This window comes from Eptatretus burgeri, chromosome 11 (assembly GCF_056783735.1).
Source record: "Eptatretus burgeri isolate ZD-2024b chromosome 11, Ebu_testis_v1, whole genome shotgun sequence".
Taxonomy (NCBI): Eukaryota; Metazoa; Chordata; class Myxini; order Myxiniformes; family Myxinidae; genus Eptatretus; species Eptatretus burgeri.
In genome coordinates, this window is record NC_140971.1 from 37,034,343 (window position 1) to 37,103,007 (window position 68,665).

General features: G+C 41.0%; 1 protein-coding gene across 5 annotated transcripts; it reads left to right on the top strand.

The window, feature by feature from the left end:
- Window positions 1-12,226: 12,226 nt before the first annotated feature.
- On the top strand, window positions 12,227-55,781 carry LOC147016882 (zinc transporter ZIP13-like). Of its 5 annotated transcripts, none has more exons than XM_085846016.1 (10): window positions 12,227-12,357; window positions 13,726-14,038; window positions 16,441-16,533; window positions 16,655-16,845; window positions 52,047-52,187; window positions 53,109-53,198; window positions 53,404-53,454; window positions 54,399-54,531; window positions 54,694-54,793; window positions 55,030-55,781. In XM_085846016.1, exons 2-10 carry the CDS (start codon window positions 13,759-13,761, stop codon window positions 55,103-55,105), a joined length of 1,155 nt encoding a protein of 384 aa, XP_085702142.1. In that variant the 5' UTR covers window positions 12,227-12,357; window positions 13,726-13,758; the 3' UTR covers window positions 55,106-55,781. The 5 variants fall into 5 exon arrangements, with proteins under 5 accessions (XP_085702142.1, XP_085702145.1, XP_085702146.1 ...); XM_085846019.1 differs by having other exon boundaries at window positions 52,107-52,187; XM_085846018.1 differs by lacking the exon at window positions 12,227-12,357 and adding an exon at window positions 12,422-12,518.
- Window positions 55,782-68,665: the final 12,884 nt, after the last annotated feature.

Below are 68,665 nucleotides of genomic sequence, written 5' to 3' on the forward strand. Positions count from 1 at the left end.
TGGGTGAACCCGGCACGGTCCTCGAAACAACTACAGCCGCTACTCGGCTTTCTCTCCTCTGTCGCCGTCTCCGTCGCCATTCGACCCACGCACACCTGCGTGTCGACGCACACAGTCCACACCATCACATTCACACGGGGAGACGCGGCTGCGTGCTCCCGCATCCAACCGACATCTCCCTCTCATACCGCTCTCTCTCACACACACGGTCTCCCTGGCACACAGCGACCTTGCACACGGCCGTTCACTCACGCGTGCCTCACTACTCACACAAACCATACTACTCACACGTGGTGCTCCATTCACTCGCGCGGGGGCACTCACCCGCGGTGCCTCGCCCACACACGCGAGGGCACTCAACCGCTGTGCCTCATCCACACACCGTGCCTCACTCATACTCCGTGCCTCATCCACACACGGCGTGCTGGGAAGCACGTACTCCGGCACCATCGCCACCACACCACTCACACGTGGTGCCTCACTCATACTGGCCGTTTCACTCACACACACGGCCTCACTCACACACGGTGCCCCATCCACAACCGGCGTGCTGGGAAGCACGCACTCTGGCACCATCGCCACCACACCACTCACACACGGGGTCGCTTCCACACACGGGGACGCACTCACACCTTGCACCACACACACAGGGACAACCACACTGGGGATTTGTGTCCCCACAAGGGTCTCCGGGGCCTCCACACCCCCCAAGCTCTCCGTGCACCCGTCCACAGCACTCGTCCCCTCAACCTCGCAAAACACGACCGAACTCACCTGGTCGTGACTCGCCTCAAGGGGGCATACTCCCTCCCCTCGTTCCTGGAGGAGGCCATCCAGGTGCTCGCACCGGGTCCCTACACGCTCCGCGAGCTCACCCCCATTATCCTCCACTACCTCCGTGTGTGTGTGTGCGTCACTTACCCCATCTTCATCGTGTAGTCTTCCCTCTATTTTTTCTGTCTCCCGTGTCTCTGCCAACTCTTCACCCTTTACCTCCCTTGTCTCAACTATTATTTCCGTTGTCGTCACCTCGTGTCTCGTCTCACACGTTTTGGTCTCCCCATTTAATTTTTCCCTTTCGGTCATCGTCACGACCCTCGCCCAACACGTTCCACAGGTATTTTTTCACCCGCCTCCACCGCGGGCCTGTCAGCCGTTGCACCCCCACCCAGCTCGTTTGCTCCCACACGTGGAGTCGCCATTTTTATCTCCCCGGTCACGGCCTTCATGCCCGCCTGCAGGCTTCGGCCCATGTTCTGCGTCTCACCCCGCAGCTTTTTCATTTCTTCTTTCATGTTTGTTTCCATTCCGTTCATTTTTGTATCCATCTTTTCGTTTATTTGTTGTGTATTCGCATCCATCGTCGTTTTCACTTCATTTGTATTTGTATCCATCTTTTCGTTCATGCCTTTCATTTCGTTCTTCATATTCGCATCCATTTTTTCGATCATTTTCACATTCATCTTTTCGTTCATTGCCGCCAGCATGGTGAATAGCTGGGCCATGTTGGATGCACTCAGCTGAGCCGTTTCGGCAAGGGTTGGGGAAGGGTCTTGGTGGAGAGGGGGGGGGGAGGTGTCATACACCGCCGCTGCAGCACCCACCTCGGGCCCTGGGTTCAGTTGGGCGAGTCCGTGTTCCTGCACAATCAACATTTCCTGCTCGGGGATTCCATCCTGGACCATGGATTCTACATTACTACACATATACATTTCTAATACCCCCGGCTCCCGCTCGCCTTGAGACGCCATCTTGCTTCTCGTGAAGGGTTAATTTGTTCGCTCGTAATTTGGAGGGAATCGGGGGTCGCTTCTCTCACCCCTGGACCGATTCCCGTGAATTTCGCTGGAGACAGGAGAGCCTGTTGTCCCGCTCTCCAATACCAGTGCCGCGAGGAGGGCGATGAATTTGCATCCCACTCCTGACACCAGTGTTGCGGTCTTCGAGTGTTGCGGTCTTCGCGCCCGCCGGCGTGCGACGGCCACGTAACTCGAATCGCGGCACGTCGCCCACCGGACGGACAATCCAGTCGTGACCCTCTCGGACTAACGCCGGGAACCAGTCACGGGTGGACCTTTCGGTCTCACCGCGATCGAGCCAATCAGCCCCCGCGTGGGATAGGGTTGCTCGCCAAATTCGAACTACCTAAGTACCCACGCGGAGGGTAGACCGGGCGATCGCACCTCGCCGCAGGTCGACTTCGGACACGGGCCACTTAAGCGACCCGTTCCGTACTATCAGAATAACCGAGCGGTGTTATCGTCGACCTCGACGGTTCGATTAATTATCGGGCGTATTCAGCCCACTACCAACCCTTTACGTGAAGCAAGATGGGGGTTCAATGGGGAAAAAAGACGAAGCGAAGCGGGAAACAGTTCAACAATAAAGCACATTTATTCGCGACGAACGGAAAGCACACAAATACAATTCCACCAAATGCACACAAAAAAAGAAAACACAATTCCATTTACACAAAAAGCAAACATAAAAGTGAAAACACAGTGCAGAGCTAATACCGACTACCGAGCACACGGCAACACTTATACAATTCTACTTCACAGACGGCGCCGACAACACATACCCAAAACCAAGGAAAAGAAATACCCTCAAGAATGAGGTAGGCCTGGGGCCGAGACCGGGTTGGGCCTACCCGTCTGGTGATGAGACGCGGAGCGGCGATGGCCCCGCAACCCGCGGGCCTCGTGGACAGTGCCTGGCAGGGGGGTGGGAACGGGGCCCCTTGGTCGCACTATCTCAGCGCGGGGGAAACAGGAGGGTGTTGCTGATGCTCGGGGTATAGAGGATCTTTATGATGTGCGCGGCGAGCGTCTCCACCACGGCCGGGTCGCGCTGCCGGCCTCCCAGGGGTGCAGCACCCTGCGCGACGCGGGCACCCTTCGTCCGCCCTCGCCGCCTCTCCACAGCTCGTCCCCTCCGTTCCGACTTCAACGCACACGACGAGCAGCTCCACCGCCCGCGAAGTCTTGACTCTCTGTTCCGACTCCTTCGCCTCGTTCCGACCTTTACTACTCCTTCTCTCGTTCTCTCTTGCGACTCTCCGACCCCTCGTTCTCGTTCTGCTGACTCTTTCGCTCCGACTTTTACCACTCCTTTGACTGACGAACACCGTCCTTTTATCCCCCCGTAACTTCGCCTTTGACCCCCTCCCTTTGACCTTTCACCTCGCTCCCCATTGGCCCGAGAAAAAGTGGGCGTGAAGGCTTTTTGATCCACAAATTTGCATATATCGATCGCCCTGGGGGCGGGGCCAATTCGCCCCTCGCTCACCGATTGGACGGCAAAAAAGTGGGCGTGTGTCGTTTTGGATCCGTTTTTGAAGCAGAAAATCCGTGATTTTGTACACGCTGTTCAACGTGCGCCCTACACGAGTCCAGCATCGGTGCCCATGAGTGGCGCGAGATGACGGTGATGCGATGGTGGCGAGTTGCGACGGTAAAGGTCATGGCGGTTGTGGTGAAGCGGCGTTGTGGTTGGTGGTTGATGTTGTGGTTGTGATCATGGCGGTTGGTCCAAAATAAAGATAGTAAAAGAAAAACGGCTATCCTGAAGAGTCGCAGCTCGCATAAATGACATGTATTCCCACGAGACAACGGGTTTGGGCCTAACTACACATGCACTTACCGAGATACCTCACCTAAGGGACCTGAATGGTGGTTTGCGAATCTGGTAACCACAACAATATATATCTATATATATATATATATATATATATATATATATATATATATATATATATATATATATATATATATATATATATATATATATATATATATATATATATATATGTATATGTATATATATATATATATATATATATATATATATATGTATATATATATATATATATATATATATATATATATATATATATATATATATATATATATATATATATATATATATTGTTGCGGATTCGCGCCCGCCGGCGTGCGAACGGCCACGTAACTCGAATCGCGGCACGTCGCCCACCGGACGGACAATCCAGTCGTGACCCTCTCGGACTAACGCCGGGAACCAGTCACGGGTGGACCTTTCGGTCTCACCGCGATCGAGCCAATCGGCCCCCGCGTGGGATAGGGTTGCTCGCCAAATTCGACCTACCTAAGTACCCACACGGAGGGTAGACCGGGCGACCGCACCTCGCCGCAGGTCGACTTCGGACACGGGCCACTTAAGCGACCCGTTCCGTACTATCGGGATAACCGAGCGGTGTTATTCGTCGGCCTCGACGGTTCGATTAATTATCGGGCGTCTTAGCCCACGACCAACCCTTTACGTGAAGCAAGATGGGGATTCAATGAAAGAAATGACGAAGCGAAGCGGGAAAACAGTTCAATAATAAGCACATTTATTTCGCGATGAACGGAAAGCACACATATACAATTCCACCAAAAGCACATGTAAAAGAAGAAGACAAAAAGCAAATGCAACAATGCAGATCTAATACCGACTACGCGAGCACACGGCAACACTTATACAATTTTATTTCACAGACGGCGCCGACAACACATATTCCCAAAGCAAAAGAAAAGAGAACCACCCTCCAGGATGAGGGGGGTAGGCGGGCCTGGGGCCGAGACCGTGTCGGGCCTACCCGTCTGATGATGAGACGCGAAGTGGCGGTGGTGCCTCAACTCCGCGGGCCTCGCGGACAGTGTCTGGTAGGGGGTGGGAAGGGGGCCCCCTTTTGTCGCACTATCTCAGCGCGGGGGGGGGGAAACAGGAGGGGGTTGCTGATGCTCGGGGAAAGGAGGATTTCACAAAATCGCGGGTCCCGCGACGAGCGTCTCCACCACGACCTTGGTCGCGCCGCCGGCCTTTCTCTCCGCAGTTCCCCGAATCCGACGCGAGCACCCCCTCGTCCGCCTTCGCCGCCGCCGCCTCTCCACAGCTCCGTCCTCTTCACTCCGACTCCGCGAACTCCCAACTGCGAACTGCCACTTCAACTCAACTCTTCCTCCGCTTCCAACTCAACTCTTCCTCCTGCGAACTGACCTGCCTCGACTGACGAACGCGGCCCCTTATATCCCCCGTGGCCTCGCTCCTTCATCTTTGACCCTCTGCCTCCGACCTTTCACCTCTCTTGCTGGCTCCCCATTGGCCCGAGGAAAAGTGGGCGTGAATGCTTTTTGATCCATGAATTTGCATAGAGCGACCGCCCTCCAACGCCCTGGAGGCGGGGCCAAATCGCCCCTCGCTCACCGATTGGACGGAACAAAAGTGGGCGTGAGTCGTTTTTGATCCGTTTTTCTGCGGAAAGTCCGCGATGCTTTTGAACACGCTGCTCGGTGCGCGCTCTACACGAGTCCAGCATCGGTGCCCACGAGTGGCGCGAGATGACGGTGATGCGATGGTGGCGAGTTGTGACGGTAAAGGTCGTGGCGGTTGTGGTGAAGCGGCGTTGTGGTTGGTGGTTGTTGTTGTGATGGCTGTTGAGACGTGGTTGGTGGTGGTAATAATGGCGGTTGGTCCAAAATAAAGATAGTAAAAGAAAAACGGCTATCCTGAAGAGTCGCAGCCCTCATGAATGACATTTATTCCCTCTAGACAACGGGTTTGGGCCTAACTACACATATACTTACCGAGATATCTCACCTAAGGGACCTGAATGGTGGTTTGCGAATTTGGTCAACCACAACAATATATATATATATATATATATATATATATATATATATATATATATATATATATATATATATATATATATATATATATATATATATATATATATATATATATATATATATATATATATATATATATATATAAGCCAATCGATTAAGAATTTAATTATTTTACGATTATTATTTATTTTGTTTGAACAAGAATCAATTCATAAACTCTGAGAATAGGTTTATGAAGAGATATAAGTGTTAGCCATCATGGAGTGTAAAACTTAAGCATAAGCTGAGTAAATGAGATACCTATGTTACTTTCCTTAAGATAAAAAAGTAAGTAAATTGATCCCTATTAAGTATTAAAATTGTTATGGTTATGGAAAAGACCCCCATATGCATTCAGTGACACGTAGGATTGTCCCCAGACAGATATTTATTTCGTTTATGTGAGATAGATTTCCTACCTTTTGTATAGACAGACTTTGGAAGGGAGATGTGTCATAAGTTAGAGTGTTCAATTTCTCTTTCGTCCCTCTGTCTATCAAACCATCTTTTGATCTTTCTTTGGCTCCAGCTGCACATCCATCGCTGGTCTGTCACCATGCTCACCTTTAAAGCCCGTAACTCCTCATTATCCTGTTCTTTGCCTTTCAAACCTCCCCTCCCTCCCTTTCCATTCCACATCTGAAACCATCCCCCTACCACGCACATCACTAATTACCGAATTACGCCGTTTCATGAGTCCACACGTCATGAATCACTTATTCATTCGAAACAATAGACCAGAATTACCTGTTGACTCGTACAAAATATTTTTAACTGGATGTGGAAATAAATACTTGTTCTTTTCATTGCTTGCAAAATCCCTCATCTGGACACAATAAAGGCTGCCATTGGAGCTGAAGGATAATTAACACTGCAGCTGTTCGCTGCCACTGACATCACTGTACAGGTGCATTCAACTGACAGCATCATCGTGTGTTCCACGGACGACAACAACAGCAACAACCCCACATTATGTCTTGGTGGTTGGAAGAGAGCAGATAGGTTTTGACCTCCGTATTGAGAGGATGTCGAAACTGAGTGGACCAAACGGTTGTGGAAGGCAGAACAGTTAAACCTTCATCCAGAGCAGGTCAGTTTGATTTCCGTAGGAGAGTGGATGTCCCTGGAGAGACTCTGACCAAGAGGCATTCAAGCAGCTTTGTATGTGGATCGGCAGGCTCTCTCATGCATCACACATCTCAATCCATTGTGTGTCTCGATCTGCCAAGCGTTCGATACTCCACTCACCTCGTCTGCTGGGAGGTTTTGTCTTGCAGTGCTCTTATCCACCACGCTTCACCAACCAGAAGCGGTCTCAACTCATCTTATTTACCAGGAGCGGTCTGGACTCATCTCATTTACGAGGAGCGGTCTGGACTCATCTCATTTACCAGGAGTGGTCTCGACTCATCTCATTGATTCTACTCTTGACTCGTCTTATGTGCCGGGACTTTTGATTTGTCTTGCTCTCATCCATCAAGCTCTCCTTACCATGAGTCCTTTAGCCAAGCCTGCACTATCATCTGCCTGTTCGGACTGTGAGTGCCACCAAGGGGAAACTTGCAGGCTGCACGAGTCTGCACACAGTATGATCTTGCACACTGCATGCTGCGAATCTGCATACAGTATGAGCTTGCTCGCTGCATAGGTCTGTACGTGGTACGAGTTTACATGCATATGTGTGTGGTGAGGAGACACTATATCTACTCTCTTCTTCCTCTCTACATTTCTCTGGAATGATTGATGGCCATGTTCTGTGTCAAGCATAATTAAGAATGTGTAAGTGGGCTCCTTAAGCGTTAAGAATAATTACATTTCTCTTGTGCCTTTTCTTTGTGATTTCTGTCCATCCATTGTAAACACATACTCCTGATTGCTATCATAAATAACTGCCATTGTTGATTGAATGAACCTTCTTGTGCTTGTTGAATAAATGTGCTTGCTAAACTGCTAAATGTTTCTGGCCTGCTCACTTTTGTGCTTTCCGCTATTGATCCAACATCATGTGTAAGTTGAGTAGACGGAAAGTTTTGCCCCACTGTTTGGCTCCATGATTAGCCAACAGCCATCCATGGTTCGCTCGGCCATGCATGATAAATAGACAGGTGGCTGTTGAGGACGTTTTTGAGACCCTAATTAGGGTTGTTGAGGGCCTAATTAGGGTCACCATTCCAACTGTAAGGTAACGTGTAACCAAGGAGTTTGGCTCGCTTGGCTCGACGGTTCTAATCGGCAGCCATGGTTGCCTCGCAAACTATCAGACTGCAGAGCTATCTGTGGCCGATCGCCAGCCACAGATAGCTCAGGACCAGAGGTCAGGTCAAGGTTCAAGGAGCCCCCTCGTGACAACACCAGATCCCATGTCTGTAACAATACTTTCCATTAAGTTAATACCAAATAGATATATACAAGGGCATCAATCGCTCTTGAAAAGTGTTGGGGAGGGGGGAGGGGGCGGAAGACGACATAGCACAGGGGAGACATGGGAGTGTGCAGCACAAAGCCATTACAGAGTGGGGTCTGTGGGGCTCTTGGGGCAAACCCCGGAAAATTTGGGGTTCTGGGCACTTTATGGCTGCTTGTGCTGCCTTTTCTGGGAAAACCATTTTCGGGGTAAATGCACGTAAATGTGCCTTGCTCTCGGCTTTCTGGAGAGGGCAATTTCGTTCTGATCAGAATAAATCTTAGTCAAATTCTGGTGAATAAAACCAAGTGAAAATGTCTATAATTGGGCCATGACCTTAAAATTAGGTCAAGATCAAACTATGTCAATTCCACACACTTTATATTCCCATTATTAAGGCCAAATTTTATCCCGAAATTCCTTGGACATTGGCAGAAAAAAATGTAGAAAAACCCAAATGATGGTTTAATACTGTGAGTGGTGTAAGACCTGAACCTTTAACCCAGAGGGGTATGAGTTAAATTAAGCATAAATGTATTTTGTGCTCGGCGATGTAGCGATGGCAATTTTGTTCAGATTGGACAAACTTTAGTCAAGTTCTGGTGAAAGATGTTAAAATATCTCTAATAAGGTCATGATCTTAAATTAGGTCAAGTTCAAAAAATAAGGTCAATTCAAATCCTTTATATTCACATTGTTGATGCAAAATTTCATTCAGGATGTCCCAGCCGGCTCCGAGATGCAGCTCGGAAATTTGGAGTTTTGAGAGTGCAGGGAGAATTTTGTTTTTTATTCCTCCAATGATGAAGTCGCCGGTGGCATTATGTTTTTGAGTTGTGCGTCCGTCCGTACGTCCGTACATACGTACATGCATATTTTCTCTGTTTTCTCTGCAACTGCATATCCGATTGACATGAAATTCTCACCATAGATGCGAATACTCTTGCAGAATTTTTAATGATACTTATGATGTCATAGGTCACGTGAGGTGGCAGCCATGTTGGAAAAACGCGGAACCATGGACCTCTGTAGCTACTAAACCGCACCATGGGAAAAATTTAAAGTAAGCATCTGAAAACTACTCTGCATGGGGGATAAGTGATTTGCCTATGATGTCATTGGTGAAGTGGTATCCCAGTGAAAATTCGATACGTAGAATGCTGAATCCCATCAGTATGAACATTTTTGTGGTTCATCAAGGAAAAGATGTGAACACAGAAAAAATTCTGACGTCATCTGTCATGTGGTTTGGCAGCCATATTGTTTTTTTGGTTTTTTTTTTAAGAAAAATTCGACTCCAGAACTGCTTTATGGATCGAAGTGAAACTGTACCCAAATGATCGATTCGCCATGCTGAATAAAGTTTGATAACTATGATGTCATACGTCACATGGTCTAGCAGCCATCTTGGATTTACCCTAAAACTTTTTTAAAAATTAAAAAAAAAATTTATGCTTAAAGGAAAAATTTTTTTTCCTTGAAACCAATGTGGCTGCCAAACCATGTGACTGGTGATGTCATTTTAAAGTCAAACGTATGCACCGAGCACAGTGGATCATAACTGCAAAGTATAGTATTGATGGGTTAAATGGTTTCAGATAAATAATTGTTTAATCATGTCCTTAAAACCAACGTGGCTGCCACATCATGTGACTGATGAGGTCATTGTTGAAGAAAATATTTGCAGCAACAGTAGTCGATGATCACTGCAAAGCCTCCCATCAAAACCCTATGCGGTTTCAGAGAATTTTTTTTAATATGATCGACTCGGCATGGGTGATATTTGTTGAAAATTTCAGCATCATCGGTCACATGGTCTCGCAGCCATGTTGGACAAAAAACCTCATCTGATCAACGCCAAACTCCAAACACGTGATCGGCCACCCATTCTGAATTTGATTTGTTAAAGAGGACGTCATGGGTCAGGTGTCTGATTGAAGCGGGGTTGTTTTTCACCATAGAAATCTCACGAAATTTTCACCATAGATGCGACTACTCGTATAGATATTTTTGTGATAATTATGACGTCATGGTCATGTGATGTAGCAGCCATTTTGGAAAAAAGAAAAAAACCTTTGGATCTTTGTATCTCTGAAACTGTTCCATGGAAAAAAATTGAAACTTGGTACATGTGAAGAACAACCCAAGGGAAACAAGTGTGATTTTTGATGATGTCATATGTGGCTTCTTTGTGACATCATAATTGCATATGTCAAACGCTTTATCCGATCAGTATGAAGAATGTTGAGGGTCATCTTTGGCAAAATTGTTATTGGCAAAAAAAATTAATGATGTTATCGGTCCCGTGGTTCAGCAGCCATATTGTTTTTAATATATAACCTTCAAAAATCTTCTTCTCTGTAACAGCTGAACAGATCGAGGCGAAACATTATAGGTATCATTGCCTCTGCATGAGGAATAAAAGGTTCTCCGCCTATGATGTCATAGGTCACATGGTTTGGCAGCTCTGATTTTTTGAAGAATACATGTTTTAAAATCTTCTTCTTCAGAACAGCTTGACAGATCGAGGGGAAACTTCACTTACATGTTCCCCAAGCCTTGGGGACACTAGGGTGTTCACGAATAATTAATAGGTCACATTGTCTGGCACCCACATTGGTTTAAACAAAATTATTTTAAAAATCTCTTTTGAACCGTTTCATCAATCAATGTGAAATGTCACAGTTATGATCCAGGTGACATGTAGAATATGTTTCAAATTTCAACCGGATCGGATGCATGGCCTGGCAGACAGAATTATTTCATATTTTTAATCTGGGTTCAGGGATTTAAATCAAACTTGGTACAAGTATGTAGAATGATGTACTAATGCGGGCGGAGGCATACTGGCGATGTCATGATGTCGAAAGTTGTCGTTTTTTTCTAAATGGTGGTTTCATACTCCAAGGGGTCTAAGAAACACTGTGGTACCATTAAGAATAGGGGCAACACCCCTGGGCGCTCAAATGGTAGAATAATGCTACTGAGGAGGAAGTCAACCTGGGACGGAATCAATAAAATGTATCAACAAACCAATGTTTTAGCAAATACATATTTTGGGGGTAAACCCCCTCCTGTAAACCTCCTTAAACCCCAATTTTTAAAATAGCACCAGATGACCCGTGAACTCGTTGGGTTCCCGTTGTGACAGCGGTTGATGAAAAAAAATCATTTCAAGAAAAAAAAACAAAAAAAAGACAGCTTCAACGAACTATACAGCTGAGGTTGTTTCCATTGATCAAATTCTCCCCAATAGTCCTTGACTGAATCGGGAATTGATTTTTTAATAATTTTTTCGTTGCCCAATTTGAACAAAACTTGATACTGCACACCGCAGGAGAATGGTGAGTAAGGTGGGCTGAAAATTTTTGCACTATCGTGTACCATTTTGGCTGTATTTCGGGAACATACATACATACATATATACAAGATGAAAGTTTTAGTAATATATAGATGAACAAACTTTGGTACATCATGGGTGATGAAGGTTCTGGTCAAGTTTCATCGGAATTGTGTGTGCAGTTTCTGAGAAAAAAGGCAAATACCCCTATATAGTGGGGCAACTTAGCTAAATATAGCATAACAATTGTGCATTTTGTGAGGAAAGCACCAAATTTGGCACACTAGTAGCCTAACATATTATGAACAGATTTGGATATTGGGCCATCTCAAAATTTTTGATGGCAGTGGAAATGATTGCCACAGCAATCAGCGGCTGAATTTGAGATGGTCCAATATCCAAGTCTGTTCACAATGTGTTTGGCTACTAGTGTGGCAAATTTGGTGCTTTCCTCACAAAATGCACAATTGTTATGCTAAGTTGCCCCACTAATACATCTTTTGGGAGGGGGAATCTCCACTCCATCAATGATGTGTATATATATATACATATATACATATATGTTGTGTGCGTATGTGTATGTGTGTTTCAGACTCCTCATCCCCCATGGATCGCCGCCGAAGGATGCTAAATGCATATAAATAGAGAGTGGAAGTCAAATACCGATCCGACACGAATGTGATGGCTTCCTACGCCTGAGCTTCCTCATATGGCAATGAACGACTCGGGAAGAGAGACACGCAAGCAAACAACCAAACAAATAAATCAATCGGTTGTTTGAATGAAGCCATAAAGAGCAATGCGCCCTCTGGTGACCTGTGCATCTATGCTCAGGAAGCAAAAATCTGGGAACTGCATCCAAGCCTAACGGATTGGAAGCATCTTCAATTTGGAAATGCGCTGCTGCGGTTAAAGTTTCAGGGGTAGGTTTTCACCGCAAGCGTTTCCTCGTCCTCGATGTTCGTGCAAACGATGTCAAGTTGTCTGTGCGGCGGATATCCCGGGGTCGGACGCATTCGTCATCGGGGGGAAGCTGTGCGGGCGACCTTTTACAAGAGGCCTAAATAAGTTGAAAACAAACTTTGTGAGTGTGCGAGTTTCCCCCGAGGAAAACTTTCAGTGTGTTTGGGGATGTTTTGACGAGTCGTTTAAACGAGTTTGTTCGCCTTCGAGGAACTCTACCCATATTGTATTTTGGGAAGCCTCTTTTGGGTGAAAACGTGGCACATCCAACACTCGTACACGTCACGACACGTAACTGTAACGTTTCAAACCCATTGATAATGCCCTTGGTATGTTGACCACAGCGTTGGGGAGAGGCCTCGTTACTTCGGGTGTATTGTCACCTTGTTTTACCTTGTTACTGCAGGCTGCATCCCCCGTTCAAAGTGGCCATTGTGACCATGGTGTGAGTACAAGTTTGTAAGGTTACTTTGAGGTCTTGGTGCAGCTAAGTTGAAGTGCGTTTGAGTTGACAAAGTCGGCTTTGTTCTTCATGGCAAAAGCCTCTGGACGCACTTTCATTGAAGCCTCCAAAAAAGGAAACTTTTACCGAAGAGGTCGCTTGGCGCGTTGTGCCCGTGTTGTATCCACTTAAGTGGTTCCAAAGTAATCTATTCACTTTGCAATGTCTACTCAACATTTACATTTAATAACCTACATTCAGTCGATATCCATATAATTACATTTAATAACTACATTTAGATTTAATTACACCTTCGCTTGCAATTAATTTAATTATACAGGTAATGTATACTGCAGATGAAAAAGGTACAGATCCATACATAGGCCATGTTCGTACAATATATTCAGTGTCATTAACCGGGATGGCTGACTTAATGTACATATCGCATGCATTCTTCATGATGCAATGCTTCTGCCGGTAGTGCACCAGAGCGGTAGTTTTATTAGTGGAGATGAAACGTAGAACCAACTTACAGGCATGTGCGTTGTGTGCTCCCTGAGTGAGCTGTACAACACCCATCCCATGATCATCCGAAGTGTGAACATTGAATGAAATGGCTTACACAAGTGTTTAACACACACCTGTTTGGTGTTCCATTCTGAGCTGGCATTGTTCATGATGCTGGGATCTCAGGTTCAAATCCACTATCGACTCATGATGTTGGAATTGATGCAAAAGCACACGGGTGTCATCTAATGTCCTCGCCCTGCACATGTGCTATGTGCAACCAGGAGGACACCAACAATGAACGAACTCCTTCGTGAGCCTAAAATCAATGTTGGAAAAAAGAAAAACTTGTAATTAATTTGTTTTTCAATCGCTGCAGGTCATGTAACCAGTCATCGAACGCCACACTGCCATGCCAGCTCATTGGCTCCTTCTTGTGGCAACCTTCATCACCTTGGGCTACCCTTACTCCATAAGCAATGCTGAGCATAAATCGTGCCACTACCAAGCAACACACGGTTTGTCAAGCGTTGTGGATGAGCAGCAAATGGAGGTGTGTGATTGGCAAGTTGCTCCAGTGGGATTGCACCTGTGGTTCTGGTCAGTCGGAGGAGCCTGTGCAGTGGGACTATCTGGGATACTGCCCCTTGTTATTATGACTGCAGAGGGTCATGGCGGTCCATTGTTGAGTGGTAAGTTTGAGATCATTTTGAGTTTGCAACTCATTCATTCATTTCGTATGTAGCCCGTGCCTGCTAGTTGTATCATTACTGATGGAGTATCCCCTGTCGGTTAGTGACGGAATCTGAAATCTGGCCAGGATGCCGGCGATAGCTCCTCTACTTCGTGAAGGACACCGTGGGATCTTTAACACCCATCAACTAATGTCACAGACTGGAATCCCAGTTGAACGTCCATACACATTGATGAATGGCCCTGTCTGTGAGACACCAGGATGGCAATTTATAGCTGGGCCAAGATTCTAACGAAGGCTCGACAGCTCAGAAGCCAGAGTGCATACCTCCAGGCCATCCTGCCAGCGCTAGTTTGCCAATACCAAGGGTCTTAAATTTGCTTTGCAAAATGTCAAATGCAAAACACAACAGTCATCCTTACTGTATATAACTCATTGACCGGTGTTGTTTGTGGTGCTACCCCTCCTACAGTTCTGGGCCGATTTATATGCAGACTTGCTACATAAGATCAGTCTCACCCCAATTAACGTATAGGGGTGTTTTATCTTTGCTGGTGATCTTGAGTGGAGGAGGGGGGGGGGTAGTGGGGTGAAAGAGATGGAACACATTCTCCATGTGAATGTGTATCGTATAGCGCCACCTCCAGGTGAGGGAGGGTACTACAAGTCTCCACCATTAACAGTGTACAGTAGTGCTGTCCCCACATTTTCCAGTGCAGTGAGGTGTTTTGAATTATAAGCAGTAGGTATGTTTTTACTTCATGCACGTTATCTGGGTTTTTAATTTTTTTTATTTTCAAGAGCGATTGAAGCAGCTGTTGTTTGCCTAAACACCATCCATATAAAGGTAGGCGTCAGAAGAACGTGTTGCGTGCTTGGAACAAGATCGCTCGAAGGCTGGGGACTCTGCCAGTCGAAATAATTCCTTTATTCCTCGAGCGACGTGACTGCAAAGAGCCAATTTTAAACAGTTTTGTGCAATATCTTTCATTCATTATTAAATTAGGAACTACAATGTCACGTTCACCTTCACCTATGCTGAAGTCTTTAGGAACTCCGTCTTACCCATTAATTTCACTGCTATGAAGTCGTTTGGAAGGGGTCAAAAGGTGAAAGAGATGGAAATTCTGAATGAAATCAGGTGATTAAATTCAACAATTGACTGAATTTTCCAAAAATGAGACCTTTTGTTCTTCGTGAATAATTTTCGCATTCGGATGTGAAATAATCTCAGACATTCCAATCATCTGTTTTACACTGGGTTGCTGTTGAGTAATTTATTCCAGGAATGTCAGGGAGTTGATAAATATGAAGGAAGATTTAAAATACTGGTAGATCACAAAGCAAACTTAAATCTGATAGTAAATGATGGATTGACTTGTTGAAGCTGCTACTGAAAGAGGTGGAAAAGAAGACAGACCAAAGCCATAAAGCCAGGCAGTTGAATGTCAGGAAGAAGCAATCATGGAACAAAGTTCCACAAGAACCGTCACCGCAGGACTTTTCTCCTCGACTGTAGAATTCACATTTTTCACCGACACGACACAACAATTCAAAGTAAAATGGAAACCAAACTTCACATATTATTGTTATAGCAATGCAGCGCCTCGGTTCAAAGAAGGAAACGGCACTGCTTATTTGTTTGCAAACTGCAAACGGCACTTATACCAGTGTTTCTTTTGAAATTTACTCTTGAATGCCTCAGGGCAAATAGGGATGAGCGTTAAAATGCTGCCTAAAGGAAATGCCACCCATAGTACATTGCCCTAACCAAGCTAAAATATATCTGGAGGTAGAGGTGGTGGAATTGCAGGTATATTTGAAAGAGGGCAGGTTAGACTTTTTACATTGTTGCTTTTAGATGTGATGCTATGAGTACCCCCAACTTATTTGAGGATTGCAATTGGGCTGGCAGGATGGCCTAGACCCTAGAGGTAAGCACACTCGCTTCCGATAAGTCTCGCCTGGGTGCGAATCTCAGCCAAGCTACAAAACTGTCACCGTCTTGTCTCGCAGACAGGGCGAGGCATCAAGGTGTCTGCTGTCCCTCGGAATGATGTTAAACTGGAAGTCCTGTCTGCCAGCATAAGTTTGTGGACGTTAAAGATCCAACGGTGTCCTTCACAGAGTCGGAGAGCTATCGCTGACACAGATCAAGTTCCAAGTTCCTGCTCTAAGCTGCATGGGGGGGGGGGGCATTGCATCAACAGCATAGCCACACCCTCAGCTAATGATGCTACTTGTGGACATGTGCTACATACAAAAGAAGAAAGAGAAGAAAGCAATTGGGATCATCACCATTCAAACAAATACTGCCCGATTCAGATATTTTTTGAAATGGTGTCGTCTCTCCTGGAGTAATGCATGACTGGTTTGTATTGTGTGCTGTCTCGTCACCAGGTCAGCCTGGATTGCTCAGCTTTGCAGTCGGTGGTTTACTGGGAGACGTGTTCCTCCACCTCCTCCCTGAAGCCTGGAACAACCACTTAGCATGTAAGCCTTGAATAAAAATTACATTATCATTGGTTGAATTGGTTTCTGAAAATATGACCAATGGTTATCTTGAGATTTGTTGGTTTTGTCCTAACCTGTCCTTCCTTGTTCTATCCATCAGACCATCAGGGCTGTGTGAATGTGGGCCTATGGGTCATTGCGGGTGTCATCATTTTTTTCATTTTGGAAAAACTGTTTTCTGATCAGCAACCACAACAGAAGCGGCAGCGGAAGCCAAAACGGCGCGCTGGCATAACCAAGAGCACACCAACAGGGGACCTTTGCTCTCCTGTTCAAAAATATTCATCCAAGGTAATGGCAGAAATGCTAGCCAACTCACCTGTTAACTGACCAGTTTGATTGATAATTAACACGAGTTAGAAAAGGATATTTGATTTAACTTGTTAAATACATGGTTAATTATATTTCTCAGTGGAGATTGTTACTCAGTTGCTTCATGAGTCCTTTCTTTACCGGTTTCACTGGTTGGGACAATAGCTTTGCTCTCTGTCCGTCCATCCGTCCCACCTGTAGTTTTTCTGACCTTTTCCCCACACCCTTTAACATATTCAACTGCAACTTGGTACATGGCTTTAAAATGGTAAGTTACAAAACAAGTTCGAGTTTCAGGGAGTTTTGTCTAATTTTCAGAGTTATACCCTTTTTATACTTAGAAAATCTATAGTATAATAAGAGAGCCGTGTGTAGGTTTGCGTGTGTGTGTGTGTGTCACCATTTTTCTCAGAGATGGCTGAACGGAAGTTTGTCAAACTTTCAGAGGTTCATCAGTGAGTGCCAGGGAGTGTTTTAGACAAGAACTATTTTTATTTTGAAAAAAAATATATATATTTTTTTAAATTGTTTTTTAATCGCTCTATCGCGCCTAAGTCTTTTTGATTAATGGCAGTTGTATTCAAGCACACATACGTATAAATAAATACAAAACAATTACCAGACATTTAAATACAAATAGACCTCTTCCGGAAGCGGCCAAAGTTGGTGGTGCATCTTTTTCTTCCTGAAAGGCCCCATATTTATATATCGAGGGCAAACTTAACTAGAATCATAAAATAATTTCTAAAAACATGTTTTCATTTTGATATTATGGGGTATTTTGTTGTGTCGATCGGTGACAAAAACATTTAAAATTCATCTATTTTAAATTCAGGCTGTAACAACAAAATTTGACAAAAGTCAAGGGGTGTGAAAACTTTCTGAAGGCACTGTGTGTACGTACACCAGGACCCCGACCATTCGCAAGGGATACATTCTTGGAAAACCCGTGAATGTTGAACCCGCAAATGTGGGGGCATCGTTTCAATTGTAAATGGGGGGATTTCCTGACCCACGAAAAATCCGCAAATATCAGGAAACATCTCATAAAAATGCAGGAAAATGCTGTGGAAATAGACGAAAATCGCTAATGTTGGGGTCTGGGTGTATATACACACACACACACACACACACACACACACACACACACACACACACACACACGAAATATACCAGCGTAAATGATGATGATTGGGGGGAGGAGGGGGGGTAAGTTGGACGGGTGACCATGACATGCTGTTTTAAAATCTCTCTATAGTGCCTATAAGCCGTTGTAGCTATGTGAGAGGTAATATTAAGTGATCCGTCACCCCATTCATGAGTGGGTGGAAGGAAGTGTTTTTGGCACCAATAAAAAACTAGACTGGGCAATGCTGGGTATCCCTGGTAGTATCACATATGATACATGGGTCAGTGTTCAGCTGCCCTGACTGCACCCCACTGCTTAACATCCATTTGCTGGAGAACTCGTCTTACTCCACCCGAATAAAATCATGCACCGCAACATTGCATGGAGCAGGGCAGATTGGCAGGTGTCAGGCCCTTGGCCTGGGTGTTAATCAGTGGCCCAGGCCCCAGTGCAATTGGAATGATCCCAAATACCTATCGAAAGTACACAGCCCCTTTCAAAATTTTCACTTTTTATTGCCTGATAGCCTGGAATTAAATTGCATAAAATCAGACTTTTCCATCTTTATTTACATATTTTAATCCATAACTTCCAAATGAAAAACAAATTCTACAAATTTCAGAAAATTAATTGAAAATACAAAACTAGAATATCTGATTGGATAAGTGTCCACCCCCTGAGTTAATATTTTCTGGAAGCACCTTTAATAGCAATTACAGCTGTGAGTCTGTTGGGATAGGTCTCTACCACCTTTGTACACCTTGATTGGGTAATATTTGCCCATTCTTCTGTACAAAAATGTTCAAGCTCAGTCAAGTTGCGTGGGGAGTATTGATGGACAGCAATCTTCAAGTGATACCACAGATTTTCGATTGGATTTAGGTCAGGGCTCTGACTTGGCTACGCAAGGACATTTATCTTTTTGTTCCTTGGCCACTCCAGTGTAGCTTTGGGTCGTTGTCATGCTGAAAGGTGAACTTCCATTCCAATTTCAGCTTTCTGCAGAGGGCAGTAGATTTTCCTCTGATTTTTCTGCATCTTGCTCCATCCGTTTTCCTTTATATCCTGGAAAGTGCCCCGTCCCTGCTGATGAGAAACTTCCCCATAACATGATGCTGCCACCACCATGCTTCACAGTAGGGGTGGTGTTCTTTGGGTGAAGTGCTGTGTTGGGTTTGTTCCAAATGTAACGTTTTATACTTAGGCCATAAAAGTTCCATCTTGGTTTCATCAGACCACAAAACTTTTTGCCACATGGCTTCAAAATCTCCAGAATGATTTTTGCATATCTCAAAACGGGACTCAAGGTGGGCTTTTTTGAGTAAAGGCTTCCTTCTTGCCACCCGACCATCCAGGCCAGACTTGTGGAGTGCTTGGGATATTGTCGTCACATGCACACAGTGACCAGTCTTTGCCATAAATACATGCAGTAGCTCTTTCAAAGTTGCCAGTGACCTATTGGTGGCTTCCTTGATCAGTCTCCTCCTTGCTTGGTCATCCAGTTTGGAGGGACGGCCTGATCTAGGCAGGGTCTTGGTGGTACCATATGCCTTCCACTTCTTAATGATTTCTTGACTGTGCTCCAAGCGATATTTAAGGCCTTTGAAATATTTTTTATACCCATCCCCTGATATATGCCTTTCCACAACTTCATTCCGGAGGTCTTTTGAAACCTTCTTGGTTCTCATGGTTGAGTCTTTGCTGTGAAATGCACTCCCCAGGAGAGGAAACCAGCAGGAAAAGCTGATTAATCCCCGCCATCGAAGATCGGAGGTTTCTGTTTCCACCCCTTTCTGTTTGTTACTTACGAAATCTAAAGATTTCGTAAGTATATTGATGACTTCCGTTTCTGTTTGTTTGTTTTTTTGTTTGTTTGTAGGCACGATAACTCGAGAACGGAAGAAGCTACCAATGTCAAATTACACCACATGATTCAGGAGGGTGATGGCAAGTGCTGATTAGATTTTGGTCGAAATCAGTCAAAGGTCAAGGTCACAGTGAGGTCAAATATTCAATTTTTGATGGTTTAGTACAGATAACTCGAGAATGGAAGAAGCTACCAATCTCAAATTACACCACATGATTCAGGAGGGTGATGGCTAGTGCTGATTAGATTTTGGTCAAAATCGGTCAAAGGTCAAGGTCACAGTGAGGTCAAACATCCAAAAAATGATAACTCAAGAACGGAAGAAGCTACCAATGTCAAATTATACCACGTAATTCAGGAGGGTGGTGGCTTGCGCTGATTAGATTTTGGTCAAAATCGGTCAAAGGTCAAGGTCACAGTGAGGTCAAACATCCAAAACATTCGATTTTTGATGGTTTGGTACAGAATCATCGTAGAAACTTTTGGTTTGCGTCGCTACCTTCTCAAGAGACAGCTTTTATTAGATAAGGTCAGAGGTCAAGTTGACGATTTCGTAAGTACCAGTCTATGACTGCTTGTTACTTAAGAAATCTAAAGATTTCGAAAGTATATTGATGCCTTCCGTTTCTGTTTGTTTGTTTGTTTGTTTGTAGGCACGATAAATCGAGAACGGAAGAAGCTACCAATGTCAAATTACACCACGTGATTCAGAATGTTGATGGCTCATGCTGATTAGATTTTGGTCAAAATCGGTCAAAGGTCAAGGTCACGGTGAGGTCAAATATTCGATTTTTGATGGTTTGGTACAGATAACTCGAGAACAGAAGAAGCTACCAATGTCAAATTACACCACGTGATTCAGGAGGCTGATGGCTAGAGCTGATTAGATTTTGGTCAAAATCGGTCAAAGTTCAAGGTCACAGTGAGGTCAAACATCCAAAACATTCGATTTTTGATGGTTTGGTACAGAATCATCGTAGAAACTACTGGTTTGCGTCACTACCTTATCAAGAGACAGCTTTTATTAGACAAGGTCAGAGGTCAAGTTGACGAGTTCGTAAGTACCAGTCTATGACTGCTTGTTTGTTTGTTTGTTTGTTTGTAGGCACGATAACTCGAGAACGGAAGAAGCTACCAATGTCAAATTACACCACGTGATTCAGGAGGGTGATGACTAGTACTGGTTAGATTTTAGTAAAAATCGGTCAAAGGTCAAGGTCACAGTGAGGTCAAACATAATTCCGTAAATTCATGTGGAGAAATGGAGTATTTTTGCTTCGCTCGACGTTACGAGTTCGTTTTAACTTCGATTTTAATTTTGTCTTCGGATTTTGCGATCGCTTAGGACGCTTAAAACTCGGTTGTCGAAATTCTTGTAAAAATTGGATGTTTTGGAGACGTTTTAAGATTGCATAAAAAATATTTCACTCGACGCGTCACAGGTCGTCCCATGATGCAGTGTGCTCGAGCAGACGCGTCGTTGAGTTACGTTAAGGTATAATTGTGTGGAGAATTGGAGATTTTTGCTTCGGTCGACGTTACAATTTTTGATGGTTTGATACAGAATCATCGTAGAAACTTCTGGTTTGCGTCGCTACCTTCTCGAGAGACAGCTTTTATTAGACAAGGTCAGAGGTCAATTTGACGATTTCGTAAGTACCAGTCTATGTCTGCTTGTTTGTTTGTTTGTAGGCACGATAAACTCGAGAACGGAAGAAGCTACCAATGTCAAATTACACCACGTGATTCAGGAGGGTGATGGCTAGTGCTGATTAGATTTTAGTCAAAATCGGTCAAAGGTCAAGGTCACAGTGAGATCAAATATTCGATTTTTGATGGTTTGGTACAGATAACTCGAGAATGGAAGAAGCTACCAATCTCAAATTACACCACATGATTCAGGAGGGCGATGGCTAGTGCTGATTAGATTTTGGTCAAAATCGGTCAAAGGTCAAGGTCACAGTGAGGTCAAACATCCAAAACATGCGATTTTTGATGGTTTGGTACAGAATCATCATAGAAACTTCTGGTTTGCGTCGCTGCCTTCTCTAGGAGACAGCTTTTATTATACAAGGTCAGAGGTCAAGTTGACAATTTCTCAAGTACCAGTCTATGACTGCTTGTTTGTTTGTTTGTTTGTGGGCACAATAACTCGAGAACGGAAGAAGCTACCAATGTCAAATTACACCACGTGATTCAGGAGGGTGGTGGCTAGCGCTGATTAGATTTTGCTCAAAATCGGTCAAAGGTCAAGGTCACAGTGAGGTCAAACATCCAAAACATTCGATTTTTGATGGTTTGGTACAGAATCATCGTAGAAACTTCTGGTTTGTGTTGCTACCTTCTCGAGAGACAGCTTTTATTAGACAAGGTCAGAGGTCAAGTTGACGATTTTGTAAGTACCAGTCTATGACTGCTTGTTTGTCTGTGAACAGTATTACGGAAAAACTCCTTGACAGATTTCGATGAAACTTGGTGGGGGTGGAGTGGGGGGTTACGTCTGGTCCAAGGATCATGCCATTAGATTTTAGACTTGGTCCAAAATCCAATATGGCCGCTATGGTGGCCATTTTGAAAAAATATTGGAATTTTTTTGTTTGCATTTCTACATGTTTTAAGTGATTTCCAACCCCCCCCCCCAAAAAAAAATTGTTCGAGAAAACTTTTTTTGCAACTTTTTTTCAACAAAATTTCGATTTTTTTTTTATTTTTTTTTTTTTGCATTTCTACATGTTATAAGTGCTTTCCAAAAAAAAAAAAACATGCCAAAATTATAATTGCGGCTGATTTTGGAACTTCAGGTGGATATACCCAGTTAAAATCAATTTCTGTCTCAAGGAATCTAGTTATGACGAATGAATTGAGTATGTAAAAGTTAAAAGTAAAAGGGAAAGTTGCAAACTATAACTCTGTGAGCACTGTTGAGGTCAAATTGAATGAATAGGATATCAGGTTCACTTGAGTGACCTAGCAGTATTGGCGGTGGAGGTTTTGCACTCGACCGAGTGCTTCCCCTCTCGTTTTATTCTGAAATGATCAGAATCACTACAGTGTAACACAGGTGGAGGCCAATTCACTTGATGTGTGATTTTGAGGTTGTTGGTGACACCTGATCTAATTTACAATTGCTATTATAAGGTGGGGAGGACACTTTATCCAATCAAGATATTCTCGTTTTGTGTCTTTAATTAATTTTCTGAAATTTTTAGAATTTGTTTCTCACTTGGAATGAAAAACACCTCACTGGTGCATTAGTAAAAAACACCTCACCACCACAGTATTAAAACACCCCACGGCCACGTAACCACCATGTATTAAAAACACCTCATGGCCACGTAACCACCATGTATTACAAACACCTCACGGCCACGTAAGCACCATGTATTAAAAACACCTCATGGCCATGTAACCACCATGTAACCTTGAGACACCTCAAGTATTACACCTCATGTATTACACCTTGAGACACTTCAAGTATTACAAACACCTCATGGCCACGTAACCACTATGTATTAAAAACACCTCATGGCCACGTAACCACCACAGTATTACAAACACCTCATGGCCACATAACCGCCATGTATTACAAACACCTTACGGCCACGTAACCACCATGTATTAAAAACACCTCATGGCCACGTAACCACCATGTATTAAAAACACCTCATGGCCACGTAACCACCATGTATTAAAAACACCTCATGGCCACGTAACGACCACAGTATTACAAACACCTCATGGCCACATAACCACCATGTATTAAAAACACCTCATGGCCACGTAACCACCATGTATTAAAAACACCTCACGGCCACGTAACCGCCATGTATTACAAACACCTTACGGCCACGTAACCACCATGTATTAAAAACACCTCATGGCCACGTAGCCACCACAGTATTACAAACACCTCATGGCCACATAACCGCCATGTATTACAAACACCTTACGGCCACGTAACCACCATGTATTAAAAACACCTCATGGCCACGTAACCACCATGTATTAAAAACACCTCATGGCCACGTAACCACCATGTATTAAAAACACCTCACGGCCACGTAACCACCATGTATTAAAAACACCTAACGGACACATAACCACCATGTATTAAAAACACCTCACGGCCACGTAACCACCACAGTATTAAAAACACCTCATGGCCACGTAACCGCCATGTATTAAAAACACCTCACGGCCACGTAACCACCATGTATTAAAAACACCTAACGGACACATAACCACCATGTATTAAAAACACCTCACGGCCCCGTAACCACCACAGTATTAAAAACACCTCATGGCCACGTAACCGCCATGTATTAAAAACACCTCACGGCCACGTAATCACCATGTATTAAAAACACCTAACGGCCACATAACCACCATGTATTAAAAACACCTCACGGCCACGTAACCACCACAGTATTAAAAACACCTAACGGCCACGTAACCACCATGTATTAAAAACACCTCATGGCCACGTAACCACCATGTATTAAAAACACCTCATGGCCACGTAACCACCATGTATTAAAAACACCTCACGGCCACGTAACCACCATGTATTAAAAACACCTAACGGCCACATAACCACCATGTATTAAAAACACCTCACGGCCACGTAACCACCACAGTATTAAAAACACCTCATGGCCACGTAACCGCCATGTATTAAAAACACCTCACGGCCACGTAATCACCATGTATTAAAAACACCTCACGGCCACGTAACCACCACAGTATTAAAAACACCTCACGGCTACATAACCACCATGTATTAAAAACACCTCATGGCCACGTAACCGCCATGTATTAAAAACACCTAACGGCTACATAACCACCATGTATTAAAAACACCTCATGGCCACGTAACCGCCATGTATTAAAAACACCTCACGGCCATGTAACCACCATGTATTAAAAACACCTAACGGCCACATAACCGCCATGTATTAAAAACACCTCATGGCCACGTAACCACCATAGTAGGGTAAGAATACTGATTCTGGCTCACTTTTCCCCATGTAAATGAATGGGGGATTTTCAGCGATTCATATTTTTTTCCCTAAAAATAAATCCCCTTTTTATCCCAAGGTATATTTATTTGTCTCCCCTTTTAACTTGGAGGTTGAACCTCATTGAATTGAACACCTGGGGGTTGAACAGCTCACTCATTGAACCTATAAAGATTTGTTCATTCTCAAATTCCTTCAATAGTTTAATTTTCTTTGCACAATAATCCCCATCTAAAATATTGACAAACAAAACATTTGAATCTTTATATTTTTTAAGATACCCCTTTTGTGCCATTACGAAATGATAAACTTCTCTTAATGCTCTCATCTGACCACCTCCTGAGCCACATATCATTTTGAGATTATAGTAAATTGTTTTTTCATTGTTCAATTGATAACCATCAAAGTTTTCAGTCCATTCAAGGATATTCATTTTTTTCTTTACATCCTCTAACTTACTAGTTTTTAAATTAATTCGCTTATTTGTTTTATTTACCTTTGTTTTAGTTATTTTTTCAATAAGACTTATTTGATATTTTTCACATTCATTATGTTTTCCATTTATATACCAAGACTGAGATTTTCTCCACTCTTTAGTTTGATTAATACTTGGTTTAACCATTTATATATTGTGAAAAAACACGGCGGTAGCCCTTAAAAACCCTAACCCATCTTCCCATCGTTAAAACATAATCTATTTTATACACTCTATCATACAATATCCATATGGAACACAATCTATTCCATTATCTAAAATAAATCTCTTATCATCAAAGGCTCCTAATGCCTTTTTATTTACTTCTTCACTATATATGTTATGTTTATAACTTCTTATTGTATTCATTTTCCGATATTCTTCTTTCTTATTCATCAAACAATTATAATAATTTCTAAAAGTTATTGATTTCTTTATTACATATTTCTTTATTCCCTTTAACCTCTTATCAATCTGTTCACCATACTTGTAAGCATATGCCTTTGCTCTCAATCCAATAAACTCACTCATTACTTTTCCACCCAACTCATCCTTAAACTTACCAATAACCTTTTCATTCTTTTTGGAAAATAACTCACTCTTCTTACTGAAATTACTTGTATCATATACTCCAATATTTTTCTTCATATCTTCATAGACATCATCAGTTTTTATATCTAGGATAAAACTATCAGTATCCATATACAACAATGAAACATTTTCACCATACTCTTTCTTTAAGTCATTATACAAATAATCATACATCAATATCTTTGATAAATCAAGAACTGCTGTTCCAATATAAATTGGTTTATCCATTACAATACTTTCCTTTTTCATATGAATTGCAGAAAAGTTCTCTGAAAAAACCTCTTCTCTCTCAAAACTTGGTTTATTTATCAATCTCGAAGCTTCTTTCCAAGATGTTGCGAATCTAATGTTTTGCCTGTTTCTAACATTTTCCATAGTCTTTCCAAATACAGCATTATTCATTAATTTATAAAAGTCCCCTTCAAATTTTACTTTTGTATTTGCTCTCATATCTGTATTGAATTGAATATACTTTTTCACCCAAGGACTTTGTTTAAATTTTAAAACTCTATGAATTTTAGCTACTCTCAATCCTTCTCTCAAAAACTGTTTTAAGCTTCTCTGATGCAAAACATATCCCTCTTTATCATAGAATGTTGTTAATAACTTTTCTGTTGATTTACCTTTAATATTAAAACTTTTATGATAATCACTTAACCATTCTTTCTTTGGAGTTTCTTTCTCACATGCAAAAGGAAGATCTTTATGCTTATTATGAAGATCACTCGGGTACCTCAAATCAACTTCAAAATAATAACCTTCTTCTTCGTCATTCAATTCCTCTTGAGAAGAAATAACAATATTCATCAAAGCCTTTTCAAAATCCTTTTCTTCCACCCACTCTAATTTACCATAAGGTAGAGATTGAGACATTGCCCATCCATACAAATTATTAGCATCAAAATACATCAAATAATTACTATCTTTTTCACTATCATAATTTGGGAGATATTTATTATTTGCTTTCGCATATCTTTTTGAACATACTTGTGATATTCCACCTCTCTTGGACTTCTCAATCATCAAAAGCATATCAACATCACTGATTAAATCTATATCTTGTTTTGTCATTTTCAACATTGCACTCCAAGCTAAACCAGGAGCTGTGAAATAGTGGGCAGGGTCTAATCCATAACAATTTTTATTATGACAGAGTGTTCTAAAAGCCTCAAACACATCAGCTAACAATAAAACATCTGTTTTTAGATATAAATCATGATATTCTCCAAGGTTCTTTATCTTAAATATTTTCCATATTTCTTGTGCGTGTTTATATTCCTTATCACTTATCTCTTCTAAATAAAGGTTATTATAGAAACTTTCTTTTGAAGGAAGTTGTGTTTCTTTAAATCTCATAAATGAATCCATATAATCATAAGGATAAATTCCCTTACTTGTAAGAATTTTCTCTTTACTTTGAATTTCATTCCTTGTTTGAATTTCCTCTCTCGTAAGAATTCCTTCTTTAATCAGAATTTCATCTTTAATCTGAATTTCCTCTTTAGTTCGAATTTTCTTTATAATTAGAATTTCATCTTCAGTTAGAATTTCTTCATTAATTAGAGTTTCCTCTTTACTTTGAATTCTCTCTTTAATCTGAATTTCCTCTTTAGTGAGAATTTCCTCTTTTGGAAAGAATGAATTAAGATTTGGAAAAGAGTCCGTGGAGCTTAGATTTGATGCGAGGTAGGCTAGTGGTGTTCCCATAAACTTGTAAGAATCTAAAAACCTAATACGAGTTAAAGGTTTTGTGAATATCATTTTTGAAAATGAAATATACTTTTGACTTGTGTTTGTTATAGCAGAAATATTCCCTGGTGTTTTTGAAAGTTCATTTATAAATAGATGTGTATCATAGTTGGCGCTGTTGTGAAGAAAGACTGGAATAAAAGAAGGTAATTTATAATTAAGATTACAACAGGAATGAGCGGGACCTCTATATTTACCAGTAAGATGACAATGGTCTCTAACTTTAGACTCCTTAATTTCCCCCTCACAAATATGACAGATATTGTTCATTCTAAATTCTAATTTTTCTTCTTTGGTTAATTTCATCGGTTCATTTGTTTCTTTCATTAATTTAGTGAGTCTTATACAATCCTTTTCTAATCGTTTTACAAACTCTTGTGAAGCATTTTTTCCACGATAATGTTCAAGTTTGTTATACTTTTCTCCAACAGATGATTTGATATAATAACAGAAACCACAAGGAATATGTTTTTGATATTTATTTGTATATGGTTCTTTTGGATTAGGAGAAGCAGTATTTATCTTTTTAAGGATACATTCAAAATCAGCGTATATCACAAATGGGTGCATGATAGATTTATTATAATCTTCAAAATAAATCTTTTCACCAGGTTTAGGCATTGTAATTACAGCTGATTTATGATTACTACAATATTTTGAATGTTGTTTTAATCGTTCTTTTGTATGAAATGAATTAAGACATCGCTTACAAGGATATATTTTGTTTGCTGTTCTGAATACCTGAGAAGAGATTAATCTTGATAAATTATTGATGTATGTGTAATGTGAATTCTTTCCAACACTAAAATATAAAAGGTCAATGTGTGTTTCTTCATTTTTATAGTTGTTTGAAATTTTTAATATTTGAACTTTGTTTGTATCCGTTAATCCATATACATTAATAGAAAGATTATTCTTTTTCTCAAATTTAGGAATATCTGTTAATGGCATTGGGAATTTAAAATCTTTAATGTCCAAGGTATTCTCATATTTCATATATTGTTTTACTCTTTCTGAATTACATTTTGGTGGATGTAAGTGAGCAAGAACAGACCAGAGAAAACATTTATTATCATTGTTCTTAATATTAACAACTGCCTTCTTTAGTTTTATTTCTTTTGGTAATTCAATATAAGAAGAAGCTTTAAGAGGGTTTGATTTTAGAATGTGTATATCTAAAAAGATGATTTTTTTAACATTGAATCCACTTCCTACAACTGTATTATCAACATCCTCCTCTTGTCTTGATAGTTCTTCATAAACCCCACTATTCAAAAAATCTTGAAATGATGTTATAAAATGAAGATCTGTTCTCATATAAGGAGTTTGTTCTTCATCTTGTCTTTTCATATTCATTTTCACTCCCATATAAAACTTTAAAGTTTTCATTTCTTTTAATGTCTTTTTAATAAATTTTTCAACATCGGGTTTCACTATTTCAATTGATTCAGCTATTGATGATGGACCGGGTTCTCCAAATTGAAAAATCCTTATTTTTATATGCCCTTTAAATGCCTCATCAGTGTTTTTAATATAATAGTCTCCCTTTACTTTAAACTCATTTTTCTTGTGTTTTTGTGATTGAAGATGTTGATTATAACTACTCTTCAAAACATCCTTTGAACAGATATCACAATGTTTTCTTTCCAACTCAAGAGGAGATATTTGATGAAATAGATTAAATGTGTGTTTGTTGGTTCGGAGGTGTTTTCTATAATGTTTATATTCGTGATTACAAACATCGCAGTACGTTGTATTCACCATATTTATATAATAAAACTTTGCTTAAACTAAAATTTTCTTGATGAAAATTTCGTTTAATTTATAGGTGAATCTGTGCTTAAAAACATTTATCCTCCAACTTTTTCACTTAATAAATACAATGTTTCAAGACACAAAAGACAAGTTTCAATCAATCTCTTCATCTGTTAAAGATACTGAGAAATATGTCAAGGATGTAAAATTGAACAAAGATAAATATAACAACTATTGGATAAAAACTATTATGGTAAATAATATGAGTTCTTCAATTTCCTTCAGTGGAAGGGCTTTTGGTATACCTGGTAGAACATCAATTAAAGTATCTCTAACAAAAGTTTCTCCTCTCCTTCTAGTAATATATTCAAAACTAGAAAAAGCAATGAAACAAGAAAAAGTATCAAAGAACAAAAACCTTATGGATGAAGCTTTAGAAAGAAAAGATAAGACCATCTGTAATATGCAAGGAGAAATTTGTATTTTTTTCAACAACCCTAAAGATGTAAATCTTGATGAAATAAAGGATGTTAATATATCAGGTGAAATGACATTTCGTTCAATAGTAGTTAACGATAATTTTAAAATTACCTTTAATATAAAAAATGTTGTCGTTGAATCTGATAATGAAAAAAAGTATATCGATATCGATGGTAATATACAACTGAAAGTATAGATGAATTTCAGTTTAAGTAAAGTTTTACTTTATAAATATGCTAGACTTTCCTGATTCTCCATATGACAAATTTGAGAATTGTCCTGCGTGTGAAAGACGGGGATTAAACACAGAGTCAAAAGCCTATAAACAATGTATATTCTGTGATTATCTTCTAATTAATGATAATAAAAAATATAAAAAGGAAAATAATTCTTTTAGATTTACACCAAAAATGAATTACTTTACAAGATTGATTAGAGAAATGAATGTAAAGTATGAGGATGATAACACACCTTTCCTTACAAGGGAAGAAACTGAACGTATAAGAGAAATGTTCAAAGGATTGTTGTTGTATATTATTCATGGATGTAATTTTCAGGGAAATATCAACACAAGATATTGTATAAATAAAATAATGGATTATCTTGAAATTAAACCTGAACTTAGGATAAAATATAGAGTTTCTAAAAAAGCCAATAATAAATTAAATAACCTGTTTTTCAAATATATAAATGAATGATTTTTTACCTATTTGGGAAAATAAGATAAAATTTAACAACCATAAAAATCTCCCAAATTCATTAAGATGTCTCATAGTTGGTTCAAGTGGATGTGGAAAAACCTGCTTACTTTTAAAAATGCTCCTCACTCCCAACTTTTTAGATTATGATAATTTAATAATTTTCACAAAGTCGAGTTTTCAACCAGAGTATCAACTACTCTCACAAGGTTTTAATGCTGGTCTTCAAAAAGAAGATATAATAGGTTTATTTAAACGTCAAAAAAACCTAAATGATTATAACATTGAAGATATAATTCAACTATTTTGTGATACACAGAGATGTAAAAAGAAATCAAATCTTATAACTTGTATTCTTAGTGATAATACGGATGATATACCGTCTCCCAAGATTTGGATAAATCAAAAAAGAACCTCGTTATCTTTGATGATTGTGTTAATGAGAGAAACCAAACGGTAATGGACAGCTACTACACAAGAGGGAGACATTCTTCTTGTAATTGTATTTATCTTAGTCAATCGTACTTTCAACTTCCTCGTCGTTCCATCAGAAACAATGCTAATACTTTTATTTTATTCAAGTTAAATTCAATAGATATCAATAATTTTTGGAGAGATAATTGTTCTACATTATGTAGTAAAAAGAAATTTGAGGATTATATGAAGCACACGACTGAAAAATATAAATATATTGTTGTGAAACAAGATGAGATATTAAGGGATATATTTTTTGTTTTATAAACAATTACATATATAAATGACAACTATTATTATAAATCTTGTGGGTAAATCTGCTTCTGGAAAAAACTTTCATAAATCAAGGTTCTTGTGTAGTACAAATGAGAATATTGTAAATTTACTTAAAAACACCCCGTGATACGCATTGTATCAACAACAACTAGAGCAATAAGACCTGGAGAAGTAAAAGGTGAAGATTATCACTATATTTCAGTGGAGGAACATATGCGATTGAGGAATGAAGGACAAATATTTGAGGAGGTTTCTCTTGGTACAACAAAATATTCACATTGTAAGAGTGAGTTAAAGAAACTAAAATCTGGTGGTGTTGGGATATTAGAAACTAATCCAGAAGGAACGAGACAAATTATTAAATATCTGAGCGGAGTGAAGATTTTATCATTCGGTTTTGATGTTGATGAAGAAACTCAACACAAACGTATGAAAAGCAGAGATGCAAGGATTAGTGAAGAAGAAATTACAACTCGCATTAATGTTAATAAAGAATTTGATGAAATATTTAAAGAAAAGGATTTATTTGAACACATCTACTTGAATGATGAAGAAAAGGAAAATTTCCCTGTTGATCTTTACAATTCATTAAATGATATTTTACAATAAATAAATGGATACAAAAGAAAGAGCAAGAAGATTTAAGGAACATCAAGAGTTGGTTTCAAAAGTTGTAAAACAACAGGAAGACATAAAGAAGAAACGCAGACAGAAACTAACGGGCGAAGAAGCATTTGAAAAAAAACAAGAGAAATTTTTTAAACCACTTTTATAAACTTCCCAAGAAAAAATGAAAGATGTTTCCACAGTTCCCACAGTAGAATATACTCCTAGAAAGCTTCAAATGTTAAAAGATTTCAGTCAAATGACGGAGGAAGAATTAGAGCATTTAGGAGAATTAGAATATGATGATGAAGGTTTATTTCAACAACTGAAAGAGATTAATCAACCCCCTGATTATATTGTGAATGCTGTTCAAAACAATGAATATTCAGCGGATTCAAAAACCAAAGCAGGACTCATTCCAACAGAACAACCAGCAATATTTCATCTTGTTCAAGAAAAGGTATTGATATTTAATGATGAATTAAGGTTCTTAAGTTCTGCTCAACGGCCTGTTAAACTAACTCCGAGATTAATGTTTCTTCTCACAAAAGATGGAAGACAAGGTTCAACTGTGAGGGATGAATCAAAGTATATTGATAAACCATTGGATATGGAAAATAATGATGATAGAGTATATATTGATTTGCTGAACACTCTAAATTATAAGGTTATTCTTTCTGGTAAAAGTAGGAAGAATGAGAAGGAGAAACACATTATTCAGGCTTTAAGTATCCTTGGTTCAGGTATTAGTTTTCTTCCAAATGACCCATCGCAATTAGTTAATAGACTGTTATTGTTGTTCGGCAGTAAGAAGGCTGGAAATAACAATTGTTTTAATGAAGCATCAGCCATTTTAGACCAGTTGATGAACATGAAAATAATTAATAAATCTCAATATAAAGACATTTTATCTCATATTAAATAAGATGAGAAGCACAATCCTGAGTTTTAATTTCACAACAAGCGACCACACATCTTCATTCCCATACCCACTACAACTTGACACAACAAAAGAATATGAGGCATCTTTATTGTCCATGGAGACTTATAATACCTTATTTAATATAACCGAGAAAAATGACAAGTTTAGTTATAATCCGGGAAGTGGATACAAAACGATAACAGTCTCACCCGGAGCATACGAGATTTCTCAAATATCTTCCGAAATTGCTCGTCTTATGAAAGAACAGGGTGATGAACCAAAAATATTGTTATAAACATTCAAAAACATACTTCAAAATCAACGATTAAAGTTAAAAATAACTACAAGGTTGATTTCACAATTGATAATTCATTTAGAGAGTTATTAGGTTTCTCCTCAAAAAAGATTGAAACTAATGGGACGTTTTACAGTGATAATGTCATTCAAATATCCTCAGGAATAAATTCGGTGTTAATTCACTGTGATTTGATTGATGGTGCTTATAATGATGGATTAAAAACAAATACAATATTTTCATTCAGCGCATACTCAACCCCAATTGGTTATAAATTCAATATGGAGCCTAAAAATTTGGTTTATCTACCTGTGTCAGGAAAAACCATACACAGAGTAAATTTTAGGATAACCGACCAAGATAATCGTGTGATTTCTTTTAATGGAGAAGTTATATCCATCAGAATTCACCTACGTGAAGTTTTTCAATAAATAAATACGATGGTTATTGTGAGGAAGCACGAGTTGGGAAAATATAAAATAATTACAGGGGATGGGATGTTCCTTTCCCCGTACTACAAGGGTGAAGGTATGTATCTTGGTAGAGGATACTATAAACCTAAGAGACAAAGGGGTGTTGGACATCAATTTAGAGGAGATGGGATAATTGATACTCTCATGGGTATTGGTTCAACTATTCTTAAACATAAAGACCTAATTGGTTCAACTGCTTCTGCTGTGGGAAATGTAGCAGGTGCTGTAAAGAGTATAAAAGATGCTCAGAAAGAATCTCATAAATTACAAGCAATAAAAGAAATTAAGAAAGGTAAAACTCAGTTGTTCCCCCAAGAACGACAGAAAATAATTCAAATACTTGGATCAGGGTTTCAAAAGTTTTAACATCTTTTTTCCTAAATAAATACAAGTATGGAAGCAATTGATAGTATCTATGATTTGGATGATACTATTGTTATCTCAAACTCCACTAAAAAGAAGATTACTTCAAGGTAAATGCAATAACTGGAACAGACTGGAATACAAATGGTACAAAAAGTTTTGAAATAAATAATCAACAAACCTATTTGAATCTCTCCGAAAGTTTCTTGTTGTGTAAATTTAAATTCACTAAGGCTGGGAATAACACAAATGCTACACTTGTAAATGATTTCTTCTGGAAAATGTTTGATAGTGTGCGATTGTATATTGGAACACAAGAAGTTGAAGCGGTTGATTATGTCTCTGCTGTATCTGAAATGATGAAATTTACACTCTATACATTCAGTGATAGAATGGGAAAGGGGTCTGTCGAAGGTTTTATTCCTGATATGTCAACGGGAACAAACACAGACCCTGGATATATTCAAAGGAAAGGAATGTATAATGATGATACAAAAGCAGAAAATAGTTTTACTGTGGCAGTTCCTCTTAAAGGTATATTTGGATTTTGTGATTATGATAAAGTTCTGTATGGTCTTAAAATTAGATTTCAACTACAAAGGAATGATAATGAAAATAGATTGCTTTTTGGTGTTGGTAATGCTTTTGGTGATCAGAATAAATTTGTAATTGAGGAGATGAGTTGGTATATCAGTGAATATACTCCTAATCTTAAAACAGAAGAGATGTTGAATCGAAGACTTAACTCAAAGAAACCACTCAGTGTATCATACCTCAAAAGAAGATGTCAACACGTTAAACTCAATCAAACTACTTACACGTGGAATTTGGGTGTTCTGGAAGGAAAGCCACGATATCTGTGGATGATTTTTAAAAAGCCAGATGGTGATACTGCGACTGATAAGAATAATGCATTGAGTGATAATGCTAAGGTGAAACAACTTCGCGTTTCTCTAGATGGAACATTTTATCCACGAGATAGATTGGAAATTAATTGGGAAAAAAATGATTTTGCTGAAGCATACAAGTCTTACCAAAAGGTGTGTGAAAGTAATGGAAATAAAGAACCTATTTTGGATATGACAGCATTTAAAAGTTTGTATACAATCTATACGTTTGACCTGAGCGCTCAAAAAGAAACTATAAAGTCTAATCGAGTGGATACTTCCCTATACATTGAAAGAGGAGAGAGTGAAGAAGTTGATACATATTGTTTGCTTTTGGAAGAAACAGAATTGCAGATTAATACAGATAATGGTGTGATGATTAGTCTCACATAATTTTTTGTTAAATAAATGAGTGGTAAAGTACCAACTGGGGTATATGTTAATCAAATCAATCTTCATAAACTATCATCTTGTGTTCAAAATCAAAAGCCTTGTACGATTAACGTTAATACAATTCAGAGAAAAGGAGCAGTAAGAATTGATGTTTTGCTCACAAGAGAACAGGTTAAAATCTTGAATGACACTGGCTCACTTAAAATTAAAATGACAAAACCAATGTTGAAAAAATATTCAATAAGAGAGACGAGTGGAGGATTTCTCCCATTTCTAATTCCTTTATTTGCTGGTTTAAGTGCGGTTGGAGCATTGACGGGTGGTATTTCAACAGCGGTCAAAACTGCCAACGAAAGGAAGGCTCAACTCCAGGCTCAAAAAGAATTGGAAAGACATAACAAAGAGTTGGAGAAACAAATTAGTGGAAGTGGTGTAATTGTAGATTTTGCTGAAAAACTTGAAGGTCTGCCTGATAAAGCGAGATTGTTAGTTGGAGATATGCTTTCTTCTATAGCACAAGCAGGTGTAAAATTAACGAAAAGAGGTAATGGATTATATCTTTCTAATAAATAAATGAGCATTGATGAGTGGTTGAAAGAATTTGGAAAGAATACAACATCAAATTTACAACTTGTCAAATATTGTAAGAAATTAAAAATTCATAATGTGGTTATTTGTATGAGAGATGAATTAACAAATGTGTCGAAACATACAAAGAATATTATTATGAACTTAGAAGATAATGATGGGAACGGTTCTCATTGGGTTTGTATTTTTAATAGTCAAGACAAATATTATTTTGATAGTTTTGGTCTTCCACCACCTGTTGAAGTCATAAAATTCTTACAGAATGGTGTTTATCAAACATTTCAAGTCCAAGAATTAAATTCCAAGTGTTGTGGTCAATTATGTCTATATGTGTTATTTCAACTCAACAAAAATAAAAAATTTTATGATATTATTTTTAATCTAATATAAATGACTTATGTTGGTAAAGATGGTTCTATCTTTGGTGTATCTCAAGAACTGGATATTGATTTATCAAATTATTACACAAAGGCACAGGCTGAACGACATAAATATAATATAAACAAAAATATTAACATGAAAAATGCTTATAAATTAAAAAATTATCCAAGCCCGACTGACGCGAATGACTTGGTGAGATTAAGCGATTTATCACAATATATATACTTAAATAAAACGGCTGTGTATTCTAAAGATACAGAAGTGTTGATATTATCTCCAGGTCATACAGAATTCACAGTTCGAATTAAAATAAATTTTTATAAAGAAGGGCGTATCGTTTGTATGAGAATAGAACAATGGGGGTATGATATGAATGATTTAGGGTATAATTGGTCATTTAAAATTAACCTCGAAGACCTGGAACAATTAAATCAGTCTCGTAAGGAAGAATATTATTCCACTTGGTATCGAGAATGAGTTTTGTGGAGCCACGATTAGTAAACAACAAATAAAAGAATTTAATAAGGGTAAATATAATAATGGTTTTGCCCTTGTTTATCTCATGAAAACAGAAAAAACAGGATTATATATAATAAGTAAGGAAATACAAAATGATTTAACTATGGGAAGATGGGGAGGTGTTTCGTGCCATAATATTATTCTAACATATATTTCTAATACATAAATGACAGCAAGAAGGCTTCAAGAAAATTATCATTTCTGTGTCCAAGCATACCTTCAAGAAAAGGGTATTCGGTATTTTAATAAATATGTTCTACAACATAAGAATGAGGTATTTTCAATAAAAGATTGGCATTATGCTGATGTTGATAAACCAACAACTTTAGATTTAATTAGAATGTTAAATAATGAAAAAATTATAAGGTTAAGAAAAGGTAAGGCTCTTTTAGAAATTCAAAAGAAATTTTATTGGTTTCCTGTTGTAAAAAAATTATTTTGGATACAGGAATAACAAGAAATCCTGATGAATATATGTATAATATTCTATGGGGTGTAAACGATTCAAGTATAGTAATGGATGAGGAAGGAGTTGAAGAAGAGAGGGAAGAGGAGGAAAAGGAGAAGGAGGAGAGAGAGAAGGAGGAAAGAGAGAATAGAGAGAAGGAGGAGAGGGAGAAGAGAGAGAAGGAGGAGAGGGAGAAGAGAGAGAAGGAGGAAAAGGAGAAGAGAGAGAAGGAGGAAAGAGAGAATAGAGAGAGGGAGGAAAGAGAGAAGAGAGAGAGGGAGGAAAGAGAGAGAATGAATAAATATCAAAATATGGAAACCAGTGAGATTCAAAAAAGAATAGAGGTATTAAAGAAAATAACTCAACCCACCAGGAAGGAATACAAAGAATTAACAAGTCTATTTGCAATACTTTCAACAAAACTATTAGCATCGTCAAGCTATTCATTTTAATTCAAGTTTTTTCTTAAATAAATGGAGGAGAGAGTGAAGGCATTTCTAAGGATTCTTTATGTTTTAAAAATTAAGATTCAAATGTGCATGTTGGAAACTAAAAAGGTTTTTGCACTCTGCAGGAATTTTTCTCATAAATAAATGAGTTATTGTCTCAAATGTAAAAAGAAAACTAATACTAAAAATATTTCATATATTAAAAGTAAAAATAACAGGGTTATACAAAAAGGTATATGTTCGGTGTGTGGTTCAAAAAAATCAATTTATCTCCAAACACAAACTCGGAGGAGATATACAAAAGTTTTTATCAGGAAGTAAATTTACAACTACTGGAATACCAGGGGAATTACATCTTCCAGGGTATTCTTTCTGTGGTCCAGGCACAAACTTAGATAAAAGATTAGATGAGGCAGACAATCCTAAATCCTGGAGTAAACCAATCAATAGAGTTGATGAAGTGTGCATGAGACACGATATTGATTATGGGAATACCACAACGTTGGAAGAAAAGCATGAAGCCGATAGAGAAATGTTGTATAATTTGTCTCTGATACAAAATCCAACCTTGAGAGAAAAAGTTGATAGGTTCATCGTGAAGAAGATGATTAGTGCTAAATTGAAACTTGGACTTGGAAATTCAAAAAACTTATAGGCTCTAATGATGCCATTAAGACTGAAGAGCAATTAGCTGATGAATTACATAAACCAATATTCACAAAGTTTCAGAGAAGGAAAGTTTATTCCAAGGAAGTTGATTATATCTGGTCTGCTGATTTGATTGAACTCAATAATGATAAGGGGTACAAGTATGCTTTAACCGTTATTGATTTGAGGAGTAGATATGCGTGGGTTGTCCCTTTAAAAAACAAAACAGGTAATACTCTTATGTTAGCTTTTCAACAGATATTTAATAAAAGTAAGAGAAAACCTAAGAAATTGTGGACTGATGAGGGTAGAGAGTTTTATAACAAGACATTTATGAATTTTCTAAAAAATAACAGTATTACATTATACAGTACCTTTAATGAAGGGAAGGCAGTTGTTGTTGAACATTTTAATCGTACCTTAAAAGAGAGACTATATAAAACATTCACACAACTCGGTTCACAACAATGGTTATCTTTTATTCAGGATATTGTGGATAAGTATAATGACACGATTCACACGTCAACGAATATGAAGCCATCAGAAACATTTACAAAATTAAAATATGAAAAAGAGATTAATGTCAGAAAACCTAAGTTCAAAGTTGGTGATATCGTAAGAATATATAGGTGGAAATCTCATTTTGAAAAGGGTTTTACTGAACGATGGACGAAAGAACTTTTTAAAATTGTTGATGTAATAGATACAGTTCCTTGGACTTATAAAATATATGATTTGGAAGTGGAAGAGATTTTAGGTTCATTTTATTCACAGGAATTACAAAAGACAAAACTAAGCAGATAATACACCTTTGTGGACACTAGAGGGACAAGTCCGAGGTGTATTACAGTATATAATGTGTGTCAAGGGGGACGTTCTTAGATCTGTGAACCCTAAACACAGAATCCTCAACTGAATAGTCAAGGTTTAACTTTTGTTTGTGTGTGTGTGTGTGTGTGTGTGTGTGTGTAATGGGAGCAATAGGTTGGCGCTTCACTCCCTCCTACTATACACCGTTGTGGACACTCGAGGGCCAAGTCCGAGGTGTATAACAGTATATAATGTGTGTCAAGGGGGACGTTCTTAGATCTGTGAACCCCAAACACAGAATCCTCAACTGAATAGTCAAGGCTTAACTTTTGTTTGTTGATGTGTATGTGTGTGTGTGTCCCAACCCTCACATTCAAAATCTCAACCCCAACCCTCACATTCAAAATCTCAACCCCAACTCAATCCTCACCCAACACAATGTCTTTTTCAAAATGAGATTTCCACCTATATATATATTTTTACGTTTTTTTTTTCTTCTTCCAATTCTGTCTTTTAAGGCTTTCAGGTTTGATGACGTAGAAAGGGGGAGTAAGCCTGCACTTTCTTCCCAGAACGAACAATGTATATTTTTTGTTTTTTTCTCTTCTTCCAATTCTGTCTTTTAAGGCTTTCAGGTTTGATGACGTAAAAAGGGGGAGTAAGCCTGCACTTTCTTCCCAGAACTTTCTTGATCTTGCTCCCATCAAGCACCATCCAACAAAGAACTACATCGATAGGTTTAGATCCCAAAGAGTGATAGCAACTCCAAAAGTCTCCAAAATATAAATAAATAAAATAATAATAATAATAAATAAATAAATAAATAAATAAAAGCCCCCAAAAAAGTTTCAAGTGTCCAACATAAACCCAACTTTCCAAGTCTTCAAGGTATAACCACATTCCCGTTGAGTTTCCAAGATATGTATCACATTGTGAGTTATCAATCCAGAACCCACATTTCAAGTATTCAAAGTAAAACCAACTTACAAAGTCTCTTAAGGATAACTCATTTACTGATTTTTTCAAAATTTGTGAGTCTCCAAGGTAGGACCCATATTTAGAACCATCTTGGCAGAACCCTTTTCCTGAGTCTCCAAGGTAGTTATTTAAACCATCAAGGCAGAACTCATTTACTGATTTTTTCAAAATTTGTGAGTCTCCAAGGTAGGCCCCATATTTAGAACCATCTTGGCAGAACCCTTTTCCTGAGTCTCCAAGGTAGTTATTTAAACCATCAAGGCAGAACTCATTTCTTGATTTTTTCAAAATTTGTGAGTCTCCAAGGTAAAACTTGTATTCTGGCTCATCAAGGTATAACTTGTTCAGTGGGTATTGTCTTGATAACTCACAATGAGTACTATTGCTGTAAAACTCTTTTTCAGGATTTTGCTGGTCTCCAAGGTATAACTCTTTGGTTGGGTCATCAAGGACGAACTCGTTCTGTGGGTCTTGGTCGCTCATAAGGTCTTCAACCAAGCCAACAATTTCGCCCCAAGTTGTAGCAAAAGCAGTATTTTCATTTCGTATTTCAGACACAATTTCCTGTGAGAGAAAATAATAATGTATTAATTAAGTTATTTAATTATTAAATGAGTATGCTTCAATCAAAGTTTGAAAATAGGAAAATAAAAAATCTTACCTCAATAGATAAGAGGTTTGAATCCAGTTCATCAACTTGAAGGTTTAGTTCCATACAAGACAGAGAGTTCCAAGGAACACCAAAGTCATCCCACTCAAGGTCTTGGTCGCTCATAAGGTCTTCAACCAAGCCAACAATTTCCCCCAAGTTGTAGCAAAAGCAGTATTTTCATTTCGTATTTCAGACACAATTTCCTGTGAGAGAAAATAATAATGTATTAATTAAGTTATTTAATTATTAAATGAGTATGCTTCAATCAAAGTTTGAAAATAGGAAAATAAAAAATCTTACCTCAATAGATAAGAGGTTTGAATCCAGTTCATCAACTTGAAGGTTTAGTTCCATAGAAGACAGACAGTTCGAGACAAGCACACAGAACACCATTGCCAGCAAAAACAAATGTTTAAAATGGAGCCTGGGTTTGAAGCTTTTATAGAGAAAGACTGGTGGGTGTGGTTTCCTTTGGAAATTCCCTGGGCAAGCCTAGGCAAGCCTTCATTGGGAAATTTTTCAAAACCATAACATCCTGTAATTTTCTAGTGATTTCTTTGTGAGTCAGAGATGAACTGGAAATGATGTAAGAGTGGGCGGGGCTTAGCAAAAGTAGGCGGAGCTTAGGAAAAGTGGGCGTGGCTTAGAAAAAATACCTTATGAAAAGTGGGCGGAGCTTAGCAAAAGTGGGCGGGGCTTAGGAAAAGTGGGCGTGGCTTAGAAAAAATACCTCATGAAAAGTGGGCGGAGCTTAGCAAAAGTGGGCGGGGCTTACGAAAAGTGGGCGTGGCTTAGAAAAAATACCTTATGAAAAGTGGGCGGAGCTTAGCAAAAGTGGGCGGGGCTTAGGAAAAGTGGGCGTGGCTTAGAAAAAATACCTTATGAAAAGTGGGCGGAGCTTAGCAAAAGTGGGCGGGGCTTAGGAAAAGTGGGCGTGGCTTAGAAAAATACCTTATGAAAAGTGGGCGGAGCTTAGCAAAAGTGGGCGGGGCTTAGGAAAAGTGGGCGTGGCTTAGAAAAATACCTTATGAAAAGTGGGCGGAGCTTAGCAAAAGTGGGCGGGGCTTAGCAAAAGTGGGCGGGGCTTAAAGAAAAGTGGGCGGGGCTTATTGAATACCTTGTGGAAAGTGGGCGCGGCTTAACAAAAGTGGGCGGGGCTTAAAGAAAAGTGGGCGGGCTTAACAAAAAATAACCTGTGGCTCAGGAGGTGGTCAAACAAGAGCATTAAGAGAAGTTTATCATTTCGTAATGGCACAAATGGGGTATCTTAAAAAATATAAAGATTCAAATGTTTTGTTTGTCAATATTTTAGATGGGGATTATTGTGCAAAGAAAATTAAACTATTGAAGGAATTTGAGAATGAACAAATCTTTATAGGTTCAATGAGTGAGCTGTTCAACCCCCAGGTGTTCAATTCAATGAGGTTCAACCTCCAAGTTAAAAGGGGAGACAAATAAATATACCTTGGGATAAAAAGGGGATTTATTTTTAGGGAAAAAAATATGAATCGCTGAAAATCCCCCATTCATTTACATGGGGAAAAGTGAGCCAGAATCAGTATTCTTACCCTACTCACCATGTATTAAAAACACCTAACGGCCACATAACCACCATGTATTAAAAACACCTCATGACCACGTAATCGCCATGTATTAAAACCACCTCAAGGCCATGTAACCACCATGTATTAAAAACACCTAACGGCCACATAACCACCATGTATTAAAAACACCTCATGACCACGTAATCGCCATGTATTAAAACCACCTCAAGGCCATGTAACCACCATGTATTAAAAACACCTCATGACCACGTAATCGCCATGTATTAAAACCACCTCAAGGCCATGTAACCACCATGTATTAAAAACACCTCACGACCACGTAACCACCATGTATTAAAAACACCTAACGGCCATGTAACCACCTCATGACCACGTAATCACCACAGTATTAAAAACACCTCACGGCCACGTAACCACCACAGTATTAAAAACACCTCACGGCCACGTAATCACCACAGTATTAAAAACACCTCACGGCCACGTAACCACCACAGTATTAAAAACACCTCACGGCCACGTAACCACCACAGTATTAAAAACACCTCACGGCCACATAATCACCACAGTATTAAAAACACCTCACGGCCACGTAACCACCACAGTATTAAAAACACCTCACGGCCACGTAACCACCACAGTATTAAAAACACCTCACGGCCACGTAACCGCCATGTATTAAAAACACCTCACGGCCACGTAACCACCACAGTATTAAAAAAACCTCACGGCCATGTAACCGCCATGTATTAAAAACACCTCACGGCCACGTAATCACCACAGTATTAAAAACACCTCACGGCCACGTAACCACCACAGTATTAAAAACACCTCACGGCCACGTAACCACCATGTATTAAAAAACATCTCACGGCCACGTAACCACCATGTATTAAAAAACATCTCACGGCCATGTAACCACCACAGTATTAAAAACACCTCACGGCCACGTAACCGCCATGTATTAAAAACACCTCACGGCCACGTAACCACCATGTATTAAAAAACATCTCACGGCCATGTAACCACCACAGTATTAAAAACACCTCACGGCCACGTAACCGCCATGTATTAAAAAACATCTCACGGCCATGTAACCACCACAGTATTAAAAACACCTCACGGCCACGTAACCGCCATGTATTAAAAACACCTCACGACCATGTAACCACCATGTATTAAAAACACCTCACGACCATGTAACCACCATGTATTAAAAACACCTCACGACCATGTAACCACCATGTATTAAAAACACCTCACGGCCACGTAACCATCATGTATTAAAAACACCTCATGACCACGTAACCACCATGTATTAAAAACACCTCACGACCATGTAACCACCATGTATTAAAAACACCTCATGACCACGTAACCACCATGTATTAAAAACACCTCACGACCACGTAACTACCATGTATTAAAAACACCTCATGACCACGTAACCACCATGTATTAAAAACACCTCATGACCACGTAACCACCATGTATTAAAAACACCTCATGACCACGTAACCACCATGTATTAAAAACACCTCACGACCATGTAACCACCATGTATTAAAAACACCTCATGACCACGTAACCACCATGTATTAAAAACACCTCATGACCACGTAACCACCATGTATTAAAAACACCTCACGACCACGTAACCACCATGTATTAAAAACACCTCATGACCACGTAACCACCATGTATTAAAAACACCTCATGACCACGTAACCACCATGTATTAAAAACACCTCACGACCATGTAACCACCATGTATTGAAATGAGAGCGAGAGATGAACCTTCAGAGTTTAGGCTTTATTCCATTTGATTGGAGCCGCTTCTAGGGGCACACCGGGGAATACAGGTTCAGCTAGGAGTACATAAGCAGTAACGTATACATGTGCAGTTAATCATTGCAGACAATCCGCGTAAGCACGGAGTTCGATATAATCTCCATTCTCACCAGTCAATGAGCACCTTCAGTTAACGAGCATCAAGTGAACAGCCGATGTAAATGGCAATGCCCCGGGGACAACCACTCGTGCCGCAGAGACCTCCCCTTATACGCGAGACGCACAACATGTGATCCCGCGTCATGTCCCTCAATTCACGTCAATTCACCACATTCTCCCCACCTTTAAAATGTAACTAGGGGCCCAACTTACACACCATGATTGCTTTAGCACTATAGGAGTATACATTTCAAGCAACGCGGACTAATAGATCTACAGAAGCATACATGCCAAGCAGTGATTATTTTGAGTTGTAGGAGCATGGAAATGAGCATCGATATATGATATAATGGGCATATAGGAGCATGAGCAGCGAGAATGCCGATAATCCCCTTTACAGATTGAGTCGTCGAGGGGCCTTATTCGTCGACCTCTCCGGGAGTAAACGGCAGTTTCACTTGAGGGAGACTCCCGATCCTCTTGGTGAGCCTCGACTTGTGCCGGGGATGACTCCTCGATCGCTCTCGGGTGGAACGCGGCAGCCCCGTCACCTGGCGGAGTTCCTGGGGGGGAAATGTCAGAAGGAGGAGTGCCAGAAGGTGGTGTACCGGCGGGAGGAGTACCTGAGGGAGCCAGATGGCGAACCGACACAGTGGTCTCCCTGCCATCCGGGAGCCTGACATGAGCATACTCTGGATTAGTGTCAATGAGTTCGACCCCCTCCACCAGCGGTTCATACTTGCTTTGTCGTACCGGGCGTTTCATGAACACTGTACCGGGGTGGGTCAGCCAGTTGGGCACCGTTTGACCGTCAACATAACGTCGTTGGTGAGTAAACATACGTTCGTGAGGAGTGGCATTTGTGGACGTGCAGAGCAAAGAGCGTATGGAATTCAGAGCGTCGGGAAGAGTAACCTCCCATCGCTCGGGGCCCAGTCCTCTCGATTTCAGCGCCAGAGTTACAGCTTTCCAAATAACTCCATTATACCTTTCCACCTGCCCGTTTCCCTGTGGGTTGTAACCCGTCGTTCGACTAGTTGCTATGCCGTGCTCTAATAGGAATTGTTTTAGCCCGGCCGACATGAAACACGGCCCTCTGTCTGAATGTATGTACGAAGGTCTCCCAAACATAGCGAAGAGGTCAGAGAGACATTTTACGACAGTGCCCGAGGTCATATCCGAGCACGGAAACGCGAAAGGGAACCTTGAATATTCATCAACAACGGTGAATATGTATCTGTTGTCTGTTTCGGTCGGCAGGGGCCCTTTGAAGTCGATGTTTAGTCTCTCGAAGGGGGAAGTGGCCTTGATCAGTCTGCCAGATGCCGCGCCATAGAATCTGGGTTTTAGTTCAGCACAAACAGGGCATGAAGCATTCATTTGTTTAATATCTTCAACAGAATAGGGAAGATTTTGTCTGCGTACGAAATGTGCCATCCTGGTTACCCCTGGGTGGCACAGAGACACATGGAGGTCTTGCAAAGCCTGACTGATTGTTGCCGAACTGTAGACCCGGGAGAAGGTATCTGCAGCAGGGTTTTCTTTCCCGGGCCGGTAAACAATGTCGTATCTGTAGCAAGCTAGGTCTATCCGCCATCTCATAATTTTTTCATTCTTAATTTTCCCGTTATTTTTCCCATCAAACATGAATGCCACGGATCGTTGGTCCGTAACGAGCGTGAAGTGGTTTCCCAGTAAATAATGTCTCCATTTCCGCAGCGCTTCAACGATGGCGTACGCTTCCTTCTCTATTGCTGAGTGTCTCTGCTCGCTTCTAGAGAGAGTTCTCGAGAAGAACGCGACCGGCCGCCCAGACTGATTAAGTGTAGCAGCTATGGCGTGATTTGAAGCGTCGGTCTCCACCACGAAGGGCACCGAGCTGTCGATCGATAAAACCACGGACTTACTGATATCATCCTTGAGATTGTGGAAAGCTCTTACAACAGCGGCATCTGGTGGAAAGTTTTTGCAATGCACTAAGGGATGTATTTTCTCGGAGTATTGCGAAATCCATCTTGCATAGTAAGCGAACATCCCGATCACCCGGCGCATTGTTTGCAAGTCCTGAGGTGGTGGAAGCTCACGGAGCGGGCGCAATCGCTCAGGATCAGGCTTAATTGTGCCGTCGGCTATTGTGTAGCCGAGAAGGTCAATTGACCTTGCCGAGAATACGCATTTCTCGTAGTTGAGAGTCAGATTATATTTTCTAGCAATGCTCAAGAATCTGTCCAGATTCCTATCATGTTCCCTCTGATCCCTACCGCACACTGTGACATTATCCACGTAAACAAAAGTGTCTTTGAGGTTTTCATCTGAGATGATGTCGTCCATAACCCATTGGAAGCAAGCTACTCCATTCGTGACACCGAATGGTATCCTTCTGAACTGGTAGAGGCGCCGCCCTGCCTGGAATGCAGTGTAAGGTTTGTCTTCCTCTCGGATGGGAATTTGATGATAGGCGCTTCGCAAGTCGATGGTACTGAATACCTTATAATTGGCCACGCGTTCGACCATCTCATCTATGCGCGGCAGGGGGTAGGCGTCGAGTTGGGTGAAGCGATTGACCGTTTGGGAATAATCGACAACCATTCGTGTCTTATGGTTCTGACTGCTGGTTACTAACACCTGTGCGCGCCATGGCGAATCGCTCGGTTCTATAATTCCCTCCTCCAGTAATCGCTTGGTTTCCGAAGTAATGAAATTCATGTCAGCAGTGGTATATCGCCGCGATTTGATCGCTATCGGTTTGCAGACCGGCGACAAGTTAGCGAACAGCTGGGGGGACGTCACCTCCGCGGTGGTCAACGCATTTAAAATTAGACGAGGCTTGCTTCCTCCAAAGGGTATTTCGACGCTCGTGTGCTGCTTGAGGACATTATGACCCAGAATTACGTCTGCGCACAAATCACGAAGCACCAGTACCTTTACATCCCGATGCGTGTACCCTTTTACGTCCAATTCAACATTGCAGTACCCTCATACGCGGGATTGTAGTGAGGTGGCGGCCATGCATACCGTATTGTCAGTCGGGTGGATTACCCATTTCCTGCCCTTCACTAGCGAGCTGTTGACGAAACTTTCAGAGCTACCGGTATCAATCAGTGCCTCAGCCATATGCCCGTTAATTCGTACGTTGATGATAGCCTTGGATAGATTCCCCGGGGAGGCTGCAGTCAATTTATTTTGCGAGTAGAGAGCCGCAGAAGTGGGTTTATTTCTCCTTAGAGTAGATTTACATACCCTGGCATAATGCCCTTTCTTGTCGCAATTCATGCATGTGGCATCTCTGGCGGGACATTTTTGACGAGGATGCCTTTTGTACCCACAAAAGAAGCATTTACCAACCGGTGCAGTTGCTGAGGAGTTTGACGAGGTCTGGGTATCCGGCTCCTCGGGTGTTTCTCCATCCCCTATGTCTGGCTGTGTCTGTGCCAGTGGGGTTCCTTGGGTTCCCATCGTAGCAGCGTTCATGAGCAGCATCGGTGTCCCAAATGACTCAGATTGCTGCTGAGCCGTATCCATCGCTCGAGCCTGATCGACTACCTTGTCAAGAGTGGGTTGCGCTTTCTCTAGTAAGCGTTGCCGTATGTGAGCTGATCTGAGTCCTTGGATGAATGCCTCCCGTGTGGCTTCCTTTCGGTGTTCCTCGGCGCTTACCGCCCGGAAGCTGCCGTCTTTTCCCAGCTGATTCAGAGCTTGCAGGAACTGATCGATTGTCTCCCCGGCTGCTTGCTTGCGTGTGTTGAGAAGATGTCGTATGTATACCTCGTTCTTGGGCTTCACGTAGAGCGCTTGCAGCACCTCGATCGCTGCTTCGTAAGTGTCGCACCCCGAGAAGAGCCTGTACACGCTGGGCGAGACATGATTCACGAGAGCGGCAAATTTGTCAGCTCCCTCCGCGATGATGGTCAGATAGTGTGAGAAGGAACAGAACCAATGTGACCATTTCATTTCTGCGTCAGTCGCGTTCGGGTCTGCGTCGAACCTCTCTGGTTTGTAGATCTTGTCCATCTTTGGTTGAGAGAGCCGAGAAAATCAAATGGAATAAATTGAAATGAGAGCGAGAGATGAACCTTCAGAGTTTAGGCTTTATTCCATTTGATTGGAGCCGCTTCTACGGGCACACCGGGGAATACAGGTTCAGCTAGGAGTACATAAGCAGTAACGTATACATGTGCAGTTAATCATTGCAGACAATCCGCGTAAGCACGGAGTTCGATATAATTTCCATTCTCACCAGTCAATGAGCACCTTCAGTTAACGAGCATCAAGTGAACAGCCGATGTAAATGGCAATGCCCCGGGGACAATCACTCGTGCCGCAGAGACCTCCCCTTATACGCGAGACGCACAACATGTGATCCCGCGTCATGTCCCTCAATTCACGACAATTCACCACATGTATTAAAAACACCTCACGACCATGTAACCACCATGTATTAAAAACACCTCACGGCCACGTAACCACCATGTATTAAAAACACCTCATGACCACGTAACCACCATGTATTAAAAACACCTCACGGCCATGTAACCACCATGTATTAAAAACACCTCATGGCCATGTAACCACCATGTATTAAAAACACCTCACGGCCACGTAACCACCATGTATTAAAAACACCTCACGGCCACATAACCACCATGTATTAAAAACACCTCACGGCCACGTAACCACCACAGTATTAAAAAACATCTCACGGCCACGTAACCACCATGTATTAAAAACACCTCACGGCCACGTAACCACCATGTATTAAAAACACCTCATGGCCATGTAACCACCATGTATTAAAAACACCTCACGGCCACGTAACCACCATGTATTAAAAACACCTCACGGCCACATAACCACCATGTATTAAAAAACATCTCACGGCCACGTAACCACCACAGTATTAAAAACACCTCACGGCCACGTAACCGCCATGTATTAAAAACACCTCACGACCATGTAACCGCCATGTACTAAAAACACCACACGGCCACGTAACCACCATGTATTAAAAACACCTCATGACCATGTAACCGCCATGTATTAAAAACACCTCACGGCCATGTAACCACCATGTATTAAAAACACCACATGGCCACGTAACCACCACAGTATTAAAAATACCTCATGACCACGTAACCGCCATGTATTAAAAACACCTCACGGCCACGTAACCACCATGTATTAAAAACACCTCATGGCCACGTAACCACCACAGTATTACAAACACCTCATGGCCACATAACCGCCATGTATTACAAACACCTTACGGCCACGTAACCACCATGTATTAAAAACACCTCATGACCACGTAACCACCACAGTATTAAAAATACCTCATGACCACGTAACCGCCATGTATTAAAAACACCTCATGGCGACGTAACCACCACAGTATTAAAAATACCTCATGACCACGTAACCGCCATGTATTAAAAACACCTCACGGCCACGTAACCACCATGTATTAAAAACACCTCATGGCCACTTAACCACCATGTATTAAAAAACATCTCACGGCCACGTAACCACCATGTATTAAAAACACCTCACGGCCACGTAACCACCACAGTATTATAAATACCTCATGACCACGTAACCGCAATGTATTAAAAACACCTCACGGCCACGTAACCACCATGTATTAAAAACACCTCATGGCCACTTAACCACCATGTATTAAAAAACATCTCACGGCCACGTAACCACCACAGTATTAAAAACACCTCACGGCCACGTAACCTCCATGTATTAAAAACACCTCACGACCATGTAACCACCATGTATTAAAAACACCTTACGACCATGTAACCACCATGTATTAAAAACACCTCATGGCCACGTAACCACCATGTATTAAAAAACATCTCACGGCCACGTAACCACCACAGTATTATAAATACCTCATGACCACGTAACCGCAATGTATTAAAAACACCTCACGGCCACGTAACCACCATGTATTAAAAACACCTCACGGCCACGTAACCACCACAGTATTATAAATACCTCATGACCACGTAACCGCAATGTATTAAAAACACCTCACGGCCACGTAACCACCATGTATTAAAAACACCTCATGGCCACTTAACCACCATGTATTAAAAAACATCTCACGGCCACGTAACCACCACAGTATTAAAAACACCTCACGGCCACGTAACCTCCATGTATTAAAAACACCTTACGACCATGTAACCACCATGTATTAAAAACACCTCATGGCCACGTAACCACCATGTATTAAAAAACATCTCACGGCCACGTAACCACCACAGTATTAAAAACACCTCACGGCCACGTAACCGCCATGTATTAAAAACACCTCACGACCATGTAACCACCATGTATTAAAAACACCTCACGACCATGTAACCACCATGTATTAAAAACACCTCACGGCCACGTAACCGCCATGTATTAAAAACACCTCACGACCATGTAACCACCATGTATTAAAAACACCTCACGACCATGTAACCACCATGTATTAAAAACACCTCATGACCACGTAACCACCATGTATTAAAAACACCTCACGACCATGTAACCACCATGTATTAAAAACACCTCACGGCCATGTAACCGCCATGTATTAAAAACACCTCACGACCATGTAACCACCATGTATTAAAAACACCTCACGACCATGTAACCACCATGTATTAAAAACACCTCACGGCCACGTAACCGCCATGTATTAAAAACACCTCACGACCATGTAACCACCATGTATTAAAAACACCTCACGACCATGTAACCACCATGTATTAAAAACACCTCATGACCACGTAACCACCATGTATTAAAAACACCTCACGACCATGTAACCACCATGTATTAAAAACACCTCACAGCCATGTAACCACCATGTATTAAAAACACCTCATGACCACGTAACCACCATGTATTAAAAACACCTCACGACCATGTAACCACCATGTATTAAAAACACCTCACGGCCATGTAACCACCATGTATTAAAAACACCTCACGGCCACGTAACCGCCATGTATTAAAAACACCTAACCACCATGGTATTAAAAACACCTCAATTCAAAACGGTTCCCGCTATACGATTTAAGAAACCACACCACGCATTTCTATCGAGACAGTCTTGTTTTAATTGAGGATAATTCCATGCGTTGCCATGTTGTCATGATTTATAATCAGAATTCAAACATTTTTTTTTTGCAAATTTATTTGTAATATTCATGATATTACATTTTGATAAGCAATTTTAGTTCAGTTCATATGTTTAAAAAAAAAAAACTCCAAAAATATATCCTTAACACATACACATGGGAGAGCTCGGTGCAGCCCAGAAGTTTGGTTCGATTTCACAAAAGTTTGATTGAGTAATTCAGTGACAACATAGGACAGACACTGCACAGATATGTAGATATAGATATCGATTATATATGCAATAATCTTGGTGAGAGGAACAGTCTTTTAGTTGGAATTTGCTCAAAGAATATCAAAAAAGCATTTTTTGACTCAAATAATATTACTTATCAATTTTATTTATTATTTTGATTTTTTTGCTCTCATTTTGGAGAAATTCTTCCAAAGAATATTTCTCTTACAAAAAAAACTGTATGATGATTATGCTTGCTGGTACAGTAAATTATTACACAAATATATCACCCACTGTAAAATTAGATTTGCTTATAAATTGTATGTCAATAGTTTCATTTTCATTGAAGATAACAGACCAAGAAATAGCCTTGAAAACTCTTTAATACAGGTGCTGAGAAACTGTTTTAGGACCATTTGTTGTAATGGTGAACTGGTTCCAATTTTGCAGCATAACTTGGGTGGAGATGTGAGAACTGCACCTACCATGTTGAATGGACTGTCATGGTCAGGCAGCAGTGGCCCAATCAAGGTATGTTTACTGTTAGCAGCATGCTGAGATGAATACCTATAAGGTACATGCTATTAGTTTTGATTATAATACGAGTATTGGGCAACAAATGGATTACATGTCTCGATGATAAATTATTGTTTTCTCCACGATTCATGAGTGCTGTCACTGATGCTTTAAACAAGTTAAATGGTCTCATTATTTGAATATGTGGTAAGGGGTTACACAAGGATTAAGAAGGTTTGATTCCCAAACATTGCTAAATTTTTGTGGATGATTAGATAATTATCAAAGGTTTATCGGCAGATATGAAAGTTTGACCACCGAGATACTCACAATCGTCAAAGACAATATGAATTTTTTAATTTCCAATGTGTGTATATACAGTTAGTGAATAGAAATTGAACCCCCTAACTTGACGAGGCACTGATTAAAAGAATTAGTAAACAAATTCTCACTGATTGTAAACTTTAAAGAATTACCGGACTATTTTGAGTATTTTGGTCATCTAACTTTTTAGTCACCCCTTGTATTTTGTGATACGCCTGCATACTTTAATATTTTGACGAGTGCTTGGTTCATGTTGTCCAAAAAGGAAGAGTTTTACTTTCTACCAAGATGTGAAAAATGGTAAGAACATTATAGGGGGCGATATATTAATCAGACATGCATTGGGTAAAAAAAACAAACAGAGAGGCTGGGAAAAAATTAAAAGAGATTGGTGGATGATATGAGTGAAGGGAACATCTTCGAAGGACACAGGAGGGAAAGGGTTAAACTTTGTTATGTCAAATAGATGGCCCCTGTAACAAAAGGTAAGATGATCGTATATTGTAATAACAGGTAAAAAAACAAGAAATATTGAGGTTCTTTAAAGTGTTTGAAATGGGACATGAAAGATTAAATTTATTCATTATCGATTTTTCTTGTTTTTCTGTGCAGATGAGTGGCTACCTTAACTTGTTGGCAAACTCCATCGATAACTTCACACACGGACTTGCTGTTGCTGGGAGTTTTTCTGTTAGCTTTAAGGTAAGAAACTTGAGTCTTAATATGCCAGACTTAGTCCTGGAACAACTTCTGCAAGTTGGCAATCTTTTGAGGTGAATTCCTTCATTAAGATACCAAATAAGTGTTGGCATACTTTTGAATCACAGGAAGTTTGTATAAATAAAATCACAGGACTAAGTTTGTATAAATAAAAGTATAACTTTAACGATTTGAGTGATTGTTGCAGGTCGGATTCCTGACCACATTTGCAATTTTATTGCATGAGATTCCACATGAGGTGAGATAATGACACCTTTTATTTATTACCTTTGCCACCTGCGATGGACGGAGGTTATGTTTTCACCCCTGTCTGCTTGTCTTTGTTTATTTGTTTGCGTGCAGGATATCTCATAAAGTTGTGGAGAGGATCTGGATGAAACTTGGTGGGCAGTTTGGGTGTGTGAATAGGACGAACTGATTAGATTTTGGTGCAGATCCGGATACTAGAATTTTAAAAGTGATTCTTCACCATTGAGAGATACGGCCAAAAACTATATACAGTATTATATTTCAAAAAGTTGAGGACAGATTTAGACAAAACTTGGTTGACAGGTTGGGTGTGTGACAAGGAAGAATTGATTTGATTTTGGTGAAGATCTGAATCCAGATCTGGATCTGGGTGGAGATATGCCTGAAGTGACGTTATTAAGTTTATGAGCTTAAACTATGAGTGTGGCTGCTATATTCTGGACTAGGTGTCAGGACTGGAGAGAAGAGGCAACCAAATGAGCTAACAGTGAATTGCAGTACACCAGTCATTGTGGTAATTCCTCTATGTTGGTTGACTGATGAGTCGCATGTTTACCATTGCTCAACTCAAGCTGACTTCCTTCACTCTGTTCCCTCATTCTAATAAAAAGGTTCAAATGCCATTTCAAGTAAAAAACAAACAAAAAAACAAAAAAACAAATATCAACCACTTGTCATTGTTTGATTGTGGTTTTGAGAGTTTGACCCAAAGTTTTGGTGCTCCTCTGATTTAACCATGTTTCATTTGAGGCATCAGTCATGGCCACAGATGCTTTGTATTCAAACTGGGAGGTTTTTTTAACAACAGATTTAACATGGATAACTGGTGAGCAAAAAAAAAAAATGCATCAAAACATAAACCCATAATAACCCTTTAAAAATGTTCAATCGCCTGTATAAATGCCAATGCAGAAATGTATTTCCTAATCCCAGTTTGGAGACTTTTCTATCCTGCTTCGTGCTGGCTTTGACCGCTGGCAAGCAGCCTGGTTGCAGGCAGCGACGGCGGGCACCGGTATTGCCGGAGCACTCTTCCTCCTCGTATGTCACTCCACATCACATGCAGGTATTGGAAACTTTCCATCGATTTCATGTACAGCTCAAAACATTTGCAGTCCATGTCTTCCTCACTGTCTGACCCCTTTCTCACAACCCTGATGATGAACTCCTCAAAGTTCTTGAAATTTAAAATAATTTCCATATGATGATTAAGCTCTCGCATGTGTAGGTGACAGCATAGCTTGGACTCTTCCCTTTACTGCTGGAAGCTTCCTATACATTGCTTTAGTCAACGTGCTTCCCGACCTGCTGACAAATAACCAACCAAGGTGAGGTCAGAACTGCTGGATGTGGGACTAAGCCTTTTTCCACCTACCGAGACGCTATGTTTTCACCCTTCAACAATTCCTCCACATGCTGCGTTGCATCCATTTGCTGTCATCCGACTGTCCTTACGTTGTTCATTCATCCATCACCTCGTCATTGTGCTCTTCCATGATCCTCAATACTTGTATTTTAAATTTATATGGTATTTATGACAGACATTGAATTCGTTTTCTCACAGGTCCATGGTCCTACAGATCTCCTTTTTGCTTGGCGGTGTAACAGTCATTGCTGTAATTTCTCTGCTGGTGGACTGATGCTTCACACGTTTACAATTCCTCCACTCCCCAAGCTAACTGACCAGCTTGCCTCTACCATTACATCATTCTTATAAAAATGTCACCGAGGTTGAAATCTCATTTCAAGTTAAAAAGAAAGAAGCACTTGTTATTCAGTTATTGCAAGGCTGTGGTAACACTTGGCTATTTTTTTATTTTGGCAACTAATTCTGCAAATGTTTTTGTGAGTTATTGGTGATGACAGATCGGTAGTTGTTGGTGAGGGTGTTTACAATTGTCTTCACTTCTGGGGTAAGTTCTGCCTGTCCTGAAAAGGTCCACGGCTCCTTTTTTATTTTTGTTTAAACAGACATGAATGCAATTTATTGTGGAATATTTCCATAAGCAACAGGTGCAATCTCATATTTGGCCAAAGGCTGACGGCTTCAGCTGCCATGTATAGGAATACATTTATGGATTTGAAGGAAAATGGATCAAAACCTATGACATGAAATTGTTAAACTTTTTAGCCCATACACTGTGCATCAGGAGATTGGGCCTTTGCAATCACGTGTGTCTGTGTGTGTGTGTCAGTGTGTCTGGCCAGGCCATAACTTTTTTTTTTTTTTACCAATTAAGCTTTTGTGATCAAATTTTCAACAAACCTTTATTATGAGAATATGGAAAACACAAATTAATAATTTTTTTACACAAACACAAATTGCTTTCTAGTTTTCAGCAGAAATCAGTCACTCAACATAACAGTGGCACAGCCGCACCCCCAGAAAATGATGCAGCCAAGCAGCCATAGGCTGCATGCAAATCGTATATTTCCCAAACAGTTTTATCTGCTTTTCTGAATCCTTGAATCTGCATTTCCATTTGTATATGGATAGTAAGCAGGCTGGTAATTACATTACTTTATCGGCTTCCTACTTAGTTTGCATATCGTTGGGTGATCATGTATTGCCTATCGATCACCTTGCCAGAGCACAGATCTAATAATGCGTACATACAATTCCTAGAATTATGGCTTTTGTTTTTCCTTGCATATGGAATTTAAATTTTTGGACAAATTCTACACTCATGAGAGAGGGGGCAAAAAAAAGCAATGTACTGACAGTAGGACAGCACGTGGATGCAAAAAGCAATTGAATGAGGAGAGAGAAACCCTGACAGTAACAGGGGTGACGTGATAGTGGTGTAACACCAACTTGAAACCATGGAGGGAAGAGTGAGATTAAACTTCCTCAGGAAGGTTGTTCCATAAACGTGTGGTTTTTGGGGGGGGGACAAGACTGGATTGACAGCAAGCCTTTATTTTTGGAGTTTAACCAGGATGTGGTTACAGAAAGAGCCCTCAACTCCAAGAGGAGCTGGGGAGGATAAGATGAACGAGATAGCAGAATGTTATAATTCAAACAAATCAGGAAATCAGAATAGGTGGAGGAGAGGTAAAAGCAAGTGAAACCTTCAACCATTATGCTTCAGCTTCATTGCAAAAGATTCCAATAATTTTGAGAACCTTAGATTTTATAGAATCGAGGAGAGACATGTGAAGCGTGAGCACCAGCCCAGAGGGGATTATTATTCTATTGAGCTATGAACAAAAGCCTTGTAAGCTATGTATTTCTGATTTTTCAAGGAATTACTCAGAAGGAACAAAACAGGATGGGCAGTCTGCAGCTGGCTTTGTTTGGTCAACTTTACTACATGGTTAGTCCAAGAAGACTGAACCCTCTTCCAATGGCCAGCCATGGAAATAATGGGTTCATTTTTGAGATCCTTATGGAGCGACAGGGTGAGTGAGATTTGCCAGGATCGAAAGACATGTTCCGTTTGTCACACCAGCATATAATCAATTACAAGTCAGCAAGAGTGATCAACTTTATCCACTTTTCAAATGAAATTGCATTCAAAGACGTTAGACGGCTCAATTACTCTATTAAACTTTGAACACTCTTCAAGGAGGGAGGAATGACAGCAACTGAAAAATATACACTACAAACACAATCCTTTCTTTTTGGACTAAATAGAGGACACAGTGGCTGGAAGTAAGACCAGATGACAATTTACATTGGGTAAGTAGACACGATGGGTATGTGAATGGGGAGAGCAAAATGGATTAATAGACAATGCCATTTTCACTAACAAGTGTAACCTGAGTTTAAGCTTATGAAAGTCATTTTTAAATGGGTCATTTTAACTTGAAGCTCTTTATTTTGTACGTATTTTGCTTTAAACAACAATAAAAGCTGCCTTTTAAACATCAAGAAAACAGGGTGCTAACAAGAACGATTGCACATAATTGTATTTTTAAAAGTTTTTTTTTTAATGGCAATAAAATGTTTACAAAAGGCAAAATAAACTGTTTGTTGCAAATTCCTTTTGAGATTATCATCTGCGTTAAAAATTCATTATTTGGGATTACCAGGATAGTTCACAGATAGCATGCTTCCCTTTGAGCTGCCTAGTCTTGCAATCTTTCCTGACTAAACTCATCCTGATGCTTCCAGGCAAGGATTTTCATCAAAGTACATCATCCTTTAGAATGGATGTTTACCTCGTAGTCCCATCTGCAAGCATTCACAAGCGAAAGTTAAAGATTCCATTGTATCTTTCAAAAAGTGGAACGTTGTGCAATCCTGGTCAAATTCAAATGCCTGTCCTGAACTAGAACAGCACTCGTAAAGAGCATGGTCTTGGCTGGCGTGCTCATTCTGAACAAAAAATACCCCATCATTAACACAACACACTACTATTATGGCCCACATACCCGTATCATCCATACACCCGATTATGTCATATACAGTGCCATTACTGGGTCGCCGAAATAGGTGACCCTTATTGTCAGTAATTCTGTCTGTTTATGTGGATGTTTGTTCGTTTGTCATCAGCATAATTCGTAGTAAACGTGGGCGGATTTTGACCAAACTTGAGTGGTAGGTACATCATATGACCTAGTGCTTTTGAAATTGTGATGGTTGCTAGGGACACTTTGATTCCCGAGCAACAACCGAAAAACCTTCAAAATCGGTACCGTTCACGCAAAATCAATTCCAAAAGCCACTATCCCACGTAGGGTTATGAAATTTGGCACGAATGATCTACAGTTGATTCTCTATCAAATATATTCCGGTTTTGTGATATATGGAATACTTTACCCACAGCACCCCCCACAATTAGGGTATGCGCGAAAATTGGCGAAAATTGAAGGCCCCCGAGCGACCAGGTGAGTGCATCGATACAAATTAAACTTTGCAGGTTCATGGTACTCAATGAGTACTACAACTTTGCCTCAGGACATATTGACTGATTTTGCTTAGGTCAGGGGTCAAAGGTCAATTAGTGCAAAAATCGATAATATACGAGAGCTGGAGGTGCCTTCGTGCCAAATGCTACTCCTCCTAGGGTTATGGTCGGATGGTCATGAAAATTCACACTAATCGTCTGGAACACATTGTGCACAAACGATCAGCCGGATTTTCGATTTAGATCTTTGTTCACCCACAGCACCCCCTCAAACTTTGGGGATTTCCGATTTCAAACCGCATTTTCAGTACTTTTCATTCAAATGGATACCAAGTAGTTATCACTAGATGGAACTGGATGACATTCAATATGCATAATCTTAAGGTGATTCCCTATCCGCTATATGACATCCATTTTGCTCTATAACTTATAGTTTTCTTGCTCAGCGACCCATCGCCGCCTTCCGGCTTGTCCATAACTTTGTTGATTATTAGGATATTTAACAACCACTTTTGTGCACATCAAGGCTAAACTGTGTCAATGAAGCTGAATATTAAAAAAAATTCAAACTATACTCCCCATGGCTAGTCGATCACATGTATGAGTTTTGAATTCAATCTGTTAAGTGGTTCTGGAGAAGATTTTTTTAGCGTTTTATTTTCAATCCAATATGGCTGTTAGACCAAGTGACCGATTACATCATAAATTTATTTCTTCACTCGCATCGGGTCATTGCCGATACCGCAAACTCGATCTTCGGTGTGGATATTTTGAGTCATTTCAATCTCCTCGTTGACGTCAAACATCGCCGTCGATTGGATGCCTCGACACAGCTTCTTGTTCTCGGTAAAGCATTCACCGTTTCGTCACTGAATAGCACACGTATCTTCTATCCACGCCCACGTTCCCTTTTCGGAAAGTCCTTTATGACATTCCGTCCATAACGCAACCATCGGCGACAATCCAGCCATCAAACAAGAGATCACGCATCACATCGAGACCAGGGGACCACCTGTTTTTACATGTGCCCGCCGACTCGCACCCAAGAAATTATGTATCACCCACCAGGAGTTTGACCATGTGTTACAATGGGGGATCATCAGACCATCGTCCTGCAGTTGGGCTTCAGCATGAAACATGGTATGCAAAAGGACACCTGGGGAAAGGAGTTATTGTGGGGATTACTGGTCCTTAAACAATGTAATTGTTCCAGACTGTTACACCATTCCACACATTCACGATTTTACAATCTTCTCCAAGGTCGACCTCAAATCGGGTGGACCATCAGATTCCCATGGATCCAGATGACAGCCTGAAGGCAGCAGTCATCATGCCTTTCGGTCTGTGCAAATTCCTGAAGATGCCGTTCGGCCTACGCAATTCCACACAAACCTTTCAACGTTTTATCAATCAGGTCTTGGCTACCGGGGATCCACGCCCTCGGAACGCCTGGCCGAACCGGATTTACTATACCGGCAGCAGTAAAATTACACCTACCAACTACCACTCTGCCACCCATCTTTCCGACTCGGGTGCAGTCGAGTGGGCCTGCCCAGGACATCTCAGCTACAATTGTCCAATTACCAGGGATAAAACCCTGCCCGCCTAAACTCAGATCTGAACCATGCTGGACCAATCCAAGAAGGGACGAAAATGGACTGGGAACATTTCTGTGATGATTTATTTTCAGTAAATGAAGACACAAAGCAAGACTTAACGTGAATATGCAAGCAAGGAATATTTACAATGATCCAAAAACACTTATTCAGTTCTACTTACAAGATGGGCCCACACGCAGACACACACACAAATGAAAATAAACCCAGAGTTCTTTATTGGACCCTCGCAGCCGAGGAGAGAGAGAGAGACGAGCTGGGGGTCAGAGTCCAGCTGGGTACCTGATCGTCGGAGGAAGGGGTGCTCCGTGGTGCGGCACTTGATCGTTCGTTTGGTCCCCAGTCGCACGTGTGGGACTCGTTCGTGGTGGAGCTCGGGTGGTGAATAGTGGGGTCCACAGAGGGGGGTCAGGTTCACTCTTTCCTTTCCTTGCAGAGGGACAGCAGGGACACGTTCACCGCCTTCACGAACTTCTGCTCAACCCTCCGCATCAAAAAAACTGCACGCTCAACAACAACCCTCAGAGCCCTATCCAAAACCTTGTCAGAAACCCGTGGAGAACTTCCTCAAAGACCCTTCTTTCTCACTCGACTCTCAACCACCACAACCCTATCAAAAACCTCAGAACAACCTTCGTAACAACCCCTTCCTCAGAGAGTCCTCGGGAATTTATGGACCTCCCTCAACGGGGCGGGGCTTGCTTGAACAGACGTCACTCCCCGCCCTGATTGGACAGGCTCCTATGGGTTCACCCTTTCTGGGCGGAGTTTCGGCCCTTGCCGGGAAACCCCGCCCATTCTTCCACGCGGGTTCATACTTGTTGAGCAACAGTATCAATGTTGCAAAGGTCGTCGTGAAAGAGTTACAACATTTGTGGAAGCTAAGAAACTGGAACCGCGAGATTCTGCCTCGGCACTCAGGGTGCGAGAAGGCAGCCGGTTGGCAGTGGATCGTGACGGGGGATGGGATGGTTGTTCGATGGCTTGTAGATGTAATAACCTAACTAAAAGAAATCGCAACGCACGCCTTTGATTCTCCCACTAGACAAAAGGAAGGGGATCTGACTACACACATACTTAACGACATAACTGACTTTTGGGACATCTGCATGTTGAATGTACTAGTACGTGCCCGTAAAAAAAAAATAATAATAATAATAATAATAAATAAATAAACCACACAGGCCGTTTCTTCGCTCTCACGTGCCCGTACGTGCATGACCCGGAAGTTCGATATTATTCGCAGTTATGATTATTCGCAATTTATTTTTAATACCCAATTATTCAATTAGCGCCAACGTATTTTACCTTTTCGCAATGTCGTGGCAAGGAAAAACAAAAAGAGAAGACAAGAGAGAGAAAAAATTTACTTCCTGGTTCGGAGCATACCAGCACTCTGATGTTCCCGAAATTTATACACCGTCTAATATGAAAACGATCATAACTTGGGCCATTGTGTTTATCTATAAATGCGCATAAGAAATCGAGAAATTATTTGAATACACGAAGTCATCACTCTCCGGAAGCCCGTACGTTATAACCCGTAATGGGGAACGTGGCTGTGCTTCCCTTCCCCAACGGCCACGCCCACGCAACAACGTGTCTTGCCATTGGTTTGGTAAATAAATGGCCATAACTTGGGAAGCACTTGTCCGATTAATATCAAACCTTGAAAAGCAACATCCTCAGGTCCCCAGCAATATACCTGGCAAGTTTCAATTAGATCAGACCAGAGGTTGTTGAGAAACAGCGGTCACACACACACACACACACACACACACACACACACACACACACACACACACACACACACACACACACTCACACACACACACACACACACACACACACACACACACACACACACACACACACACACACACACACACACACACACACACACACACACACGGCTGGAATTGTAGATAGACATGGTTTCCAGATCCGTAACTATATATATATATATACAGTAAGTCCTCGCTAACCGGAAGTTCGCATATCGTAGTTTCGATTATTCGTAATTTAGTTTTAATGACTAATTTTTCAATTATCGCAAACATTTTATGCCTATCGTAATGTCATTGCAAGGAAAATAGCAAAAAAAAAGTTTCAAACTGCCTGCAAAAAACAACAATCACACAGGATGCGCATAAACACACTTTCACTTTACTGCGCATGTACTGTATGCTGTACTGTACGTATTCTCTTCACGCTCGCCTGCATACCTTCCAGTATGAATCCCCAGTGACCCGCAAGTCTTTTGCCGAGCACACCTCGTTTCAAGAGACAACGAAAGGCTGTCACATTGAAGGTGAAATTGGATATAATTAAAAGACATGAATGAACGAGGTGCAGGGACAAGGGAAATCGGCCGCACACAGCAATCGCTGCATCGACTGTACATTCGATCGTTCAAAGTTCGGCAAAGATAAAGAAAATATCACAGATTGCGACCAGTTCGAGTGCAACGACACTAACGAGAATGAGAGATGGTGCCATGCACAACATGGAGCGTTTATTATGTGTGTGGATAGAAGATCAAACTAAATGTCGCATGCCTTTATCTCTTGCTGTGATACAAGAAAAAGCGCGTAGTTTGTGGAACGATTTAAAGAAGAAACAGGAAGCTGAAGGAAAGGGTGAAGGCGCAGAGACCTTCACAGCTAGCCGAGGCTGGTTCATGAGGTTTTGTCATCGCGCCAACCTCCACAACCTGAAGTGTAGCGGTGAAGCAGCAAGTGCGGACCATGCTGTCGCATCAGAGTTTCCAGCAAAGTTGAAGAAGATGATTGAGGAGGGGGGTTACTCACCGAAGCAAGTCTACAATATTGACGAAACCGGATTGTTTTGGAAAAGAATGCCCTCCCGTACATACATCGCACGAGAAGAAAAGACTGCTCCAGGGTTTAAAGCAGCAAAGGACAGGCTGAACTTATTACTCGGTGGAAATGCAGAAGGGGATGTAAAACTCAAGCCGCTTCTTGTTTACGTTTCTGAAAACCCACGAGCGCTAAAGGGTTGCCTCAAGCCACAACTTCCTGTAAAATGGCGGTCAAATACAAAGGCTTGGATGACTGGGGCATTGACCCACGATTACGTGATCAATTACTTCTCCAATCATGTTGAGAAGTATCTCCAAGGAGAACAACATTGACAACAAATCTTTGCTGCTTGTAGACAATGCTCCTGCCCATCCTCAGCAAATGGAAGACTGGTGTGAAAACGTGCAGGTAGTATTTTTACCACCAAATACTCCCTCACTTTTACAGCCTATGGATCAGGGAGTTATTGCTGCTTTTAAAGCCTATTATGTTAAGCATACCATGCTGCAGCTTATCAAAAAAACTGATAAGGACAAGCTATCACTCAAGGAGTTTTGGCGAACATACAACATAAAAATGGCTTTGGAAAACATTAAGGATTCATGGGCGGAGGTGAGTGCCTCCACAATGAATGCTGTGTGGAAGAAAGTGTGGCCTGAGTGTGTCCACAATTTCACGGGGTTTGCTGATGTTCCGTTGATTACAAGTCAAATTGTAGACCTGGATCAGGAGGCTGGTTTTGAAGAGGTTGACGAAGAGGACGTGGATGACTTACTGGAGTCTCATGCAGAACCCTTAAGCAATGAAGATCTTATGGAGTTGGAACAGCAGTGGGCTCTTGAGGAAGAAGAAGATGCTGTGACACCTTCATCCGAGCATCTCACCATGAAAAACCTCAGCCAAATCCTCAGCTCGTTTGAAAATGCCATAGAATTTGTGATCGAGCAAGATCCAAATCTTAAAAGGAGCACTGATTTTAGCCGTGTTGTTAATGATGCCCTTTGTTGCTACAAGGAACTTTATGCAGCAAAAAAAAAGAAAGCCATCCAGCCCACTCTCCATGCATTTTTCAAGCCAAAAGATGCAGCACCAACTCCATCCACCATCCAGGATGCTCCTTTAACCAGCTGCCAAGAGACCGTTCCCACTGGTGAAGAAAGTGACAGCACAGTGTCAAGTGAAGAGGGGGACGATTCTGCCACTCCGCAAGTGTGACTTGTCCACCGCAATCAACTCCGTTCCTCCAGCCTCGGGGTAAGTCGCTACTACTCGAGGAGTGTGTTTTGTTTATTTGTGTTTATGTCCAAAAAATTTCGAGCCAAAAACACATGCCCCCTTTAACACATTGGTTTCTATGGGAAAATATGTTTTGTTTAACACAGTTTCGCTTATCATAAGGTTTTCCAGGAACGGAACCCTTGCGAAAAGCGAGGACTTACTGTATATATATATATATATATATATATATATATATATATATATATATATATATATATATATATATATATATCGGGCGTAGTGGCGTGCGCCTGCAATCCGGCTACTCGGAGGCTTGCGTTGGAGGATCGCTCGAGGACGGGGGCTCTGCACTGGGCCGGCTATGAGAAGGTGTAGGGCAGCCCGGAATCATGGCGAAATCCAATCCTTATCCCTGTCTCGTAAGAGGCGACCAGGGTTGCGTCAGGAAGGGCATCCGGCGTAAAACATGTGCCAAATCAGTATGCGGATCATTTGGATGATCCGCTGTGGCGAGCCTTTACGGGAGCAGCCGAAAGACGAACGACAACATATATATATATATATATATACACACACACACACACACACACACACACACACACACACACACACACACACACACACACACACACACACACACACACACACACACACACACACACACACACACACACACCAGTAAAGGTGCCCATCTTCAACGGGCATCACTGGCAACATTTGGTAAAAGACAGATGGCATGAATGTATTTTAAACAATATATAATATCATTTTTATCTATTGATTATTATCATTCAGGTTTTCCCCTTCGACTGTCCCGCAGTAGCTCCACTTCGATGACATTACCACGTAGTTTAGTGACTACACAACGTGTACCATTCGTGAGTTCCGGAGGATCCATAGAGCGCATTAAAATTACAGGACACCCTACTTTAAAATGATCCAAAAGGCCGGATCAGTTTCGTCTCCATATTCATATGTTGTAGAATTTAGCTGATTCTGAAACTGTTAACAGCATGTCGATCGGATGGTTCTGTGATTTTCTACGGTAGTAAACAGAAGTACGACTTAAGCCTGTACGCCACTATGCGGAGACCCGAGGACCTAATATTTCACAACAAACTAAAAACTCACAAAATTTGAAGATATATTTTAAATAAACAATTTATTATAATATCAGTTAAATATCATTTTTATCCATCGATAATATGAATTGTTCTGTACAGCTATAGTTCTCCTGGGATCTGCGCATCCATCCACAATCTATGTTCTAATGAAGTGCAGAAGGAATAATAAAAAGTCGGATGAACATGAACTGTTTAACTCCCATAATCATCAAAACGAATTTTGAGGGGCCTCTTAAGGAAGACAATAATATCATTTCTATATAATATGTCAAAGCTTGTTTTATTTCATGCAGTAACAAAAATCTGATGGTGGAACAAAAAAAGGGGCATGCCAAAATATTAATATAGATAATCATCAAAACGGATGATTCAACGCCCAAATCGCTATGCGGATCATACGGATGATCCGCTGTGGCGACCCCTATCGGGAAGAAGAAGAAGAAGAAGAATCAAAACGAATTTTGAGAGGCCTCTTAAGGAAGACAATAATATCATTACTATATATGTCAAAGCTTGTTTCATTTCATGCAGTAACAAAAATCTGATGGTGGAACAAAAAGAGGGGCGTGCCAATATATATATATATATATATATATATATATATATATATATATATATATATATATATATATATATATATATATATATATATATATATATATATTGTTGCGGATTCGCGCCCGCCGGCGTGCTGACGGCCACGTAACTCGAATCGCGGCACGTCGCCCACCGGACGGACAATCCAGTCGTGACCCTCTCGGACTAACGCCGGGAACCAGTCACGGGTGGACCTTTCGGTCTCACCGCGATCGAGCCAATCAGCCCCCGCGTGGGATAGGGTTGCTCGCCAAATTCGACCTACCTAAGTACCCACGCGGAGGGTAGACCGGGCGATCGCACCTCGCCGCAGGTCGACTTCGGACACGGGCCACTTAAGCGACCCGTTCCGTACTATCAGAATAACCGAGCAGTGTTATCGTCGACCTCGACGGTTCGATTAATTATCGGGCGTATTCAGCCCACTACCAACCCTTTACGTGAAGCAAGATGAGGATTCAATGGGAGAAATGACGAAGCGAAGCGGGAAACAGTTCAACACAAAGCACATTTATTCGCGGCACACGGGAAGCACACATATTCAATTCCACCAAATGCACACAGAAAAGAAAAACACAATTCAATTTACACAAAAAGCAAATATAAAAGCGAAAACACAATGCAGAGCTAATACCGACTACCGAGCACACGGCAACACTTTACAGTGATGACTCCATCTACATCTCACTATCCGAAAACATGGACCATCTTCTATCTTCTCATCCAAACTCTCTCTTCCTCTTATGTGGTGACTTCAATTGTCATCACGCCAGTTGGCTAGGTGTGGGTACCTCTCTCACCTGCCATGGCACCTCAGCAAAAGCTTTCTGCGACTCATTGGGACTGACTCAATCGGTCAACTTCCCGACCCGGATCTCAACCAATGGTACTCCATCTCTTCTGGATCTGATTTTGACAAATTTCCCTGACAATATCTGCTGCTCTTCGTTCGCTCCAATTGGTTCTTCTGACCACGTCCTTGTTAAAGTGGACATCTCCTTGGCTGTTATCAGAGAACCACCTCACCGCCGTCGAGTCTGGCATTTCACTCAAGCCGACTGGCAGGGTCTCCGAGCAGCCATCAAACTTACAGACTGGTCTCCTATCACTACTTTCTCAAACATCAACTCATCCTGGGAATTCTTTCAAAGAAACTTGCTCTCCCTCATGCACAGATTTATCCCCTCTCGTGTTCAGTTGTCTTACCCTTCCTCCCGCCCTTGGTTTACTGAAGCTTGTGGCGAGGCAGTTGTCCTGAAACAACTTGCCTTTGCCTCATGGAAAGCAAACCCAACTGAGGGCAATCTCAGTTCTTTCCACAAAGCTCGGAACAAGTGTGCATCTACCCTCAGGAGAGCCAGAAAACAACATCTTTCTCATCTGAAGTCTGAACTCTCAAACCTCTCTCCCTCCTCCAAATCCTGGTGGCGTTTAATCAAATCTGTTTCTGGTGTATGTTCCCCCTCCATCCCCTCCCTTACCTCAAATGGCCGCACTGCTGATTCCACACGTGATAAAGCTGAATGTCTAAACTCGGTGTTTGCAGCTAAATCTTGTGTCCTAAACCCATCACTATCTCTACCCACTTTACCCAGTCGCACCCAACTGTCCCTGGACTCTGTATCCTTTTCTCCTGACAAGGTGGAGAGCTTGCTTTCAAACCTCGAGTCAGATTCTGCAACTGGTCCAGACGGCATCAGCCCACGTGTCCTCAAAGCCTGCTCTTCTGCTCTTGCTCACCCTCTCTCTGTTCTATTCACCCTCTCATTTGCCCAAGGTCATCTGCCATCTGCTTGGAAATCTGCTAACATCACTGCCCTGCATAAAAAAGGTGCAAAAACAGATCCCTATAACTACAGACCAATCAGCCTTCTCCCAATCATCAGCAAGGTGATGGAATCCATCATCGCCTCAGATATGAAATCCTTCCTCTTCTCCAATGGCTTGATTTCCAATCATCAATTTGGTTTCAGACCAGGTCACTCTACCCTGGATATGCTGCTTCTGCTCTCCCATCAATGGATGGAGGTCCTCAATGCCAGACAGGAAATCCGAGCCGTATCCCTGGACATATCACGTGCTTTTGACACAGTCTGGCACCCTGCCCTACTCACCAAACTCTCTTCCCATGGTATTCAAGGCCATCTCCACTCATGGCTCGCAGACTTCCTCTCCTGTCGCAGTCAACGTGTGGCCCTAAATGGAGTTCTTTCATCCCCTCTTCCTGTGCAGGCTGGAGTTCCTCAAGGTAGCGTTCTGGGCCCTGTTCTTTTTCTGGTTTTCATCAATGATCTCTCGGACTCTCTGGAAAATCCTCTATTTCTCTTTGCCGACGACTCCACCCTCTGCCGTACCATCTGTCATCCCTCAGACCGGCAAGCAGCAGCTTCTTCACTCACTGCAGATCTGGATAAAATCACAAACTGGTCCAACACGTGGAACATGTCTTTCAATCCAGACAAATCTCACACTCTCACTATGTCTCTTCGAAAGGACCGTTTACAAAACCCCCCCATCCACTTTCTCAACAATCCTCTGGAAGAAGTCTTTTCTTTCAAGCTTCTAGGTCTCACTATCTGCCATGACCTTTCCTGGGAATGTCACATTTCCAACCTCGCCTCAAAAGCCAGTCGCCGACTGGGAATCCTCCGTCGTGCTAAGTCCTTCCTCGGCCCTCTTGAGCTCCTGACCACTTACAAAGCTTTTGTCCGTAGCCTGATGGAGTACTGCTCTCCCCTCTGGGCTGGTGCTCCTGCCTCCCACCTTTCTCGGCTTCATGCTGTCGAAACCAGGGCATTTAAGATCATCGGCATCTCCCGCAATGAAGCTGAGTCTTTGGGCCTCTCACTCAATCACCGCAGGTTGGTCGGTGGTCTTTCTGTCTTCTACTGACTCCTCTCCAGCCTTGCCCCCCCTGCTCTCTCTGCGATTTGTCCCCACCACATTTCC

What these genes read in the sequence shown, in the direction of transcription:
- LOC147016882 (XM_085846016.1), top strand. Translation starts at nt 13,759, where the DNA reads ATGCCAGCTCATTGGCTCCTTCTTGTGGCAACCTTCATCACCTTGGGC. An exon ending in TTCAAAAATATTCATCCAAG is followed by an intron (nt 16,846 to 52,046) that starts GTAATGGCAGAA and finishes TCTTTAATACAG; the next exon opens with GTGCTGAGAAACTGTTTTAG. An exon ending in GCAGCAGTGGCCCAATCAAG is followed by an intron (nt 52,188 to 53,108) that starts GTATGTTTACTG and finishes TTTTCTGTGCAG; the next exon opens with ATGAGTGGCTACCTTAACTT.